Genomic DNA, 72,089 nt, shown 5'->3' on the forward strand with positions numbered 1-72,089 from the left:
CAGTTACCAGTACACAAATAAGTGCAGCACCAGCCAGGTTCATAGATGAGCTCCCGCTATGTCCCTGGGATCATCCCTGGGTGGGAAGGACTGCCACTGGGGCAGTATTCAATCAGGCTAGATCCAGGTTAGGGACTACTTCCAAGTCTGCAGTCAAGTCCATGGTTGGTGAGCTGCTCTTGGGATCATGGAGGACTGTGACCCCCATCACATCCCTGAGCAGGCAAATCACAGGGTACTTCTGGACCCACAGTTCAGTCTGTGATGATCAGGAGTGGTACCAGGGGCAGAGATGGAGTGCTTCTCCTGGACCCATTGGCAAATGGGGCTGGTGACAGGACCTTGGACAAGCAGGACTAAAGCTAAGTTCCCTAACAGGCTACTTCTAGGTCTATAGCCAGAATCACAGTTGGTGGACATGCTACCAGGGTATGGACCTCAATTCCCAAAGCAGCCCCCTCTTTGGTATTGGGCTCTACAGGGATTTTGCAACATATTACCCAAGTCTCCCACAATACCATTACTAACTGTATATAGGTAACAAATTACTGTTTCTGTCAGGGGATAACTGCTGGATTTATCCTATTCCACCATTTTGTTGATGTCCCTGCCTATCCTCATCTTAAATAACATAACTTAGCAAAGATCAAAGTATCCTATAGTCTAAAAAACTACACATATTTATTTCTCAGTAAGAAGATGCTTTGAGTGTACTACCAAGGTACACAAGGTAAACAAGGTAAATATATAAATATTAACAATTACACTACAATCTATCAGATACCTCTGCTGATATATACAAGGTACACAAGGTAAATATATAAATATTAACAATTACACTCCAATCTATCAGATACCTCTGCTGACTAATACAGCTGTAGGACAGGTGTTAAGAAGGCCCACAGAACATTCACCTATCTGGTCTTTACACTAGGATAGCATGAAGGTCCCCACCTCTTTACTCTTACTCTAAACCTTGGAATGATTATTTAATCGCCGATTTTAACTAGAATTTTATAAAATAATGAACACGAAAACAGCCGATAAATTGTTAGTAACAATGCAAATTTAATATTAGTATTATTTGAATGGTAAGCTAACATTAATTAGTTAAATATTTTGAGCAAATACTCATTCCCCTTTCTGTAAATCTCAGATCCTTTTTCAGATACTTATTCATATAGCAAATAAGTCAGTAAGAAATGTCATTTTTGCATATTATTTCACCCACCATGCTATCTTTAGTTTCCAAATAAATTAAGCATCATATGTTTATTATAAGAGGTGTTATAAATCAAACATTACATTTCAACCATGAATAATTTCTCCAGTAAACATATTAAGTCATGATATTTTTACCATCTACTAGAAGAGCATAAAACTCTTGTTTTTTTCTTCAAAATTGGAACAGTCTAGGTTGGAATTTTCAGTCATCTGGAATGAAGACATGATCACCAGATTTATCTATGTATCCACCCATATGAAAATCTTTATTATGCACCTTCCATATAATTGGCATGTTCTAGGTAATAGGCATACAGTCATGAAAAACAAAGTTTCTTCCCTCGAGCAGATTGTATTTTGCATCTGTGGCAGAGGTGGAAAGGTAGCAAACGTGGAACCAAAAATAATGAGATCATTTCAGAGACCAATAATTATGGGCACAGTCAGATGTGTAATGTTATAAAGACTGACTGAGGGTGAGAGCAGATTATTCTAGACCGAGTATTAGAAAGTATAGCATTGGCACAAAGTCAGATAATAGATCAAGAGAAAAGAATAGAGAATCTAGAAATAAGCCTGCCTGTATTTGGACAAGTAATTACCAAAGTACAGTGTTTTCAATAAATAGGGTATCCATATTTTAAAAAGTGATATGTGCTCCATGACTTAAGCCACAGACAAAACTTAACTAATTTAACTAACTTAATAAAATCTAACATAAAAAATGTAACCTGAAACTGCAAAATTTCTGGAAGAGAACATATAAGAAAAATCTTTGTGATCTTGGGTTTGGGTTTGACAAATATTTCTTACATATAACACCAAAATGAAGATGCATAAAAACATAACAAGTTAAATGTCATCAAAATGGAAAACTTCTGTTTTTCAAATGTTACTATTAAGAGACTTAAAGATAAACTACAGATACAGAGAAGTATTTGTATATTATACATCTGACAAATGACAATGCTATTGTCATAACTGGTAGGGAAACATAAATAGAAATCACAAGGATATTAATACACCTCCATTAAAAGAACTAAAATTATTAGAATGATCATACCAAGTGTTGGTGGTAACGAGGATCAAATGGAAGTCTCAAACACTGTTGGTGGGAAGGAAGAATGGGATAGCTGCTTTAGAATGCAGCTTGTCAGTTTCTTAAAAGTAAAACATGTATCTACCATAGAATCCAGCCATTCTACCCCTAGGTAATTTCCCAAAAGGAAAGCATATCTTAAAACACACAGATGCCCACAGAATCTTTATTTGTAGTAGCCAAATATCCATCAACAGGAAAATATGGTAACCAAACCCTTTAATAAAAAGGGATCAACTACAGATAACATGCAACATTGTGACCGAACCTTGAAAAAGATGTGCTAAATGAAAGAAGCCAAAAATGAAAGACTGCAGAGTATATAATCCGGTTTATATAAAACTCTAGAAAATGCAGATTAATTTACAACATAGTTGTCTAGGGGTGGGGTGATATGAAGGATGGGTATCTTGAGGGACAGGAGAGAAATTCTAAAGGAACAGAGAATCCTTTCAGGTTATGGACAAAAACTCTTTTAATTTGGTTGTCATTTCATGTATATATACATATATCAAACCTTACTAAATTGCATAGTTTAAAATTATGCTGTTTATTGTATGTAGATTTTGCCTAATAAAACTGTTTAAAAAATACCAGGCTATAAGAATTCAAGATTAGCATTGGTATTACAAGATGTGGTATACAATATTATAAACTTCCAGAAGAAATTTAATTATGGCGAAAAGAAAATCTGCCTTGGGGGGCCTGGGTGGCTCAGTCGATTAAGCGTCCGACTTCAGCTCAGGTCATGATCTCGCCGTCTGTGAGTTCGGGCCCCGTGGCGGGCTCTGTGCTGATAGCTCAGAGCCTGGAGCCTGCTTTGGGTTCTGTGTCTCCCTCTCTCTCTGCCCCTCCCCCGCTCACGCTCTGTCTGTCTCTGAAAAATGAATAAACCTTAAATAAAAAAAATTTAAAAAAAGGAAATCTCCCTTGATTCTAAATATCTTGGGAATTAAAATAAGATTTTAATAATTCCCTTTTGATGGAAGAAATATTTTTGAATTAATATGGTTTGTCTTTGGTAATTCCTCTTACCAGTATCCCTGTAACTTTCATATCAAGCACCATGCCTGAAGAGACACAGAGCATAGAGATTTTTTTCATAAAGAGGGTATTCTTTCTTGTAGTAAACCAGAGTTATGAAGCTTATTTGCCCTCTTGAAGAGAGAACATAAAAAGAAGAGTAATCAACTCCTAAAAGGAAAAGTTTTACTCTCCTCTATCACAGAATATGGAAAGGAGAAACAAAATGGAGACTAGGTTGAGTGGTCATGTGTACTTTCCCTTATTCAAGATCAAGAGCAAAGATCATTTCAAAAACATGAAAACAGTAATATGAGAAGAAGAGAATATTAATGGGTTTGATATCAATTGTCTTTGGCATAGGTTATGGTTGATGCAGCCCAGAGAGAAACTCTGGTCATAACTATGCCTTGTCCAACATGGAACGGGGACTATAGAATTGCACTGCCACAAGGGAATGGCTACACATGAGGAATATGTAGAGATCAGAAATTCTTGCGTGACTGGTTAAAGAAAGCAGACATGTGGTAAGTGGATATCTTCAGATGCAGTCATTCCTCAGAAGTGATAACAGTTTCAGACCAGAACCTTTATGAGTGCAAGAATACAGAGGTCACCATGAGGTCTTGATTCTTCTTTGTCTCAGAGGATCATGAGTACCTACACCCCTACAACCAGAAATTATCTTGGAGAGCATCAGGTAAAGGGGAAGAACTTACCCAAACCACACTGAATCATCCAAGGAGAAAACATGAACCAAAAGACTCTATAACACTGTAAATTATTAAGTTAAAAGAATATGACGATATTAAAATAATAGAGGGGTTTTCAGAATAATTGCATTAGTCAAAAAATGAGATACAATATTTTCTTTGTAAATCTGAGTACAATATTTACAATTTTTAATCCTGCTATATCCTTTAAATAACTAAACTTAAAGCAAGACACTAGCTCTGATGAGTAAAACAATAAAGAAGCAATTAAGCCAAGAACTGAAGGCATATGCCAATGAATCACAATGAAGATGAAGATTATATAATTTTAAGTATAGACTGAGTTCACTTCAAAGCAATAAAAACTAGCATAAAAATTTAGCAACTGAAAAACTGGTACGTTTTTTCAGAAGATGTTTATCTTTCTATAACATTTTTAAGGCTACTCATCAGCATGAAAATTTAATACATTGTTCAGGCAAGAGCCTTTCATAGATATTCTCTTGCAATATCCAAGATGGGTTGTTTCATATGGAAGAGAAAATATTAGAAAACTTTGTGTCTTGTTTTTGTTTTTGTTTTAACAATCTTATATTTCTAGCAGGTCTGAAAAAAGAACAGATTTGTACTTGAATAGTTTCCAACCAATCTGTTGAATTCTGCCTGTGCTTCAATTCAATTTCATGGTGATTTCATAAACAGGTTGTATTTTAATCCACTCTGCTATTTAACTGATAGCTATCACTCCTTGTTAGAGTGCCATATTATATATTTACCACACAAATTAAAATGAGAGCACATTTTTAAACAATCTATAGTTTGAATAGTTTCCTAATGAAAACCTCAATTTTTCCTTTCTGACAATATAATGATATGGGTTGCTGTTTTTTTTACTAAGAGGTATTGCTATCTTTTCATAGTTTTAATAATGTTTATGCTGAGTCCACTTACCTAGCCATACTATTATTAGAAAGGTTGAGTAACTACTTTAATTACGACTCATAGGAAATAGTTAATTATGTGTAATCATTAAATGAGAGAAATGGAGAGACAACTCAAGACATTCTGCTCTGTTAAGTATTTTCAACATATTTGAAAAATATCTGTTTTGTGTTCTCAATTAACCCTACTCTGTGTCATAAATAAGAAAAATGGATTTTGTTTTAGCATTTTTTCTTTCACTGTGACAATTATGTATAGCTAACATATTAGTAAAAATGGGATCTCTTAAAACAAAATATGTTGGGGTGCCTGGGAGTCTCAGTCAGTTAAGCAACTGACTCTTGATTTCGGCCAGGTCATGACCTTATAGCCATGAGATCAAGCCCCGGGTCAGCCCTGTCCTGAGCATGGAGTCTGCTTGGGATTCTCTCTCCCTTTCTCTCTGCCCCTCCCTTGCTCACGCTCTCTCTCAAAATAAATATGCTTTAAAAAAAAAAGATAAAATATGTTAATATTTTTATTACTTAGTACATAATATAACATTGTTAGAAAACAACTATAATACGACATATAATAAAAATGATCGAATTCACAATTGAGCTGAAAGAAATGGCAACAGCATATGTTATATTAAAAGTAGGAGCACCTGCATGGTTTAGTCAGCTGAGTGTCCAACTCTTGGTTTCAGCTCAGGTCATGATCTCACAGTTCATGAGTTCGAGTCCCACATTGGGCTTCGTGCTGAAAGTGCAGAGCCTGCTTGGGATTCTCTCTCTCCCTTTCTGCCCTTCTCCTGCTTGCTGTCTCTCTCTCTCAAAATAAATAAATAACCTTAAAAAAATTTTAAAGTTCATTTCTTCTCACCCTCTTCTTCTCCTGCTCTTCTTCCTCTTTCTTCTTCTTTTCTTTCTCTCTCTCTCTCTCCTCCTACTCCCAAGCTGATCAACTGATCTTGAAATAGTAGCATTTGAGGACTTTCACTTGAGCAACTCTGGACCAGAATGTTGGATGTCTGAGTGTTGTTGAACAATGGACATAGTAGCCTCAACAAGGAATTGGCCTCGTGTCCTGCCTAACAGGAGAATTTGGTAGATAGAGTCCCTCACTTTCTTCCAGGATTGGTGGAAAAACTCTTCTATGCATCCTTCACTAAACAGATGCCCTGCTTTTCTTATTGGATTCCCTAGAGCATAGCCTCCATATCATCAAGCCACTGGTTGACTATATACTGCATTGTATTCTTCTCAAATTATTCAATATATATAAGCTTTTTTTACCTCATTAAATAAAATATACAGAAAGAAAAAAAAGTAAATTCCAAGTTTCAGTGATAATCACTTTATCTGATATAGTTACACATGAAAATTAAGGACATTTATATTTTTAGGAAAAAGATACATATGTTTTTTCATATTGATGACATTTAGATCTTAAAGACCATGATTAGGACACCAAACACACCAAAAACACCAACTAAAAAAATACTAATATGACTTTCTTAAGAAAATAAAAATGTTAGTAAGATTTTAAAGATGCGAATTTTCACAAAATTAAATCATTTTTTTCAATTAAAAAACAATCTGTTTACAGAAGCAACTAATTTATACAAAGCATGATTGAAAGTAAAATTTAAAGATAATTAACTATAATTGGTATGGTAAAGATGAGAAACATTTTTTTTTTAATTTTTTTTTCAATGTTTTTATTTATTTTTTTGGGACAGAGAGAGACAGAGCATGAACGGGGGAGGGGCAGAGAGAGAGGGAGACACAGAATCGGAAACAGGCTCCAGGCTCTGAGCCATCAGCCCAGAGCCTGACGCGGGGCTCGAACTCCCAGACCGCGAGATCATGACCTGGCTGAAGTCGGACGCCTAACCGACTGCGCCACCCAGGCGCCCCGAGAAACATTTTTTTAAGAATATGAATTTTTTAGAACAATCAGGATTTAGTTCAGAGACAATCTCCATTATCATGGTTGTTTTGATTTTGGTTTGTTTCCTTCTACCAACTTAACACTGCCCCTTTTTCAAATAAGAAGAATTTTCTTTTTTATTTTTTTTTTTATTTTTTTTTTGGTGTTTATTTATTTTTGAGACAGAGAGAGACAGAGCATGAACGGGGAGGGTCAGAGAGAGAGGGAGACACAGAATCTGAAACAGGCTCCAGGCTCTGAGCAGTCAGCACAGAGCCCAACGCCGGGCTCGAACTCACATACCGCGAGATCGTGACCTGAGCCAGAGTCGGACGCTTAACCGACTGAGCCACCCAGGCGCCCCTAAATAAGAAGAATTTTCATATGTGACTTAAAAAACAAACCCAGGGGCACCTGGGTGGCTCAGCATCTGATTTCAGGATCCTGCAGTTCATGGATTCGAGTCCCACATCAGGCTCTGTGCTGTCAGCTCAGAGCCTGGAACCCTCTTCAGATTCTGTGTCTCCCTCTCTCTCTGCCCCTCCCACACTTGTGCTCTCTCACAAAAACAAACATTAAAAAAAAAAAGACAAACCCAAGTTTACTATTCATATATATGTCATAAACCCAGCAAAAGGGAGAGGTCTGATATGTTGACAGATCTTAAGATTTTTAAAATCAATCTTAGAGGTCTCATTTCTCTTGAGATAACCAAAGCAACAAAGAAAGATATAAACCATATGATATTATTACAAAGTTAACTACATAGAGAATTCCTTGAAATGTGTATGATACTAAAATATTAGTATAAAGTCTGTAATAATGCCTGTAATATAGGCTTAATTAATAAAATCTGTGGTGTGTAATAGCATACATTGAAAACATTATCTTATATTTTAATTTAAAATATTTTTTTCTCCTTATGTTAGAAGGACCAATAAGGACTTATCTGGTCAGTAAGATGACATTTCTATAGGGCCTGCTCCAATCTCCTGCTAATTACTGCAAAGAGGTTATTTAGCTTTGGTTTACTGAAACTGTAATTTCCAATGTTATCTTTTAGTTGATCTAGGACTTATTTAAAAATATGTTGCTTAATATCAAAATCTGTGAAAATTGTCTAATTATATTTTGCCATCATTACTTTATTTTATTCCGTGGTAGAGCTTGCTTCATGTCTCAATATGGGATATAATTTTAAGATATCCCATTCCACTTGAAACAAGAAGGCATACATAACCTCTCTGAGCAGATAGTCCAGACAGCACATCTCACCATGCTTATATTAATGATTTGTCCCTGGTTTTACTTATGTCCATGAGGGTGGGGCACCATACAACAACTAAAAAAGAGGAGAAAACTCAACCAATAAAACTGTACTGGAGTACACAGCCATTTAAATAAAGTGATAAAAAGAAAATTAATAAGGTAGATTAGAAAGTAAAAAGTAAAAATATCTTAAATAACAGGTAACATCTTTCATGTAGACAATCATAAGAAATACACGCATACTTCACAGGCACACACATACATACACACACGCTCACAAATTACTTGAACAAATTAAGAGGTTTAGTAAGGCCACAGGATGCAAGATCAATACGTAAATATCAATTGCATTTCTGTATTTCTTGAAGGTCAAGGTTTTTAAACATAATCAATGAAAAAGTCATGCACAAGGTGACAGTTGCAGACAAGGTTTATTTAGACAGGCGGAATAAGAATGAAATTCCCTCAGAGAAGGAGGACTTCCAGAGACGGTAGTGTGGGGCCATCACCCAGAAGGGTAAGAGGGCAAATGAACTCCCAGGGTAAAGGCAAATCAGAGAGAGGCTTATGTGTCTGGGCAATGTCAATCAGCTGCACAGCAGAGTCTCTTGGTCAAAGACCTCCCAAAGTCAGCAGTAACTTGGGGTCTTTTTATAACCTCAGGGTTTGTCTTACCAACTAGCATCTGTGGGGTGCAGGTTTGCAGGGTATGCAAAGAAGGCAGGCTCTAACTGGCTAAACATGCTTACTTGGGGTATATTAAAACAACTGGATGTATAAAATTTGAGTTTGGTGCCAGCAGCTTTTGAGATAATAGTCCCAGTCTGCTATAAACAACCCAGTAAACAAGACAAGAGCCAATATACAGGGAGTATCTCTAACCCATTTTTATAACATGCAAACTAGCAAAAAAAAAAAAAAAGGATCAATAAAATTAGGAAAATAATTCCTTTCACAACACCCCCCAAAAAAAAAAAAGAAATTTAGCAAAAGAAATGTAAACCTTTATACTGAAAAGTACAAAACATTTCTGAGAAAAATTAAAGAAGTTACAAATAAATGAAAACAATATGTTTGTGGGTGGGAAAACTCAGTATTGTTTACATAATAGTTATCAACTTTGACCTAACAATTCAATATAATCCCTCTCAAAATTCCAGCAGGATTTTTGATAGAATTTGAGAACCCTAAAATTCACGTAATAATTCAAAGAATACATGACAGCCAAAACAACTTTGATGAAGAACAAAGTTGGCAAGTTTACACTACCTGATTTCAACAATTATAAAACTACAGTAATTGAGATAGTGTGGTATTGATGCCAAGATCAACAAATTAAAGCAACAGCAAAAGATCTAAAAATAGATCCACACGTATATTCTCAACTGATTTTCAACAAACGTCAAAAGGGATAGTCTTTGTAACACATAGTGTCAGATTGGGATATTTACATACAAATAAATGAACTTAGATCCTTACTTCACACATATAAAAATTTAACACAAAATAGATCATAAACTTAAAAGGGCTAGGTCTATAAAATGTCTATAAGAAAACAAAGTAGGAAATCTTTATGACCTTGGGTAGGCCAAGATTTCTTGGATAGAATAGTAGGATCCATAAAAGAAAAAAAAAAAAAAGATTAATTCAACTTCTTCAAAATTTAAAGGAGGAGTTTGCTTTTTTTTTTTTTTCAACGTTTATTTATTTTTGGGACAGAGAGAGACAGAGCATGAACGGGGGAGGGGCAGAGAGAGAGGGAGACACAGAATCGGAAACAGGCTCAAGGCTCTGAGCCATCAGCCCAGCGCCCGACGCGGGGCTCAAACTCCCGGACCGCGAGATCGTGACCTGGCTGAAGTCGGACGCTTAACCGACTGCGCCACCCAGGTGCCCCAAGGAGGAGTTTGCTTTTAAAAAAATAGTATTGGGGGGGGGTGCCTGGGTGGCTAAGTCGGTTAGGCGTCCGACTTCAGCTCAGGTCACGATCTCACAGTTTGTGGGTTCAAGCCCCACATCGGGCTCTGTGCTGACAGCTCAGAGCCTGGAGCCTGCTTTGGATTATGTCTTCCTTCCTCTCTGTTCCTCCCCCACTCATGCTCTGTCTCTCTCTCTCAAAAATGAATAAACATAAAAAAAATAGTATTAGGAAAATTAACAGATAAGCCCCAAATTGGGCAAATATTTGAAAGCACACACCTGAGGAAAGGCTTGTATCCAGAATATACATATTTCCTACAACTTAACAAAAGATAATGCAATTAAAAACTGAACAAAAGATTCAATTACTTAGCAAAAAATATATACAGATGGCAAATAAGCATATAAGATGTTCAGCATAGGTAGTAATTAAAAAATTTAATGAGATATCATTACATATCTATTAGACTAAAATTTAAAAGAACGACCATATGAAGTGTTGCAGTGACATGAATGAAGTAAAATTCTCATACACTGTAGCCAGGACTAAATGTTGTAGTCACTTAGAAAAAGGTTAGCACTTTCTTTAAAAATTAATATATTACATCCATATAACCTAGCATTTCTACTCATAGGTGCATACCATGAGAATGTGGTTATCAGATCTCCAAGTACAGGGAGCTTGATTAATCGACCACCTACCCTGTTTAACTCTGAAATTGATCTGTTTTTGTTCAAGGTCACACTTTCATGGGCTGCTTCCAGCCACTAACTGACCATGAGTTACCAGCATAAGCCCATTGTTGAGGGATACAGAACCCCTTTGTTGGCAGACTATAGCTTGAGAATCTCCATCTTGCCATTTTCCCTTTTTTTTCTTGTATTATAGTTGGCATAAGATATTCTATTAGTTTTGGGTGTGAAACACAGTGACTCGCCATTATGTACAATGGTCACCATGATAAGGGTAGGTACCAAGTGTTAACATTATTACAATATTATTGACTGCATTTTCTATGCTATACTTTACATCCCCAGGTTTACTTATTTTATAACTGGATGTTTGTACCTCCTCTCCTATTTCACCGACCATTCAAGATATATAGTGCAACCTAAAATGCTCCCTCCTATTCTTTCTTTCTTCTCTCCATCTAGGGTCAGCCCTGCCGTGTAGTCTGACACCACTCTCAGCCTTTTCCAACACTCTTCATTTTCCCTAGTAAGTCTAAGGAAATGCTTCCATTTTTAAACCTGTCTCAGTTTTAGATTCTCAGAGGGCGTGGACAAACATGAGTTTATTTTATTTTCGTATAGTCAATACATGTTAAAGTTCAACCACATATTTATACTTTCTTTTGCGCTTAATTCTTTCTCAAATCTCCAGCTCCCATATCGTAACACTTTCTTTATTCCTGTAAAACAACTGCTAATATTACACTTTGTCTTCAAGAGACAAATTCTATCAGTTTACATTTATCTGAAAATATATTTATATACCTCAATCTTTTGTTGAAATAGATATATTTTATTGTTATGGCTTATCCTTCAGTTTCTTCTTGTTTCAGCAGTATATACCACTATATTCTATCTGATGGCATAGTGTGCCATCTCAGAAGCATAGATGTGTTTTTAAATACTCTTGTTTATAACTGTCATGACTGTGTGAATCAAGTAGTCAAATTTGGTACAAGTTTAATGCTACTTCCCTCATGAATTAATTCATCTTTCTTCACTTAAGTTATTAAAATAGCAACACCTGGTCTAATGCAAAACCTGTAGATTTTTTTTCCATCATTTAGTTTCAGACTGTAACAAGGAAATCCTTGTCCCAAATATTAGCATTTATGGAGAAATTAGTACACACATTCCAATCATGTTTGTTGGGTGACTACAGGTTGAGCAAACCCTGAACAAAATTTTGCTTCCAAAACAGTGAACACGACACTTTATTTTTTTTTCTTTTGAAAGACTCAGAGTTCAACTTTAATATGGTAAATTTCCTCCACATCTTTCTTGTAGGGTTTTTACAATATTTACCTTTCTCTTAGCATAATCTTGACTTTTTAAAAAAATATTGACAATTTTGTTTCCGAGAATGGTCTTCATTCTTAAAACATATGTGGTTCACCTTCATATTTTAGAGAAAATGTTGTAGTATATAGAAATCTGGGTAGATTATTTTCTTCTACAATTTGAAAGAGTTTTTCTTCTTGAAATCTGGATAGATAATTTTCTTCCAGGATTTAAAAAAGCTTATCCTCAATGTTTCTACTAAAGAGTTGCCATGATTCTTGATGCTCTTTTGAGGCAAGTGTCTTTTTTCCCTTAGTTCCTTTTTTCTCTTTTTTAGAGAGAAAAGGAGCATGAGCAGGGGAGAGGGGCAAAGGGAGAGAGAGGGAGGGAGTTTCTTTTTTACTTTTTTTAGGTTTATTTATTTTGACAGAGGATCAGGGGAGGTGCAGAGAGAGAGACAGAGAGAGAGAGAGAGAGAGAGAGAGAGGATCCCAAGCAGGCTCTGCACTGTCAGCCTGGAGCCCAATGTGGGACTCAAACGCAAGAATGGTGAGATTGTGACCTGAGCCAAAACCAAGAGTCAGAGGCTTACATTGATTGAGCCACAAAGGCGCCTCAGAGAGAGAGAATCTTAAGCAGGCTCCACCCTCAGCACAAAGGAGACCCCTGGGATCATGACCTGAGCAGAAATCAAGAGTTGGACACTCAACCAACTGAGCCACCCAGGGTTTCCTCCTTAGCTCCTTTTTAAAATTCTCTTCGCATATTTACTTTTCAGAAAACATATATGATGTATGTCTCAGTATGGATCCTCATGAAGCAAAACTTGAGAGAGTGATTCTTGTGCAACTCACTCACTTTGGAAATGTTCTCAAGAGAAGGGGAGTAAGTTGGTCAAGGCGGAGAATGCAGCAAAAAGTTAATTAAAAATGTTTTCAGTTGCAATCTAGTTTAAACCTGCTCCAGGAAACCCAGAAGCATGCATTGCACTACTGAGTTGGACCCACCTAAGGCAAGAATTTGAAACCCAGCCTTTTCTATAGCTTTGACCTATGTTAATCAGTAATTACATGACAACTACAACTCACACTAGTGTGATCTATGCATCGTCCTGGTTACCGGGATCAAGTTGGGATATAAAATGACAACTACCATGTGCTTACTTGTGATATTCTTTGTTTCTGTCCAGATCAGAGTTTGTATTGCCTTTTGAGTTTATATTTTGGAAGCTACCATGAGTTTGGGAATATTCTTAATCACTATTTATTTTTTACCTTGGATCTTTTCTATTATATCTCTCTATTCCTGGGACTCAATGACCTGTTTATCAGAAGTTTTCAATATATCTGCTATGTCCCTTACATTATTTGCTCTACTTAACATTCTGGCCTTCCATGTAAGTATGTTCTTCTGACCTAGTTCTATATTGAATAATTCTGTTTGCATGTATTTCAAATCTTCTACCATGCCCAGGCATCCAGTATTTAATTATGTTATTTCATTTTATGCACGAAAGGTTCAATTTCTTTCCATTTATAGGTTCCATTTTCTGTTGAGATTTTTTATCTTGTCTTTAATTTACTGAATTTATCAGTCACAAATATTTCAAAGATCATATGGGATAATTCCATTATCTGGAAATCCTGTATATATATTTCTAGTTTACTTCTTTTCTTGTTTTTGTTTTTACTCAAGTCTAGTTTTCTTATATTCATATGGCTATCTTTGATTTAGTAAAAGACACTGCATTCAGAGAAAAAAAATTATAGATAACCTGAGACTGGATAATGTTATCTTATCCCAGAGAAACTTTTCCCAGAGAATCTTGCTTCTAGTGGTCTATCTTGCTTCTAGTGGTCTATCTAGTGGGACTTAGATAAAGTTGACGAAGATTTGAAGCTGAGTTTCAGTTTCTGTGAGACCTGGTCTATTTCCCATTCATCATTACTTCTAAGGTGTGGCATTTGCAGGAACAGACAAAGTGCAGGAAGACTCTAACCTCCAATTTTTGTCCAACTAGCTCAATGAGTCTGCCTATAAATCTCTGCTCAAGTATACTTCCTCTGAGGTACTGCTTGCAGAATTGGCAAATTTCTCAAAAAAACCATATTCCCAAATTTTGACTCACCTTTCTGAATATCCCTTATCTACCAGACTGGAGCTTAGCCCCACAAATCCTCCTTCCTTTGGTAGTTCTCAAAGGCATTTAAAGAGGTGTATGAAGAGATATACTATATCTAGATTTTTCTGGATAAGTGGTAAGATTAGTCTGAAAGCAGTACTGCTGAAAAGCAGTATTCTACAGTACTGTCTTGACATAGCACATGTTCCTTAGCTTTGGTAGCCATACACAGCACAGCATCCTCCTTGAGGAATAAGACCATAGCACCAACAGTGATTCTGACTGCAGTACCCAAAAGTTACCACATGACAGCCTAGTGGTAATTGCACAGTGCTAACCAGCAGTAGCATATTGAAACTGGCCCTTGTTTGAAACCCTTTGCAACATTAAGGCAGTCAGAAGCAAAAATCTGCATTGCTATGTTAATATACTTCATTTGCATTTATGGCTGATAAACTAAAGGCAATTTTTATTATTCAAGGAGCATGTTTTACAAAGAAAACAAGTTGCATTCTTGGGCATCACAGAAAAGTATTGGTGGTATAATTTTAAGCCACAGTGAGCTTTCTTTCCTAAGTGTAAGAAGCAAAAACAATTACCATACTTCAACTTATACCTAGTAGGAGTTTTTTAGTTCCAAGGTTGATTAATTGGTCTGAGATGCAAACACTAAGGATTCTATAAGAACAAAGAAAACTAATTCCTTCAAACAAAAGGGATTGCTGGGAAGGTGATCATAGAGTCCCTGTGTATCAAAAATTAATTTAAACAAATAGCATTGCCATACGAGATCCTAAAATCAAAGTAAAATGTCTTACAAAAAGTCTCTAATTTCGGCAACACATACACTCAGATTTTTAGTTTCATTTAAAGTAACTTATTGAAGAAAGAGTTCTCTGACTCTTTTTCAATTGACATCTTCAATTCTTTCAATTCAATTCTCTTCTTCAATTCTTCAATTTTGGTTTCAAACAAAACCAACAATTTGCTTAATTAACATCCAAGGCGGAGATAAAAATATGTTAATGCTTTTTTTACCTACAAATGTTAAAGTTTACTTAAGTAACTATACTTTGGATTCTTTATAAGAAGAACACTTGAAAGTATATTTCCTTAATTTATTCATTATTATACTTTAATGATAGACCAATTCTGACTTGAATCAAAAATTAATTTTGAGAAATGCTGGTAATCCAAAAAAGGTCATGGTTCTTTCACATGATATTAAGATATAATATTCAGACACACAACACTGGACTATATTTAATACAGTTTGGCTACATTATTGTTAAATTTAAGACAATGATCATTATAAGCTAAATTAGAGAATGATCATTATAAGCCAAATTTTGAAAATAATAATTCATAAATTGTATATATTAAAAATATAGAGACAAATATCAATCACTTCAATAATAACAATTAAGCTTGGATTTTACTAATTTTTGCTCTTTTTCATTTCTCTATTGCTCAAAATTATGCTAGATTACAACCAGTTTTCAAAAATTAACAAAGTGTATTGTACTTTTATCTCAAAACTTTTTTTTAATTTTCTTGTTCCCTTACACAACTGCTTAAGATATATTCAAATGATGGGGCACCTGGGTAGCTCAGTCGGTTGGACATCTGACTTCAGCTCAGGTCGTGATCTCATGGTGTGTGAGTTCAAGCCCCACAACGGGCTCTGTGCTGAGAGCTCAGAGCCTGGAGCCTGATTCAGATTCTGTGTCTCCCTCTCTCTCTGCCCCTACCCCCCTCTCAAAAATAAATAAACATTAAAAAAATTTTTTTAAGATATATTCAAATGAAAAGTGATGTACTTATAGGAATTGCCTTATTCTGTGAAAATATATGAAATACTTATGAATATTTGCCACCTCTCAGAAAAGAGTATGGTAGTTTTTGTTGTTGTTTTGTGTTTAAAGTTTATTTATTTTGAGAGAGAGAGTGTGTGAGTGGGGAGGGGCAGAGAGAGAGAGAGAGAGAGAGAGAGAAACCCAAGCAGGCTCACGCTGTAAGCATGGAACCTAACATGGGACTCAAACCCACGAACCATGAGATCACGACCTAAGCCAAAATCAAGAGTCTGATGCTTAACCGTGTGAGCCACCCAGTGCTCCAAGAATATGGTAGTATTGGTAAATATTAACATAAAAAAAAACAGAAAAAAAATGCAAGATGGTAATATTGATTTATACGACACTACAGTTAATACTACTAACTTATAGATAAAAATAAGTAGGTTGTTGATTAGGTATATAATATTCCCTATGTTACACAGAAATTAAGAAAAGCGTGATGAAATAAAGGTCTTTCTGATTTAACATTCAACACATGAAAGAAGATTTTAAGGGAAAAATAAGATTGAAAGAAATGCATAAATGCCAGAGTTGGAATAATATTTTGAATATTCATTTTCATGGAAAAAAGTTAATCCTTATCTATATGTCCAAATACCAGAGATAGCTATAATCCATAAAGCTTGGATTATAACCACCAAGTGAAAAATATGAACTAAAAATAGAAAAAGAAAGCAAAACACTAAATAATTCATGTGCTATAGGCAAATGTCTGGATATTAAAAATAATGAGACACTGATTGGATTTATCAGTTATCAACCAGTACAATCATGGGAGTTGATGTTGATTCATTTGAACCTTGAATTATTGAAGTCAAAATTTACTTACTATTTTTCTATCAACGAATACTAACATGCTAAAGCTAGGTCAGCTGACTTGTATACTCAGCCTTTTTTTGTTGTTTTTACTTGTTCTTGTCCCACACAAAGTGAATCCAAAGATACACACACACACACATACAAATTCTCACAAATATACTTCGAAAAATATATTTGACACTTCCTAAACACTAGCGTGTATTTCATTCACTGCACATAGAAAGTTTCTAGAAGCTAGATATCATGCTGGGCTTATCACATTCAAAAAATATGTGTGTGCATATATAATGATACATAAAATAATACAGACATGTAGATATACTTTTTTTCATAGCACAGTAAGAGGGATATTTTTAAGTAAAAACATGACAATATTAGTTCCCTATGTGATCACTGCAATTTTGACTCTTTTACCTTAGGATAATGTGTAAAGTCATAAGCAGTCCCCAGTCTGTCTGTGGCTCTTGTGTTTCATCTTGAACCAAGTCTACCCAGTAGCTGTTTATTCCTAGCATTACATCTACATTACATCTAGCATTACCCTTTTTCTGACCTTTGAACATATTATACTAAGGGTTTTTAGAAATGATTTTAGTCTCTGTCCTGAATGTTTCCTTTACTCTCTGAATCTGACCTTAAATTTCTTTCCACTAAGAAAATATTCCTTAATCAGACTCCTAGGTCAAGTTGCTCTACTATTGCATGCTTGTACTTCCCTTTTGTCCTAAGTGTTACAATTACATAAAAATAAAAATCTTCAATTATTTGTTTAATGTGTGTCTGAGTCACAAGTTAGAACTGAGACCATGACTGGATCATCCATTTCTATACCCCCAGGCCCAAAAACATTGATAGGCTCATTCATATTAGAAATTCTGTAAGTGTTTAATGACTCAAAATGTGTTTCTTAGCACCTACTGAGCATCACAGATGCACTGAATAAATGATAAATATGTAAATAAGAATTGAGACTAAAAAGGCTGCTCAATCATTAAACCTATTATGATAACTGCCAAAAGTACAGGACAAAGTATATAAAAGCAAAAGGACTGCCAATCTCATTCTCATGAGAAGTGTCAGTTATATAAAATCATCTTCTGTAATACAGAAAGTCAAGCCAATAAACTATAAAGCAAGAGTCTCTAAGGATTCCTACTTGAAAGGTTAAGCTAAATACAAACCAACAGTAAAAAATAACTACACAGATGAAGAACAGACTCAACATGAATTAATTTGAAAGAAACAAAAAAACAGCAATAAAAGAGGCTCAATAACTTTGGATATTGGTATTTTCTGTCTCAAAACCAGAAATGAAGTAAACAAAAATAAAAATGAGTAAAAATATAAGGCATTACAAATATAAATAAGGGCCAAATGATTATCAAAAAGAACCAAAAATATTTGGAGAAGAAAACCAAATTTTTATAAAAGAAAATTATAAACTTTAAAATAAAACTCACTAAACACATAGAGTAAAATGAAATAGATAGATGAAGAAAGAATTAGCACACTAGATGATGGATCTGAAAAACTTATCAGATGTAACTTGGAGAGACAAAGTTAAAAAAAATATAACAAAGTTTAACAGAAAGGGAGGGCAGAATCAGAAGAACTAATATATTTAATTGGAAATAGACTTCCTAAGAGAAGAACATAGAAAGAACAGAATAAAAGCAGTATTTCAAAACACAGCAGCTTAGTATTTTCCAAAATTGTTGGAAGATTTCAACATGTATATTTGGAAACTAGAGTGAATCACCAGAAACACACATAAAAAAATATCATCTACACGTATCTTAATGAAATCACAGAGCATCAGATACATAGAAAATATCTCTTAAAAAAACAGAATTTAAAAGTATATTGCTTGCATAAGAAAAAATAATTTGAACTCAGTAGAATCTTAAAATTATAAAACTCAAAGAACAGTGGAAAATTCTGTGAGACAAAATAATCCTCAAATCATATTTTGCACTCAGGAAATATAATTCAGAAAATGATGAACAATAAGTTCAGGTTAATCACAAAGGACCCTTGGTAAAATATATATATTTTCAATATATTCAATATATTCACTATTCAATAAAATTAGGTCTCAAAATATAAAACTAGCATTAAAAATTATCCAAACATCCAGAAAGTCACAAACACACTTTTTAAAAGAATATTTTTAGGAAAAAATCAAATTTAAACTTACACAATATTTACAAACCAACTGTTGGTCTAGCCAAGAATACAGAATTCACTAACCATTTAGAAGATTTTAAAATAGTAGTCATAATTCCAATCACAAAAGGGGGACAGAATCAGTGATTTTACAATGTAAGTTCCAGCTTCAAAGAAATGATAATTTTCAATTTTTATACAATATATTTATACAATATATTCTAGAGACAAAATATGATTAAAAGATGCACTATTTATATTATGTGTCTAGTATAAACTCAGTTACCAAGAGGACAAAGACAGGTACATAAAAGTATTAAATATTAGCAAATCGAACAAAGTAGCCTATATAAATAAGAGTGTTTTCAGGCATTCAAATAAGGTTTAACATTTTAAAAACTATCATTTTTTTACTATATTATAAGACATATTACAAGATATGCAGTGAAGAAATTATAGGAGAAAATGGGTATCATCTTAGTGGTTAAAAAGACATTTGTTATCACTTGACTAATGTTTACGACTTACACAAACAAAATGACTACAAATAACCCTAACCTGAAACACACGAGAACATTTTTTACTTGAGAAGAACATGCGCATAAATGTAGTGTAAGGATTCTTTCTTTATAATTGTACATAATAACTACCCAGTACATAGAGAATTTCCACACGTTTTCAAGAAATAAACACACAAGAACATTATCAGAATCCTGGAATACCTCTCAGAACCCCAGAAAGCCATCCCCAGTAGCTACCCACTCTAAAAAAATATGAGCAATATATTAACTTCCAAAATCATAAATTAGTATTATTGTTAGTTTTGAAACATTATATAAATAGCAACACAAAATAAGTAAAATTTGTTTCTGGCTTCTTTTGATCAGATACTCGTTGTAGGAGACATCCTTTTTGTGAACTGTATAGTTCACTAATGTCCGTTACTGTTTAGTGTTCCATTTTACAGATATATTCTTCCTTACCATCTCAATGTTTGGTTATGATAAATAAATAACTAGTTATGATAAATAAATGTATGCGTTATCTCCTGGTTGTGTTTCTAAAAGTTAAAATCCTGGTTACAGGGTATGCATATGTTAAGCTTTAGTATGTATCACACCAAATAGTTTGCCCAACTAGTAACACAACCAAAAGTTGTGTAAGGAAAGTCATTCACATACTTATCAACACTTGGTATTTTCAATATTTCTTATGTTGTCACTTTTGCGAATGTGCAGTATATTGCATTACGGTTTAAATATTCTTTCACCCTCATTTACTAACATTTTAGCAGTTTCATTATTGGTTGTAACCCTTATTTGTAATTGATACAATTTAGTAAATACTATTACCTACACCACTTCTCTGACATTGTCAGAACTATATTCTACGGCAACACCATTTGCCTTGTGTTATTTTTATAATGCATCTCACTTTTTATATGTGTTTCAAACCCCACAATATACTACTATTATTGTTTTAGAGTCAATATTCAAACACTGTCCATTAATTTTATGTACATATTTGCCTTTTCCACACCTTCCCACAACCATATTTCATTGAGAATATTTCCTTCAGATTTTCTTTTAAAGTTTTCTAATGACAAATTCTCTATGCTTTACTTATTTGAAAACTTATTTTCTTCATTTCTGAGGGATATTTTTCTGAGGTATAGAATTCCAGGTAGACTAATATTTGGAATTTTAAATAACTTAGCCAGTTGTCTTCCAAATGTCATCTTTTTTTTTGAGAAGCTGGGTATTGTTACTATTGCTCCTTGAAATTATTTATTTTTCTCTGTTTAAGTTTCCTCTATAAATCTACTTTTCAGCAATCTTACCATATTCTGTTTGTATTTCACCAAGACTCTGAATCTGAGTTGATGCATTTTCTCAGTTTTGGAAAAAAGTAGTCACAGTCTTTTTAAACATTGCTTTTTTTAATGTTTATTTATTTTTGAGAGACAGCGATTGGGGGAAAGGCAAAGAGTAAGGGAGACAAAGGATCTGAAGTGGGTTCTGTGGTGACAGCAGAGAACCTGATGCGGGGCTCCAACTCATGAATCATGAGATCATGACCTGGGCCATGATCAGATGCTTAACCCAAGTCACATGCTTAACCAACTCAGCCACCCAGGCACCCCTAAATATTACTTAAATGTTTTATAATAACCAGTATCTTTTAAAATCCTCTTTACGGTATTCTCTCCTCTCCTCTGGGATTAAATTTTATAAATATTAAATATACTGCTGATAACTATATGCCTCTATTGCTCTTTCCTATATTTTTCATTCTTAATTTTCCTTTCAGTACATTGTTTTGGAATTTTTCTTTTTAAAAATGTTTTAATGTTTCATTTATTTTTGGAGGGAGAGAGAGACAGAGTGAGAGCAGGGGAGAGGCAGAGAGAGAGGGAGACACAGAATCCCAAGCAGGCTCCAGGCTCCAAGCTGTCAGCACAGAGCCTGACGCGGGGCTACCTCACAACCACGAGATCGTGACCTGAACCGAAGTCGGACACTTAACCAACTAAGCCACCCAGGCACCCCTGTTTTGGAAATTTTTTATTGACCATTTTTCCAGTTCTATAATCTTGCCATGAATGTGTCTTACCTACTTTTGATTCCATCTAAGTTCTTAATTTTAGATTTTATGCTTTTGTATTCTAGAATTAAAATTGGTTAATAACTTCTGATTCTGTAGTGAAATTTTCCAGTTTTTCATGTTTTCTATAACATATAAACCACAGTTACATTAATATCTTTATCAGCTCACTTGAATATTTGGATCACTGTGGATCTTTTTCTATCATCTTTGTTCCCCCTTCTTTTTTCATGATTCTCTTTTCTTGGCAAGCTTAAATGAATAACAATGCTATGTATTAAAAATTGTGAAGATTCCATATGATAATAAAATCACATTGCTGGGAAAATGTTCACAGTGAGATAAATACATAAATATAAAATATTACTATACATGTTTACATTTTAAACGTACATATTTATGAATATTTATGTATAAAATACACTTGGTGAGATGTTAAAGTGTATAATATCTGATTAAGAAGAAGACACCTAGATTGGAGTAGTAGCCAAAGACTTTAACCTTATCCTTGATATATTAATTTCAAACAGGGCACCTGGGTGGCTCAGTCAGTTAAGCAATCGACTCTTGATTTTGGCTCAAGTCAGATGGTGGGATCCAGCTCTGTGTTGGGCTCTACACTGTCAGCGCAGAGCCTGTCTCTCTCCCTTTCTCTCCCTCTCTACCCCTCTCTCACTGGCTTGTGGGTGCATGTGTGTGCTCGCTCGCTCGCTCTCTCAAAATAAATAAACTTTAAAAAAGCACAAAGAGATGTTTCTTCATTTTTATTATAAATACAGCCATTTTAAGTACATAAAAATACTTTGCTAAACATTATAACATTTTTCTCATAGTTGAATACAAGCAATAGGAACAATTTTCTTAATCTGAAAACTAGGTTACTACAGCAGAGTTCAATCTCTTGAGAGTTTGTTTCAAGCTAAGAGTTTAACTTCTGTTTTTCCAAAAGGAAAGTAAAAACTCTTTAAGGTCCATTTCAGTCCATATAAGAGTTTTATAGGATCTTATAGGAGTTTCTGCAGATATATTAAGATTTAAAACATGAAATAATTCCCCAAGTAAGTTTTAAAATGGCCATATCTTTATACTGATTGCAGAGATGTTAACTTCCTGATGTTGGTATTACTGCTTCATTCATTGTTGAGCAAACTGAAGAATAGAGAATTTAAAGACTTTCTCTCATGTTAATAACTGAGTAATTACTCCTTTATTCCTCCTTTGTCCACTCAATTTCACCCTATGCTAGAAGCCCCAGGAACATGAGGTTTGGTCATTTACTTAATGCATTTTTCATGCCTACTGAAGTGCCAAGCCTTTAGGAAATAATCAACAGATATGGGTGAAAAAAATATAGATAAGTGAATTTTTAGTCTCATATTTTGCTTAATGTCTCCTAAATTCTGTGGTAACAGGTTTCCAAATTCAGAGTCTCTACATATGTTGTACTTCTACATAAAAAGATTGTCTTTGTTCTGAAAGACTGACCTGTACTAAATTTCAAGTCTCAAGTTAAATGTTATTTCACAAGGGAAAATTAGGGAAAATTTATTTATTAAAAATATTATTATAAAAAAATTAAAAAAATAAAAATATTATTATATATTTATTAATATATTTATTATATGTTTATCATATATTATTTATATTTATTTAAAATTCATTTAAAATATCTTTATTAGGGAAAATATCTCCATAATCATTTATCAACACTTAGCAATTGTTTTGTTCTTCCCTTCACAACAGTAAAAAAATTTCTATATGTGTATATATAAATTTATATATATATACACACACATATATAGGTATCACATATTTTCTTGTTCATTATTTGTCTCTACATTACACCATAAGTGACATGAATAAATATCTTGACCAATTTCATCATTTTATTCTCAGCACCTGTATAGGAGTGGCACTCCAGACTGAAAAGTTGCATCTGGGGATTCCTGTTATCATGTGAATTAGATTTTCTGTAGGAAAACTTACATTTATTTATGTATGATAGAAAGCCTATCCCAAATGTCCTACTTTTTTAAGCTATCACTGTGTTTGCCAACAAGCTGTGTTTGCACTGACAAGAGAACACTGGAAAAAGGAATACCGCTTACAGATCTCAGCAATTCTTCCTAAGCAATTGCCAGTGCCATTCAGAGGGAGTCAGGAGTTCAAGACTTAATGCTCTGATAAAGCCGCACATCCCAAAGTGAGTCATTTACAGTGATACCGCATCATCAGTAAAGTGAATCCAGATATCCTATACATTATGGTGAACAGTTTCAAATCTCATATCCCTACAGCGTTCCCAGTGAAATGAAGCTGAATAAAACAAATCCTGATTTTTCACATTTACTGTTATTAAAGAAGGGAACAAAGTAGTGCCAAGGGGAATGAAAGAATAAGGCTATGGCTATTCAGTTGTGAAGAAAGTAAATTAATAAAACTAACCTCATTTCTTTTGTACATGCTTTCAGTAGATGCCCCTGGAGAACAATTCCCTTTATGGAATAGAATAAGGATAAGGGACAGACTCTGCAGCTTTGTAACTTGATATTTTTTAGTGATATTTGCACTTGATGTGTCACAAGGAACTAATATGTCACCCCATTTGCCACATGATGCTATATCTTTTCCTACGAGCTATTCCTTTTCATAATGTTTACTAGAAACACTGGTAAATATTATACTCTCTTTAAGTACAACATATAAAAACTATTATCAGGGGAGAAACAAAAACAATCCTGTGAACATATAATTCTTTCAACCTTTAAAACATATATGGCATTCTGAGCTTGTGTGAAATACTTAATCCGTTTTTTTTTTCCCTTCTCTTGCTTGGCAAAAATTAATGCAGTGTGCTAGAAAAGCCTTTATCCACTATGACAAACTGAACAACCTCCAGGCTGTTCATCTGCCATGAGGAAGATTTTTCATTTCAATGGCTAGCTGAGTGATGTATGTGAAGATATTTTCCAACCTGTCTGGCTCACTGTCTCTTTGCTTTAGTGGATTCCATTTAAGAATTAGTCCAGCATCATTTAATAGCATGCAATATAGGAACACATTTCTCTTGACAGGTAGGTTAGATGATAGATAAATATGCACACAGACATCTTTCTATTTTTTTTAAGAAAAATGAAGCCCAGCACTCCAGAATATATTTTGGTCAGAATTCTAATCTACTTCTAATTTTAGACCTACTTCCTGGTGATAGAGACTTTTATCAAGACCTGATGTTTCTATTGAGCATCTCTTCTAGATTACAAGAATCAAAAGAATATAAATAAAATCCATCTACCTCTGTGATTATTCAATTGTTTTCTATGAAATAAAGAAATTGTAAATTTAATGTACCTGTGTATGTAGTTCTACAATCTACTGTCTTGATAAATAAGTCAATAAAATAATTTTGTCAGTATATATCAAATACATTTCATGAAGTTTTTCAAGTTCATTTTTCTTAAATAAAAACTTTTCTAAATGATATCACATGGAAAAATTTCCATTTAAAAAGTAAATTTAGAGGGGTGCCTGGGTGGCTCAGTCAGGTAAGTGTCCAACTTTTGATTTTGGCTCAGGTCATGATTTCATGGTTTTCTGGGTTCAAGCCCCGCATCAGGCTCTGTGCTGATAGTGCGGAGCCTGCTTGGGATTCACCCTCTCTCTGCCCCTCTCCAGTTGCGCTGTCTGTGTCTCTCTCTACTAAATAAATACACTTTTTAAAAAAAGCAAATTTAGAAAATTCCACAGAATTACGAATTAATATAAAAAATGTGTATTATGGATTAGTAAAACAAAAGAATCTCACTATTTAGCTAGCAGACTGGCGTGGAGACTTTTCAGAAATTATAGAGCAATATTCTCTTTCTTTTTTTATCTTTGATCATCGTATAATTAAAGACAACCTTTTAACTTTCAAATGTTGAATTCTAAAGAAATCATTAGCAAAATTGGCAGGAAAATGTTGACTCCTGGAATTCACCCCAAAACTATTAAACGTCTGGGGGTGATTTGTAATCTGAATTTTAAACAGGATCACAAGTTGATTTTTAACTCAACAGCCTAGCAAAAATATCCAGACCACAGTTGGGGAACCATTCATCCAAAGCAGAATAAAAATAAGTGGGGCATTCTGAAAATTTATGCACAATTTTCACTCAGGTAGTCACTGAAAGGAAACACTTTCCTATCAAAAGTTAGCAGCATAGAAATGGTTAAGCATGGAAACAATAATATTAATTGCATAGTGCCTGACACATAGCTGACTCTCAATAAATGTCTGCCAAATGAATGGCCAGTTCATTTAAAAAATGAATAATATGTCTTTTAATGAGACATCACTGAATCAGAATAAAGAAAATGTGTTAGTACATAATTACAATACATAATATGTGAAATATACTATATGGAGTCAAGACTTTATGGGACACAGACCAAACAATGTTGGCCTTGATGGAAGCTTGTGGAAGCTAAGCATACTCCATATTGAAAACAGTCATCTCTTGGGGCGCCTGGGTGGCTCAGTCGGTTAAGCCCCCAACTTCAGCTCAAGTCATGATCTCACAGCTCAGCTTCTGAGTTTGAGCCCTGCGTCGGGTTCTGTGCTGACAGCTCAGAACCTGGAGCATGCTTCGGATTCTGTGATTCCCTCTCTCTCTCTGCCCCTCCCCTGCTTATGCTCTGTCTCTCTCTGTCTCTCAATAAATAAATAAACGTTAAAAAACAATGTTTCAGCAAACAGTCATCTCTCCCACAACTTTCTCAAAAATGCACATACAGATGCATGAGGTACACTTCCCTTCCTCCAAAGAAGTTCATCCTTCTAGAGAAATGGAAACTAAGACTCAGACAACCATACCTTCTTTTTCTTAACTCAACATATGGACTAGAGTATGTGCTGCTATTTTATCAACTTCAGTAATGAATTTCATTCAACACAAATTGGATTAATAATCTAGCCTGTGTGCTCGTCCCTATAAATGGACCCTGAAGTCTTTTAGTAACCACAGATAAAGATGAGAGACTATTTCCTGATTTTATGGTTGCATTATTGAGTTGAAATTATTGTAATATAGTCCACAATTATCAGGCACAACTGTAGCAAAGTGATTACATAGAAGTTTCAAATCACATCTTGACAACCTTTTCTTCCTCTTGCAATAATTCCTGAATATTATTTTCACATGACATCTTCTTAACAATACTTTAGTTTGTAAGAAATAATGATCTGGTAATTTCTTAGCAAATGTTTAGATTATGTAGTTTAATAATGAGTACTAATTCGTTTCATCACAATATGTTAATTTTAACAACCAAGTAAATACACTATAATTAGAGAGCCATGGTTCTAATTCCATAAATGCAATGCATACCTTAATAACTTCACATTAAAATTACAAACACAATATTAATTCACTTAGATTTGATATAAACTAAGAGCTGCACAATTTAACTGAAAAACACAAAATTTTTTAGCAAGAAATCAAGAATATTATCTGGATACACATATATATCCATATATATAATCTATATAATATCCATATATATAATAGCCATACACATATAATATACATATACATATAATATCCATATATATATAATATCCATTTTAGGGGCACCTGGCCTGGCTCAATCATTTAAAAATCTGATTCTTGGTTTCAGCTCAGGTCATGATCTCATGGTTCATGAGTTTGAGTCCCCCAGTGGGCTCTGTGCTGTCAGAAGGGATTGATTCTCTGTCTCTCCTTCTCCCTTTCCACCCCCTTCTCTTTCTCCCCGCCCCTCCCCACTGCCTCTCTCCCCCCCAAAAAATAAATAAACTTCAAATAAATCTACATTATAACATTGGATTAAAGCAAAATGTCTTACAGTGACAAGATCCAATTTTTATGTTGAAATTCCCAATAAGAAAAGAGCAGCTGTTTTGGTCACCATGGGAAGATGGTACAGACCTCTCTTAATTAACAGGTCAGATATCAACACATAATAACACAGACACACACCAGAAAAGTATGAAAAATATTACTCACATCATAGGACTTTCTGAGAAGAGTGCGGCAGTGCATAGGGGGACCCAGAATTGGTTGGAGAGACTTAAGAAAATGAAAATGTGAGTGGCTTTGGTTGGGAGTGGGGTAAGGATTTGTAAGTAAACGAGTTTGTGTGGCTTGAACATCCCACAGATTGTCCAAGGCAAGGAGTGGGTCAGGCTTTCCTATCAGTTTGCCCAGATTTTGACCGAGAGAGGAAGAGGGAAGGCTGACACTTGAGAGTTGTCATCAGGCAACAAGCCAACATAAAAAAAAAAATTGAGTCAGACTATCACCATCTTTCAAAGGGAATTATCCCTATTAGATATTATTATGTTTAATAATTACTATCCATCTCTACCCTATCATGGGAATTTTAAACTTACTTTTTCATTAAATATTCAATTTCTAACTTCCTTCTGTGTTTGAAGCATGCTTCAAAGTTGTGAAACAAGACTTATCTGCCTTGTGGAGTCTATGTAGTTTATACATGGAGTTTGTATGGTGTTGGGCAATAAAGAAACAGATACAAAAGTATCTGATTGTTACATCTCATAAATAAAATAAATTTGGGCATTACGGTAGAGAGTATCTGTGGCTGGCCTCAGAGTATATGGTCAGAGAAGGCTTCACAAGACAGACTTGCGAAGCAAGACCTGAATAACAAGAGCTAGTCAACCATGCAAGTGTCTGGGGGAAGAGCTGTTCACCCAGAGGCAGAAACTTGTGCCAAATCTTGAAGTGGAACAAACACTGCATGTTTAATACAAAAAAACCAACCAGTGTTGCTAGAGGGCAGAAAGATATAAAGAGAGTAATAGAAGGGGATGTTGGAGAGGGAGTCAGAAGGCACTTCACCTAGGATCTTGAAAACTGAGATTAGAGGGACTTTTATTCAAAGGCTAATGGGAAGGTACAGAAATTTTTAAGCAGGGGAGTCAATGGCCCAATTTATTTGTTATTTACTTAGTATTGGGTCACAATGTTTGCAGTCTAGAGTAGAGAGGACGAAACTCCAAGTGTAAGACCACTTTGGGAAGTTTTTAAGGTGACCTAGGAAAAATTATGGCACTTTCTCTCGGGTGGTGATAGTGGATGTAGAGAAAGATGAAATCTTTGGAGTATATTTTTGGATAAAACTGACAGTATTGGTTGAGAGAGATAAGAAAAAGAAAGGAATGAAGAGTGACTTTGGTTTTGTTTATTTGGTTGGTGTTTGGTTTTTGGCCGGATTTGTGGATAAGATGATCACGACATTTACTGAAATGGGGGGGGGGGGGGGGGGAGGGGACTGGTGGTGTGAGAATTAAAAATTATTCTTTGTGAATACTAATTATATGATAACTATTTGAAATTTAAAAAAATTAAAACATACAGCAGTTTGTTAGATTCTCCACACCTGAAATTCTTCATTTACCAAGTAATTACAGATGAGTTACCATGTGGTAGGTAAAGGACACGTGGTGAAGTTGCTTTCAGATCACTATTTTTTCTGTGACCATTGACTCTCAGTAATTACCATACATTCCTTAGACAACATAATAGCCAATAATTAAAAATATATTTACGATGTTAATCATTGTCATAGGTGTTGTGAAGAATATAAGGCATAATAATAAAGAGCCCTACTAGAGCAGAGTGTTGCCTTCAGTTCATATTAGGATACTTTCCCTTTCCAAAGTCATTTTAAAGTGCTTTGCTCTAGTCCAGTTTTATTTTAAGGCATGCACTATTAATGGTGTCTTGCAGTAACTGCTTTGGATCACAATGGATCCTGTAAGATTTATGTTGCACCTTTAGCTATAAAATCCTGACAACATCTATTTTTCTGGAAAGTTTTTATATTATCATTTTAGCCTCAATCCAGAGTTATTCCTTTTAATGTGGAAAAAGTTATAAACTGGCAACATCTACTCAGTTCTTACAGTGCATAACAATATTCTATATTGCTAGGAGACGTTTTTATCTTTATTTATTCACCTTTCCTTTCTTTCTCATGTAAAAGTCTCAAACCATTACTAAAAAAAGAAAGGGGGCAGGCATTTTAAGAATGTCTTATGTAATCATTGCATCTTGTTTTGCCATGAAAATTCCCTGTATATGGATTAAATTAAGTGGTACAGATACTCCCCAACTCATACACTTGTTATCTCTTACTTTCTGTTTACAACAACTTTCCATACAGGCAATTCACAATCAATGAGGCAACCATAAAAGATACCCTATACTTGTTACAAGGCAGGACAAGACTATATATTCAGAAAAATTGAGAATAGTGCCTATAGATTTTGAAAAATAATACAAGCTTGTTCTCATACATTTATTTCATGGTAACTATTTCAGGTAACAAAAGGATTTTGGAGGCTGAAATATTTTTTACAACTAATAGCTTAATAAAACGTAGGACGAATGAAAGAATATAATGTAAAATTCCACAAAAGCTTCAGTTTATAAAGCCTCATTCTCAAAAGCATTAAAAAACAACAACAACAACAAAGAATAAAAACAATCCCCAACTGTTACTTTAACTCTGACACAAGGATCATCCACCTTAATCAATTATCTGGGTAGGATGAATAACAATAATGATGCTTCAGTTTGCCATGTTACTAACAGCAGTGGGTGGTTATCACAAAATAAAAATAAGAAAATCAATTCTTCTAAAATCCTATTTGTTTTCTTTTTAAAGTTTATTTATTTTGAGAGAGGGAGAGTGTGCATGCATGAGCAGGGGAGGGGAAGAAAGAGAGGGTGAAAAATCCCAAGCAGGCTCTGCTGACAGTGTGAAGTCCGATGTAGGGCTCCATCATGAGAACCTTGAGATCATGACCTCAGCTGAAATCAAGAGTCAGATGCTCACCCAACTAAGCCATTGAGGTGCCCCTGTTCTTTTCAATAAAAATACTGTCGATGAGAATTTTAGTTGTGTCAAGTAGTTTATAATCCGTGATCACTTGTTCTTAAATAAAATATTTAGGCATTTATGTAGTATGCAAATGCATTTCTGTGTGTGAATATGTACATAGGGGTACAAATGGAGGATTTACAGTGTGTATCTTTCACTCTATGGATTTCATTATATTAAGGTAATGACACAAGGAGAGACATATTGACAATATCCAATATGTAAAACACTTTTTTTCAGAATCAGATTAAGACCCTGTGCCTGAATGGCTTAGAAATTAGAGTCAGTACATTTTGGAAAGCATAATAATCCTGTTATTTAGAATAAAGATTGCTTCCTATTGGTTGGTATTTAAGAAGGCTATGTTTAAAATGTAAAATGTGAGCTAGGACTTGGAGGATTAGTAGGATTTCAACAAGCCTGTATAATAATTTAAGTTAATAACAGAGACATAACAGAGTCATGAAGGAGGACATTAAAAGATGCCAAAAAAATCTAAGTAATTGGTATGTGATTATGAATTCTGAGGAAAAACACTGGAAAGGGGATCTGGAAGTAGACTGGTTTTTGTTCATTTTATGATGCTATGCTAAAAAGCCGAATATAACTTGGTTCATTTTGTATAATCACGGCTATGAAAAGAACAATAGACTTTGACAGCAACTATGGTTGTATATGAGTCTTAGAATCAGTGTCTTATTTCTTTCCTTTTCAGTTTTGTTTAGATCCAAAATTTCTATTAAGTTACCCATTTGCATTTAAAATCAACCAAGCTCTACAGAGATCCCAGAGAGTGGACTATGGTAAGAATACTATGGTAAGATTTCTTTGATGGCTTCTGCCGGTTTTCCCAGGATCCTATCTGCGGGCTCTCCAGTTGAGAGCGATCCTGAGGATCTCATTTATTTAGCTAAGTTTTGGGTTTCTCAGAGCCAAGTTAATACCTAAATAGGGGTGTGCTGCTAAGTTAGGAATTTGGTGGTTTCACAGTGTATCTTGTTGCACAGAAATTTTCTTAAGGTTGGCAGGTGACCTTGTGTCAATCTAATGTATTCCATGACCAACTTATCCAAGCACAGAGTTAGGTGGTGAGTAATCTAACAGCTCTTAAGTGCATGACCCCTGTCCGCCAATTTTGCAGCTTGGATTCCGAGTTGCCCACTGATCAATTTTCACAAGATTTCTTTATTGTGATGGACGCCCTAATGGCGTTTAACAGTCTGACCTGTGCCCACTTACATTTTGATGTGCCATTCCTCAAAACAGTCCAAATTTCTTGTTTTATTTCCTCAAGTTCCCCGGTGGTTTATGCTGTGGACTTACCTCAAGGCTCTTGTGAGTCCCTCCACGGTTGCCTTCTTGCTGGCTTTAGGCCAGGGGTACCATTATAATCCTAATTCAACCAGTCGGTAAAGTTTCCGGCTGCCTGTGCACAGTTGCTAAACCCTGTTAAGTTCTCGCGAAGGCGCCTACCATGTACACGAGGTCAGCCTCAAACCCAAATGCTGCCTGTGCCCCACTAGGTCTCACCGAAACTTTTGGATCCTCACACCCCAATTTTGCACCTGGGAGAATGAAAAGAAATGAACTCGAGGAGCTCAGAACGCCGGATAAGCGGAGCTCCCTCGGAGAAAAGCTTACCTATCTCAGCGAGCGGAAGAAGCAGCGACCAAAAAGGCTCCAGGAGAGGCTTCGCCTGCGTGTAGGGGCAATTCTGAGCTCTCAGCAGCTGGCTCGGGTCCCATCTCCTTGCCACGACTGTCACAGGGCAAAACTAAAACTATTTGGTAACGAGTTTGATGCCCTTTCCCCCAGGTGAAACAGCGCACGGATCAGAGGACTCCGGCACCTCACCAGCGGCGCAGGCTGCTTCCGGGGGATTTTGGGCGGGAGTCTTTGACCCTGGAAAACCCAGAGGCGGGAACCAGGCGGGATTGGCTGGGAGCTTGTGCACCTGACTTACTTAGAAAGATCGAGGAACTAGGAAATAAGTATAGAGCCCAGAGTTAGCTTAGGTTTTGGGCATTGGCTCACTGGATATACTAAATTCTTGGTCAAGCTGTATTTACAGGAATATAAAAAGTTCAGTTTGCTGACTTTCCAGGGACAGAAGAGGAGAGGCTCCATCTTGGGTCTGAAATTTATTTTAACAGGGACAAATTTAGTCTGTACGCATAGCCTAAAGCTCTAGCTGTTCTGTGCCAATGTCTGCATGTTTTCAAAGTCGTAATTGACTGTTCAAAGCAGAAAAAAATTGTAAATAAAATTTGGGAATCTTTGAAGATCATATAGTCATATGAATTATTTTTGTTTCAACGAATTGTCAAAGTTTGAGAAAGGACATTGATCAATATCTTGATTCATGTAATAAGAGAGATAATTTATAAAAACAATTCTAGTGAATATGATTCCCATACCAGAGAAGCCTTTAAGATGCTAATAATTACAAGTTAGCGTTACCATTTTATTATAAAATATATTTTATATAACAGTTAATTAATATATTAGCATTATTATATTATCAGGAAATAAAATAACCATTTTTTCCAATGGGATGTGCATTCTAATATATATAGCCTCTGACTTTTCAATAACTTTTTTTAATATGCATTTCAAAAATTTAGAATTATATACTACAAAATATATTCGCATGCATAGGTATGGAAATTTAGTTGACCAAAATATTTATTCCTCTCTCCATATTTTTCCATAAATCCATCATTTGTTTTGCACTTAAGTTACTACAATAATTTTTGGTCATTATTGTAACAAGTACTGTGTCCACTAACTTAAAAATAAACTTGTTATTTAGGTACAGTGCTTATTCTGTTGCAAAAGTGAAATTTTAATGATTAAATTCATGAAATTTAACTGATAATGTAACTAGAGGAGTTACACCCATCAAGAATTTTTAAAGTACATGGAAACTGATCATCAGAGGAAAGCTTATAACTGGGTCCAAGAATACCAAGAAATAGTAGTTACTCCAATTATTTATTCACCTACTATGAGCCAGATGACTTTTCAGATGTTGTAAATCTGTATTATGTCTAACCTTTACGAAATATAGGCACTTTGATTCTTCAGACTACAGAGGATCGACTTTTAACACTGTTGTCACATATCAGAGAGCTGATAAACGGCTGTGCTGATGATAGAAAACAAGTGTCTACCAAAGCTGAAGCTGTTTTACTTCTACACTGTGTTCCCTTTGAGGTTAGCTGTGAGCACAATATGCATTTTCTGGTTTTATTTCCTGTAATCTCTGAATTCAATGCAGAGTACTGAAATGCAGTACTTAGATTACTGAGGATTTCCTTGATTCTTCTGACCGATATAGGCTCCTACACTCTGATGCTAGGAGAAATATAAATTATATTCTCTGGTTTGGAGAATAGAGAACTGGCATGATAATTTTCTTTTTACAAACATTGAATAATTTTTGCACTAATTTGTCTAAAATTAAAGTTTACATTTTAATGCTGTTTTCCACAGAGCAGTGTTCCTCAGAAACTATTTTCTTGCTGATGTCATCTTGAGATATTAGAGAAACACAAGTGTTGAATAATAATGAAGTCGCCAGATTTGGAACATTAGCACTCTTGTCCCTGTACCCACTATACACACACACATATATAGGCAGAGCACTCCATGGTCTTGCTTTTGTGTTTTTTAAAATATGTTCTGGATAAAATGAAAAATAAAGACATCCTTAAAACCTGTTTGATTTACCAGAGGAAAAAAGTATTGAACTCAACAACAAAAACAAAACTCAAGGAAGGGAGAAGTGGGTTGCAAGAAAAAAAAGGGAGAGGGAAAATTAATTCACAAAATATTAATGTCATAAAAGAGTCATAATCTTTTATTAAGTGAAATAATTTTTATTAAGTGAAATAATATTAGTTAGCTACAAAACATATATGTATATATGCTATGATCCTACTTTTTAAAAACTCTAAATATATATACACTGAAATATTGAAGGGTGCCTGGGTGGCTCAGTCAGGTAAGCATCCAAATTTGGCTCAGATCATAATCTCACAGTTCCTGAATTCCAGCCCCACATCTGGCTCTCTGCTGTCAGCATAGAGCCTGCTTAGATTTCTCTCTCCCTCTCTGTGCCCCTCCTCCACCCGTGTGTGTGCTCTCTGTCTCTATCAAAAATAAACAAACATTAATTTTTTTAAAAAAGAAATATTGAAATACAAAAAGATATTTATAAATATATTTTCTAGTGCTGTCTAAAATAAAGGAAAAGACCATGAAAAGGGGGGAAGTCAGAGGCTTAAATTATCAAAATGTGAAATAGTTGGACATCAAAAATAACATTCACAGTATTGAAAATGTATTACAATCTCAGAATTTAGATTTATAACCTCTATGACAGAAAAGAGTAGATGTTCTCAATCCATAGACATTTTTCAATTTTGTTTTGGTTTTAGTGATCAGGTATACTTGACAAAAAAAAAATGGCAAAGGAAAGGCATAGGCAATCCCCAAATGATGAAATACAAATAACATCAACAACAAGAGGTAATAACATAATAACCACACAAAAAGTCACAGGCAAATAACAACAATAAGAGATATAATTTTCCACTTACTAACTTGGAAAAGGTAGACATTAGTAGCTAATTTAGTGTTAATAATGTTTAAAGGATGGTTTCACTCAGTGTTGCTGAGAGTATAAGTCGATTAAAATTTCTAGAAAGCAAATAGGCAATGGGCATTGCAAGCCTTTGAATATTTCAAAAATCTTTATGCAAATACTTCACCTATAACTTAAATTCCCATATAATATTCAGAAGTATGCACTAATACAGACACCTACGCCAGTTCCTGAAAATAACGTGTACATTATCCAGAAAAAAACAATCTAAATTTTAAATAGCCGGAAACTGATTAGATAAATTAACATATTGACAAAGACAGAATTAGTACAGCGTTAGTAAAGTCTGTCTCAAACATATTCTAATATCATAAATTAGTCACAATATTTTATTAAATGAAATGAGTTAGGTAGAAAACTGTATATATGTGATATTGCTCCAATTTTTAAAATCCAAAATATATATGCACTGACATATTAGAAAATTCATTACTCCCTGAATTTCTAAATGCCGGAAATAGAGGTAACGAATTTTCTACATATTCTCAACAGAAACACATTGTTTTGTAACCAGACGAAAACCATAAATACTGTTTGAAAAATAAAGTAAAATGAGTTGAAGTGGAATTAGGTAAACAAACCACTGGCATCATAAGGCATTTCCTTCTCCAGCTGCTCTTCTGGCTCGTCAGCCCATTTGAAGCAGTGAGAAGCCATTAGAGCAGGTGGCTGCTCATTTTATTTTGATATGGAAGATTAACCCCAGAATTATTTCTGCATTTACTAGAAAACAGTGAGTCATGACAATTGTAAAAACCATCTCCACCGATATACACTCAAATTCTTTTATATCAGGGCTTACTGTCACATGGGATGAGTGTTAGAAAAGGATCTAAATTATGCAGAATATCAAAGTATTATTATTTAAATTTTCAGTGTTAGCCACTGTGTACAAAAATAAAATGGAAGGGCAATCACTAACAATACCACATTATTAGTTGTATTATTTAAACCATGAAAGTGACATTGTAACTAATAATCTGGTGTTGAGGCAAATCAACAATCTGTCTATAACCCAAGAAAGTGGATATTTATCAGTTATTTTTTATTGAAATTAACCTAAAATAAGTCTGTCTATAAGCACATATTCTATTCTGTGTTCAGTAGTGGCTATGCTATATTCCCTCCAGATTCCTTTTGTTAATTAAATATCAACACATTTTAGATCAATACTAGTACTGGGGCTATTTTGACCTTGTATTTGAAAAAGGCTCTATTTCAGGGATAAGACATGCAAGATAAATTTAGAAGAAAAAAATAATTGACATTTAGTTTGCATTGTTTGGTTTGCAAAGAACCAAAGAATTAGCGTTTGTGAATTTGGCCAGAATATTAGTATTATCACAGTGCAACCAGCATTTGTCAGCTCACATCAAGAGCATCATCCACTTCTATAGAACTCTCTTTGGTGTTTTGAGGCCATGTAACAAGAAACCAATTGATAATAATGAAAGATAGATTGTAGTTAAAATAATTGTACAACATTTAAGAAATTGCTAACAATAGACATTTATCTTTAGAACAAAATAAATACCTGTTAAACTATCTCAAACAAAATTCCCTATAGACATAATACATGCAGTTTGTAAATTAGGTTATACTGGAGACTACCTTAATTCTTTAATCTTTTAAACCACACATTGTATTTAATATTTGAAAAGATATTAATATTTAATTTTCATTAATAGGGACATTCTGTCAGTCTTATTATATATGATGTCTGATGTCTTGGCAAACTATTAAAACCTAAAATGATAGTACATCAATAGGTTAATTTGGGGATGAAATATTTAACTTGTTAAAAATGTAACTTGTGAGAGTTAATTTTTATATGTCAATTTAACTCAATTCTGGTGCCCAGTTGTTCTGTCAAACAGTAGTCTAGATGTTGCTGCGAAGGCTCTCTGTTTACAGTTGAGTTTAATTAAAGATTACTCTTTATAGGGGCGCCTGGGTGGCGCAGTCGGTTAAGCGTCCGACTTCAGCCAGGTCACGATCTCGCGGCCCGTGAGTTTGAGCCCCGCGTCAGGCTCTGGGCTGATGGCTCAGAGCCTGGAGCCTGTTTCCGATTCTGTGTCTCCCTCTCTCTCTGCCCCTCCCCCGTTCATGCTCTGTCTCTCTCTGTCCCAAAAATAAATAAATGTTGAAAAAAAAATTTAAAAAAAAAAAAGATTACTCTTTATAATGTAAGTGGGCCTAATCCAATCAGTAGAGGGTCTTTTTTTTAAGTTTATTCATTTATTATTTCTGAGAGAGAGTGCGAGAGAGAGCACACGAGTGCACAAGAGGGGGAGGGGCAGAGACAGAGGGAGACACAGGATCCAAAGCCGACTCCAGGCTCTGAACAGTCAGCATAAACCCCTACACGGGGCTTGAACCCACAAACTGCAAAACCTTGAACTGCAAGATCATGAACTGCGAGATCGTGACCTGAAGTGAAGTTGGTCGCTTAACCGACTGAGCCACCCAGGCACCCCCAATCAGTTGAGGGTCTTAAAAGACTCAGACTTCTTGAATAAGCTATTCTGTCTCAAAATTGCAACATGATAACTCTCTAAGTTTCCAGCGTGCTGGCCTGTCGGGCAGATTTTGGAGACATGAGTGAAACGTCAACTCTTTTATATGTGTGTGCGTGTGTGTGTGTGTGTGTGTGTGTGTGTGTGTTTCTGTGTGTATATACATTATATATATATATATATATAATATATGTATGTATATTTTAATGTTTACTTATTTTTGAAGGAGAGAGAGACAGAACGTGAGCAGGTGAGGGGCAGAGACAGAGGGAGACACAGAGTCCCAAGCAGGCACCAGGCTCTGGGCTCTCAACACAGAGCCTAATGCAGGGCTCCAACCCACAAGCTGTGAGATCATGATCTGAGCCGAAGTCAGTCGCCCAACCAACTGAGCCACCCAGGTGCCCCTGCAACGTCAATTCTTCTTGAATTTCCAGCCTGCTGGCTTGCACTGTGGATTCGGGGTTTGCCCGCCCTTGCAATCACATAGGACAATCCTTAAGAAGAAAATAACAAAGTCTCTTCCTTCCTCTCTCTCCATCTAATGGTTCTGTTGCCCTGGAGAATCCTAACTAATACAATGAACTTGCGGGATTTGAGAGTTTACCAGGGGGAGTTCACTGTGTTGTAAACTGATATTGTAAACTGTTTTCCAAAATGGTAACATATGCTTACACCCTGAACAACAGTATATGAGAGTCCCTTCTGCTCCCCAATCTCACCTATCCCTGCTATCCTATTACTGTTATTTTAAAAAATATTGTCAGGTTGATGGATGTGAAATGGTATTGCCTACTGCCTTACAGTGCATTTGTTTCATACCGAGAAAAATCAGATAGGTAAGGATTATTGTGCCATGAAAAACAAACAAACAAACAAACAAATAATAAGGGAGAATGACATTAAATTATTCATATATCATTGTATTCAGGGTAAATATTTCTTTGGCATTTAATGTGTGGAATAGTATTAACCACTTAGGAATCTTACAAACTCATGAGGCTTGCCTATGGTATTGTTGAGATTTAGAGCCAGCCCACATCACTCATATTGGAACACTCTGTCAGTGGCTCTGGCTGTTTCTTCTAGATAGCAGAGGTTGAAAGAGCTAGGACGCAGCATTAGTAGTGATATTTGGTAATATTGGTGTGACAATGGAAACAGAAGAGTCGATATTTTAGTTGTTGCAGCCCATAAAAGTAAAATTTTTGACATAGAATGTGCAGGTTTGGGAGGAAAATGACATATTCAGAGATTGAAAAAATATGTGTATTAATGTGTTATAGGAAGCAGTGGGAATGAGAACTGGATCACAGAAAGGTCGAGAATAGAGACAAAGTTTGGGGGGCATTTCTTATTGGGATTAATAGTTGAGGTTAAGAAATTGACATAAAGGAGGGTGTAGAAAGAAAAGATGATGAAGAGAAGAATATAGTGTCAGAGAAACCTAGAGACAAAAATGTTTCCCAGAGAAACAGTTTTCTTCATTTTCTGCTCCAGTACTGCACATTTGTCTCCACTTTCCACATCTGTTCAAGTGTGCACCTGTCTCACTCTTTCAGAAACTTATTGTTGGGCAAGAGTATCTAATATTATTACCAGGTGAAGGAAGAATAATATGGTAAAATCTCTAACTTTATCCATTTTATACACAAGGAAAATCTGAATACTAAATTAAACAAATCAAGAGGACGAATTTCTAACATATTTTTTTAAAGTTATCAGACCAACTAGGAGATATATTCTGAGAGTGAGCATTTCCTGTTTCTCCTAAACTCATCACTAAGATGCTTGCCTTGTATTAATTTGAACAATAATTTTGCCTATATGTACTGCAAGGGATATAAGAAACAGAACTACACATGTTTTTTGATCCATTTTAGATGATATAAAGGGTTTATTGTAGAGCTAAGAAATCCCAATGGGAGTATCAGGGACTAGTTCTGGAGCAGCCTTTTAATTTTAAACATTTTATCTCAAATTATTTCTGTAATGAGGTAAGGCTTAAACAAAAGTGTAAGCTTTGCAAAGTATAGACCAATTTCTCTGACTAGTCAACAAAAGAACAACTTGTTTCGCCTGCAAGTTTTTCCTCAAAATTGTATCTAACCCAGGGGCGCCTGGGTGGCGCAGTCGGTTAAGAGTCCGACTTCAGCCAGGTCACGATCTCGTGGTCTGTGGGTTCGAGCCCCGCGTCGGGCTCTGGGCTGATGGCTCAGAGCCTGGAGCCTGTTTCCCATTCTGTGTCTCCCTCTCTCTCTGCCCCTCCCCCGTTCATGCTCTGTCTCTCTCTGTCCCAAAAATAAATAAACGTTGAAAAAAAAATTTAAAAAAAAGTTGTATCTAACCCAGAGTGATTGCCTTTCTGTTCATGTAGACTTGCTGTTAGTCTTTCTCCATTCAAAACAAACAAACAAACACACAATACTTCACTGTTTTGCAACAGCCTTGAAAATAATGAATTCTGCTTTGGTTACTGCTTGAAGAAGAAACTCTTACCTCCAAGTCATCCATACTGACTCTATACTCACCAACTCCTATGAATATCTGTGCCTTTTTTGCTCTGGGTGCTCAGGTTTAGGTGAGGTCCTTCCCTTCAAGAAAGCAAGTTTTGCACATACCTTCTGATCTCACATGTATGTGAAATCTAAAACAAAAAAATAAACAAACAAATGAACACAAGTGCATAGACACAGAAGACAAATTTGTGGTCACCAGAGGTGGGCAGTTAGGAGTGTGGGTGAAATCGATGAAGGTGGTCAAAAGGTACAAATTTACATTTATAAAATGAGTACGTCATGGGGATGCAATGTACAGCATGCACATGTAGTTAATAATACTGTATTGTATATTTGCAAAGTGCTAATAAAGTAGATACTAAATGTCTCATCACACAAAAAATGTGTAACTCTGTGCAGTGATGGAGGTTAACTCAACTTATTATGGTAATCATTTCACAATACATACAAATATCAAATCATTATGTTGCACATTGCATTTTACAACTGAAAGTAATATGATGTTATATGTCAATTATATCTCAATTTATAAAAAGGAAAGCAGGTCATTTCAAATCCATTTTTTTTAAGCTCAGGTTAACTTCTCTCTTTAAGTATGTGGTGTATTTATTTGGAACACTTTAGCATAGCCAGACATCACAATTCTTTTGTGAGTTATCTAAGTTTTTTTTTCCAATGTGAGTAAATCTTTTAATTTTTTTTTGATAAAAGCAGTTATACACAAATATTTCATCCAGTGAACATCACACTTGAATGAGCTTAAGTAATCATCTCTACTTGCTTTTTCAGATTCCCATTTCCAGTTAATATTCTTTGGCCAAAGGAGATTTAGAAATTCTGTGTATGAGAGACTTCATCTTACCAGTATTTATGAGAAGTTGGAATCTTAGGAACATGTCTTAAAGTAGATTTTTAATAGCAGGCAGTGCTTACATTGACTGTTACAGATTAATTAAAATAGCAGTTTTTCCAAAGCTGTTTTTATGCACAGTGTATATGATATTAAGAAAACACCAACTTTCTATATTAAACCATCATATTAATTCTTTGCTTTTCACAGTGGCTTCGTCGACTGATGGAGATTAGAGGTGGCTAAAACATAAGGCCAGCCTAATGCCACTTTGGCATTCAGACATTCTCAGAAAATGATTACTGCATTAATTATAATCCTTTATTTGCAGTGAAAACACTCCTAAGTAAGTTACTAAATCAAAAGAGAAAACTTCTGGAAGTCTCAGATACCCATGGAGACCACTATAATGAATCTGAGCCTTGGACACCAAAGAGGAAAATAACATGAAGACTTTGTTTCTTTGTTTCTCTTTCATTCTGCATATCTGTTGCAGCCTCCCTTACTGCATTTCATTCTTCTACACGTAGAAGATTTGGTTGTCAGCATTTCTCATTTCCACACCTTTGTCTTTTCTTTTCTAGTTCCAAATTTGGGGAAAAATATGGAGGAAATCTGATTATTTGCATTTGGGTAACATGCCTATTGTTGGAGCAATCAACTATATCTAAGAAAAGACTGCATCAATTAACCTACTTAGAATTTTATGCCAACCACTAGACTAATCTCATTGACTAGACAACGAGAGAGAATAAGAATATGAATTCCCTAATTATCACTACTCAATTGGAATCAGGAACTGGACATTTCTCAGGATAAAGAGTCCTAGGATCATTTGTCAGAAGAAAGGGGATCATCATCCACAATTCAAATGAAATGTATCTACTATAACTAACTATACCATTTTTGTATAGCCAGAATTTGCTTAACTGACACATTGAATCTCAGACAACATACCTACCAAGGGAAAGAAATGTTTCCACACAATGTACTCCTGACTGTGTGACATTTGGCAAGTGATAAAATTTGCTGTGCTTCTTTTTGCGTAGCTGCAAGAAGAAAAGACAACACCTATTTAATGAAGCTGCTGAATGACATAATACATGAAAAGGAAATAAAGAATTGAAAACAATATTGTATAATTAAAATTCTGTTGCAAGTTTACTAGCACTATCAAAGTTTTGTTTACAAAAGAAATTTAATGTTTGCCATTTTTTAATGAAGTCTAGAATACTGATTATTAAATTAAGAGAGCAACTTCTAAATGCAGATTACCTGGATGCTGAGTATTGTTATGTAACTTAGATGTTGTAAGTCAGAGGATGTTCATTGCTTAAGTTACTTTATTTCTTTATGTCTCAGTTTTCCCTTTCGAATAAGTGGGAGAAGAATGCAACTTTATAGAGTGGTGAAGATCATATTACTTAGAATATTCTAAGTAATAAGTTATTACTTAGAATAATATTTGATGTACAATAATTTCTTAATAAAAGCACAACAGACACCCCATATTTTGTTTGCTTCTTTTTACAGTGGTTGCATTTTTTCCTATTTACAGTAGATCTGTTTATAGTAGAACTTTTAGGTCATTTCTCAAATATATTTTCTCAGAAAAAGAAAAACATAAAATTTGCAAACTCACTAATTTTTGCATCATCACCACATCTAATTTTTGACATCTAAATTCAATTAACAGGAAGTAATATTTAATATTTTTATAGTGTACAGAGTCTCAAAAGTTTTAGGATAAGAGTATCCATTCCAGAAATATTGACACTAATTTCTTGAGCAGAGCACAGAGTTTATGGAGACCATTGTTTGCTAGATTTTTGTCATATATCATTGTGGACATTCCCTAATGATCTTTTATAGTCTTTACTCCTCTCATTGTAAATTGTCATATAAGTCAAGTTTATGTCAGCCTATAGATATTCACATAGAGTCAGAAATTTATGGATAATTCTCATGGGGGCAGAATAAGTCATAACTATGTAGTAGATAACCTGTCATTTAAGATTAATGATAATACAAAATTGAACAGAATAATATTCGTTTTATCACTCTGAAATATAGTATATAATATTCATATGATAATCAAGTGAAGACTTTTCACTATTAAAATGTTTAAATAGAAAATAGAGAAAAAAGGGGCACCTGGGTGGTTCAGTTGGTTAAGCGTCAACTTCGCCTCAGGTCGTTGGGCTCTGTGCTAAAAGCTCAGAGCCTAGAGCTTGCTTCAGATTCTGTGTCTCCCTCTCTCTCTGCTCCTCCCCCACTCATGCTCTGTCTCTATCTCTCTCTAACAAATAAATAAACATTAAAAAATTAAAAATAAATAAATAAATAAGAAATAAATAAACATTAAAATTTGTTTTAAAAAAAACAAAAGAGGGGCGCCTGGGTGGCTCAGTCGGTTAAGCGTCCGACTTCAGCTCAGGTCACGATCTCGCGGTCCGTGAGTTCGAGCCCCGCGTCGGGCTCTGGGTTGATGGCTCTGAGCCTGGAGCCTGCTTCTGATTCTGTGTCTCCCTCTCTCTCTGCCCCTCCCCCGTTCATGCTCTGTCTCTGTCTCAAAAATAAACGTTAAAAAATAAATAAATAAATAAAATATATTAAAAACAAAAAAAGAAAATAGAGGAAAAGGTTATAATGAGTACTTGGGTTTTTCAAATTTTTTCTTTTTTTTTTAATTAATGAGTTTTTATACCTTTTGTTTACCCATTTAGGACACAATTAATTTTCAGTGGGCTTTTATGGCAAATTCAAGTTTTAAAAAATGCTACAATTAAAATTTTAACATTGTTATTTAATACTGTGGATTTTATCAAAATTAAAACATTGAATGATCTTTTATCATAAAACCCGACAACAAAGCATTAAAATATTTTTCTGTATTCAACTTTTCATGAGAAGATTTTCATTTATATAGAGTGAACAAAATATTAAATCAGACTAGATTGCAAGAAATGTCAAATAAAAAAGAGCAAATTGTATAGAGATGATATCAGGAAGGCTAAAAGGCATATAGCTTTAAAAAGAGGTAGAGGAGGAGCAAACCAAAAGTTATGACTTTAATAATAAACAGTATTCATAAAATTTGGAAAGACAAATTCCCAAGACTTGAAGATTTTGAATAATTCTTTAAATAAAAAGAACCTCATAATGTGTACCTTAAAATATTGAAGATATTTATAGGTGAGATATTTTGTAACCTATATATTTAAGAACAAAACAAGGCATTAACAGAAGGAAACTAGAAAATGAAATGTAAACTTGCAGCTTTTGAAAAATAAAACAGTATTATTTCATTTTATTCATTTGTAATCAAATTCAATGGTAAGGATTTCTATGTTATAATCAACATTCCTTTTGTGAAGAAGGAATTAGCCTAAAATTTTAATTTGAAGATAAAATTATAGGTAGCAATCATTCAAATTTGTATTGACTTCGAGGAGGGCTTTGATTACATCACCAGAAAATTCTGGAGAATTAGGAAGATAAGACTATTAGGCAAATTCATATATTAGTAACCCCCAACTGATTGGAGGATAATGTTAACCAGATGGCAATGACATATCTGGAATTAGCCTGAATCAGTGATATTCCCAAGAGGTCAGACCTGGTTTCATTTTTTAAAAATATCTTTTTGATGACCTGGTTGAAATAGTTTGAAGCTTGGATTCTTACATTAAAAAAATATTCTTGTGATCATCTGTGTATGTGTTTATTTGTGTGTGTGTTTGTGTGTATGTGTGTTAAACAAATATACTTTTAAAGCCTAAGCTTATATAATCCAAATATTCTTATAAATATCTTTTGAAAATTATGCTCATTATTCTAATAGTTAATAATTACATATAGGAAAGTAAAATCCTCTCAAATGTTGAAATAATACAATAAAAATACAGTCAACAAGGAACTTATAAACCCATACCTTTATAATGTGGTTTAACTAAGTAATTTTAGTTTGCACTCAATCATGACTTTAAGTTACTTGACCAAAAATTAGGAAAAGCCTTAGGCAATGTAGCGAATATTACATTTTTATCACTCAACATCCTGATACTCTGGAGATTTCCTAGTTGTAATGAGTTCATAAAGTCAACTACAAGATGTTCTTTCCTTCAAATGATTAAATTCTGTACACTAACTCTAAATATACTTTTTCTGTACCTTATAATTATTTGTATGACAAGTTTTGATGACTTTTTCTAAACTAAGCCAAGTGATTCAAAACCCACTTTAAATGCCACACAATATTCACAGATTAAAGAAAAACAAAAAAACTAAAATGACTATAAAGAGAGAAGCTTTGTAAAATGATTATTTACTGTTCTATTGTCCTAATCATTGGGGCAAGAAATTTTGTGTTATATGTAAGTTTAATTTTTACACTTTGTCCCTGATTGAATATAAAGGAAACGGCTTTGATAAAACTGATCAGACATACCTGCAATGGAAAGTGTTGAAACAAATCAATGAAATAGAATCCTGGCACAATCAAGGTTTTTAAGCAAAGGTGACACACAGGGCAAAACAACAGATAATAGCTTATTCCTTTGTTGGCAGATGCATTCTAGAACATTCTTGAATGAGACTAGTTTCCCCAGTGGTGTAATGATGATGTGTGAATAAGTAAGCATTGCTGCTTTATCATAATCTTCTTTTTACGTGTACATACATATAAACTAAACAAAGAAAATTTCATTTAATAGAGTCAGAAAGCAAAATGTCTTCAAACCTTGAGATTGTCCTTGTGAAATGATTGCCTCTGGAAAGAAAAGCAAAGAAAGCAAACACACAGTGCCCATTAAAACATTTTGGACTGAATTGAATTGTCTATTGCACACTCAATAAATCTTTTATAAGTTTATGTCTTTTGGTTTCAAAACACTTTAATTTACTGTAAAAAGTAATAGGATGCCTGTCATCAATATATGATTTGTAATGCCTTAATAAAGGGCACAATGTCTTATATCCAACTTTTGTGGACGGAGTCTAAAGTTTAATGTGCCCTTACAATCACACTATTGTGGTGAAAGCTGTATACTTTCATACATGAAATAATAAATATTACATGTATAATATTTATTGTTCTGGATCCCTTTACTACTTTTTTCTGAAACAAGTAAATGTGTCTTATTGAGGGCCATCTTTGAAAAATGTCACTATTCTTACTATGTAATGTATGTTCGGCACCACTTTAATACAGTTTGGGTACAACAGAGACCCATCTCTTTCCTTAACATTCATAATTAATTTCCTATGGTGAAAAAAATGCCAGTGGCAATAAACAAGACGAAACCTGAAAATTTCGCATATACGCAATTTGTATTGTTTTATTTTGTGTTAATTAATGCAGGCACGCAGGAATGTAACCTTTATTGTTAAATAAATGAGCTTCCTGGAAAAGTGCTTTGGTCAATGGTAATAAACCTAATACAGGACATTTTCCTGAGTCATTTATTTTTCATTTTGGATGCTTTATAATCTATTATTACTACCACTGATGAGTTTGCAATATGATGTATATTTAAAAGACTTAATGCAAGGTTGTTGTATATAATAACTATTGCTAAAGTCAGTAGCACTCATATGCTGGTATAGAATAATTGATTATAAATCTTTAAACTAGGAAGCAACAGTTCTACATGGATATAAATACCATTAAACATTCCACCTTATAGTCACAAAAATACATCTCAGAATTGGGGAATTTATTTTTAAGTTCAGAGAAAATCTTCTAACTTATTCTGAGAGTTTAAACACTACAACATCATTATATTCACCAGTATACTCCAAGCCCTAAATGGGTCCCACAAGTTTGATAGGTTTTTTATAAATATCTGAAGTACCTTTTTTTTTAGTAAAATATCTTATCTTAGAAATGTGCAGATTACAATGAAACTTGAACATTTGCTGATTATCAAAAGTAAAGTTTTCTGCATTTCTCATTACTTTAGGTATCAAATATAAATGTCATAGATTACAATACTATTTTCTTTATTTTTTAAAATTACTAAAATCTTCCTTTTCCATATACTCATATGAAATGCTGTGCTAATGTTAACCTGCATGTCTTATTAAGTACATTAAGTAAATGAGAAGAAGTCTCTATCTAGATTGTTTACTATAGCTTTATAATAAGACAGATAATGTAAATTCTATAATTGTGTTCTTTAAAAGTTATTTTGTAAGTTGGTTAGACTATTCTAAGTCCTGTGCATTTTCACATGAAGTAGAGTGTCGAGTTTTATAAAACATTCCGCTAAGATAATGATTGGGATTGTACTGAATCTATAGATAAATTGGCATGACAACTGGCCTCTTAAAAATATTGATTTTCCTGATTCATGAACAAGAATTATCCCTTCATTTATCTGTCTTCTTTATTTTTTCATTTTTTTAGTTTTTGGTATGCATTTATTTGTCAGATTTAGCTCTAAGAATTTCATAATGGCTGTACTATCATGAATGATATTGTTTTGGTTTTCCAGTTATTCAATGTTAATATGGAGAAATCTAATTGATTATACATATTGGCTTTCTATCCTAAAAATAGCTAAACTCACTTATTTGTGCCCTTTTTGTAGATCTTTTGAGATTCCTAAGAATTTCCATGTAGATTACAATGTAATCTGCAAGTAGACAGACAGCTGCTTTCCCATCTGGGTTCTTCTTGGGCTTGCTTACTGCGCTAACTAGAACCCCCATTATAATATGAAACAGAAATGGTGAGAGTTGTTAACCTGTCTGATTTTTCAGCTTAAAGTGAAAGCAGTTATTCTTTCCCCACTAAGTATGATTTTAGCCATAGGCTTTTCAGAGATGCTATTTATCAGTCGCAGAGGCTCGTAGTTTGCTGTGTTTTTAAAATCAAAAATAGATTGGGGTGCCTGGGTGGCTCAGTCGGTTCAGCGTCAGACTTCGGCTCAGGTCATGATCTCACAGTTTGTGGGTTGGAGCCCGCATAGGGCCCTGTGCTGACAGCTCGGAGCCTGGAGCCTACTTCGGATTCTGTGTCTCCGTCTCTCTCTGCCCCTCCCCACTTGCGCTGTCTATCAAAAATAAATAAAATGTAAAAATAAATAAATAAATAAAATTAAAAAATCAAGAATAGATATTAAATTTTTCAAAAGCTTTTTTTTTGCAAATATTGAAGTGACCATATTTTTTTTCTGTAGCCTGTTATTATGGTGAATTAAACTGGTTTATTAATGTTAAACATACGACGCTTTCTTATGGTTAATTCCATGTGTTCATATTTAAATTTTCTTTTTTAAGTTTATTTTGAGAGAGAGAGAGAGAGGGAGAGAGAGAGAGAGAGAGAGAGAATGAAGTGGGGGAGGGGCAGAGGGACGAGAGAGAATTCCAAGCAGGCTCTGCACTGACAGTGCATCCCTGAATTATCTTTTTCTTTTTTTTTTTTTTTAATTTTTTTTTTTAACATTTATTTATTTTTGAGACAGAGAGAGACAGAGCATGAACGGGGGAGGGTCAGAGAGAGGGAGACACAGAATCCGAAACAGGCTCCAGGCTCTGAGCTGTCAGCACAGAGCCCGACGCGGGGCTCGAACCCACGGACCTACCGTGAGATCATGACCTGAGCCGAAGTCGGCGCTTAACCGACTGAGCCACCCAGGAGCCCCCTGAATTATCTTTTTAATATATTGTTGTATCTGCATTTTGTACAGATATGTTCATTGGGGTTTTTGGTGTGCAGCTTTATTTTCTGGAATATCTTTGGCTTTGGTATCACACAAATGTTGAACTCAGAATGGATTGGAGATAGTCTATCCTCTTCAATTTTTTGAAATAATTTCTATCAAATTAGTATTCTTTTACTTGGTAGACTTGGAGTCAGCCAAGCCCGAGTTTTCCTTGTGAGAAAGTTTTAACTTACAAATCCAACTTTTAATTAGATGTAGGGCTATTGAGATGCTTCTTTTTGAGTTAGCTTTGATAATCGGTTCTATTAAATAATTTGTCATTTCATTATATTTGTTGAAATTAGGCTAACATCATTCATAACATCCCCATATCCATTTGAAAATTGACAAAAATCATAAATAAAATGGCACTGAAGAGAATATACAGGCAGCAAATAAACACATGACAACATATTAAACATCATTAGCCAATAGGAAAGTGCAAATTAAAACCACAATGAGAGGGGTGCCTGGGTGACTCAGGTCCAACTTCAGCTCTGGTCTTGATCTCACGGTCCATTGGTTTAAGGCCTGTGTAAGGCTCCATGCTGGCAATGCAGAGCCTGCTGGGGATTCTCTCTCTCCCTCTCTCTCTGCCCCTTCCCAATTCATGATCTCTCTGTAAATCAATAAATAAACTTAAAAAAAAACAACACAATGAGATCACTATACAGCTATCAAAATGGCTAAATTAAATATATATCAACAATTTCAAATGTTGGTAAGGATGCAAAGATACTGGAACATTCATACATTTCTGAGCAACAGTTTGGTAGTTACTTTAAAAGAAGGCAAAAAAAGAAAAAGCAAAATATAAAACTGTCACATGATCTGACCCAGTAATTGTACTCCTGGGCATTGGAATAATGAAAATTTCTGTTTTGTTCGTACAAAACAAGATGACACAATTACGTATAGCAGCTTCGTTTGTAACAGCCCCAAAGTGCAGACAATCCAAATACTGTTCAACTGGTAAATTGTTAACAAGCTTTGGAATACTATTCAGCATTATAACAAACTAAATAGTAAACTACTGTAACATGCAGGCAGCAACCTGAATGAATATCCAAAGACTTACGCTTTATGAAAAAATTCAGTCACAAATGATCATAGGTTCTTGAAATCACTCTTGACATGACAGAACCATAGAAATGAGAAACAGATTAGTAGTCACTAGTGATTAAAGAGATAGGGTAGGAGGGATATGGGTCTGAGTATGAAAGGGCAGCTCGTGAGGCCCTTCTGGTGATGGAAATAATTTATATCTTGACTTTACCAATGTCCTGGATATTACATTGAAATATCATTTTGTAAGATCTTATCACTGGGAAGAACAGTGTAAACGGTACATGGGATCATTCTGCATTATTTCTTACAACTGCATGTAAATCTATAATTATCTCAATAAAAAGGTAAATTTTAAAGATAGCCACATCTAGGGGTGCCTGGGGGGCTCAGTTGGTTGGGCGTCTGACTTTGGCTCAGGTTATGATCTTGTGGATCGTGAGTTTGAGCCCCGCGTTGGGCTCTGTGCTGGCAGCTCAGAGCCTGGAGCCTGCTTTGGATTCTGTGTCTCCCTCTTTCTCTGCCCCTCCCCTGCTCATGCTCTCTCTCTCTCTTTCTCTTAAAGATACATAAACATTAAAAAAAATTTAAAGATAGCCATATTTGGATAGTGGTTACCATATTGGGCAGCATGATTCTGAATCTTAACTATCATGTTCTATGCATAAATCTTTCCTACTATTTTGTAAAGACTTTAAACATGGGCTTTAGAAAATGAATATATTTAACTGAAGCATCTAGTATTTTGCTTATAGCATAATAGATAGCAAAAAGATGTTAATTTGGTGAATATTTTTTTACATTTTATTTTATATTTTGTTTCTTTCACCTAAATTAGATTGTTAAGACCCAGGTGCTAAAATAAGAATTGTCTCCTTTTACATCTGTAGTCCCAGCATAGCAGTGATTGTTAATAGGTTTAGCCTTAGAAATCTTCACAGCACAGTAAGTTTCTGTGCATTGAACTTACTGGCATAATGAGTAAGATTCCACCCTATAAATTGGCCCATTAGCACAAGTCCTGAGAGGGCTGACCTCCTGTGCGCACCAACAGAGTACCTGCAGAGTACATGTGTGTGATTGTTTATTAAAGCAGAGAGAGCCCACATGCAAGGGATTTCTGAAAAAGTGGATAGAACAGAAAGAGAGACTCTAGGGATAGTCTTTGCATAAGATACGTTCATCTGTCAGAGGGCAGGACAGAACAGCCACGGGGAAGCGACTTTGGATTTAAAAATCAAATTCTGTTTGGAGGATAGTCTATAGATAAGAAAAAACACTACTCTTAAGAGATTTTAGAAATATATAAGATACCAAGGTGAAACTCCTGGCCAGGGCCAAATTTGGAAGTCAAATCTGATAACTGTAGCATAAAAAATAGAGTTCAGGTTAAATTCATAGGGTAAAGTTAATTATCCAACCTCCAACTCTTTTTTCTTCCATTAATGTGAATTAAAAGGGCCTTAAGTATATCCTGTCTCGGGTTATAATTACTCTTACTCAGGTTAAGATTACCTTTAAGAGAATATTTTTAATGTCCTTAGAAATCACCTAAGTTGAAAATTAAAACTGCAGATTCCTGTGCTTATCATAAACTATTATCATTAAGTACATCCCGTGTGTACCCCAGGTATCTGCATGATAGTGAACAGCTCATATAGTATAATAACAATGCAGATAATTGGACCAGACTTAGAAAGGAATATTGCTCTACACCTGAGGAAGAACTAATCTCCAGGAGAGTTAAAACATCTCTCTACCTGTTGAGAAGACAAGGTAATAACAGGGGTAACAATATTCACAAAAATGCCCTTTGATAACTACTTATGCATCTACCAGGAGATATATTTCTTGTGAGTCCAAGACTTGGGGCTTTATACTAATTTGCATGGCTACTTAAATTAATAGAATTAATTATCCATAGAGCATACCTCAATTTGCCTTTCTCTAACACCTCATTTTTCCTGTGTCTCAATGTAAGGTATTGGGAAACAGGGAGCACATGATTTTGGATAATAAGTTGTTGAACCCTGTGGAGAGCAGTTTATTATAATGAGTCACCTTTTGATTCTTGGAACTAGGAGAAACTAGGTTGCTTCTCCAAGATGTACTGATCATAGCCTTTGTAGAATTCATACCAACAAGGCTAAATGAATGGAGTATGTAAATTAAGGCAGTTATATATGTTGTCAGTTTGCCTTGCTAACCTTCACTAAATCTGAAGTCACTGCTCTCATTAATTCTTCATCTTCTCAAGTTAATTAACTAGTATGTGGTTCAGTGTCCTCATTTTTAAAAATGAAATAATAGTACTTTATTAATAGAAGGTGTTATGGTGGTTGATTACTTTTTCATGAAACTCTGCAAGATTAGTGAAAGAAAGGGTGCCAAATTTAAATCATGTTTAACATTGCATTTTAACATTTTAATTACATTTGTAAAATTTACAGTTAAATGGTAACTATAGCACAGGATAAATTTATATCAGGCTATTACAGTAATAGTGTATACTAGGTCTCCATTACCTGGTTTATATTCAGGCAAATTCTACTTGCCATTCAAAGCACAGCTCTTACAAATATAAATTAAAATTCTCTTTTCATTATACACCCAAACTCTTTTGGGCATTGTAGTATTTTGAGATAATTTGAAATGCTTTTGAAGGGTGATACAAATTGAAAAATACGTATCTATGGCCATAAGGAAGTTTTGAGCAGGGTCATTTATATTTATATATGAATAATTTGCCTTAAGTGGGAAAATATGAAGTTTATTTTTTTTAATTTAGTAAGTAAAAAAAACCCTAAATCTCATAAACAATTGTTTTCCTAGTTACATGCAGATAGGAAAATATTTTTATAATTAGCATATTAATTAAAATGGATTTAGCCTTTCCGCTTCTGTAGATTTATTGGTGCTATGATAATTTCTATACATATCTGACTGTGTAAACTTTTTGTATTTGCATCTAATATGCAAAGACAGATAGAGCTAACAGTGACTTTTATTTTCTTATTGGTTTATTGTCTACTTTCTCTTTCAAGATATAGATCTACTTTCTCTTTCTCAAAAAATAATTTTGTACTTGGCCTTTCTAACATTCTCCTTGATTTTCCTGGCTGCTTTTTCTTAGTTTCCCTCATTGGATGTATCTCCTTTGTTTTATTTCTAAGTGGTGTTGGGTTAGAGACTAGTCCAAAGTCCCATTTTTACCTTATACATAGTATCAACAGATACTCATTTTGTTCTGCTTCTTTAAATGCTATCTATATGCTGATGACTAAAAAAATTATACCTCTGACTTTCTACTGAACTCCATAGCCACATTCATAATTGCTGATGGAGTCTCTGTGAAATATATAATTCATCTCCTTTAACCATTTCTTTCCCAAATTTATCCATCCTACTTAATGGTGTCACCCATCAGTTGTTCAATGCCAAATTGTTGAAATAATATTTAACTCCTATTTTTAAAACTTTCATTTACAATATGTTAGCAACAACTTGAGCTCTGCATATAGAGAGTCTTCCTTGAACATCAAGGTCCCAGGACAGTGACCTTTTCAGTACCCTTGTAATTTACTATAATTTTCCAGTTAACAGGTAAGCTCTATGATAGCAAGATCAGCATCTATCTCTTTTATGATTATGCCTACAGAGCCACCTATCAAACATTACAAGCATAAAAACATATGTTTTTTTAAATAAATGTCATGGGAATGCATAATCAATTATCAATTGTTGCATCCCTTTTACTCTACTTGCACTAGAGCTTATTTAATTTTACATGCAGAATTTCTAAGCTAAGAAATTAAAGAACTAAAACAGAAATCTTAAAATTTGTATAAAATCACACACACACACACACACACACACACACACACCAAATAGCCAAAGCAATCTTGAGAAAGAAAAACAAAAACCCCAGATTTCAAGATACACTACACAACTATAATAATCAAAACAGTGTAGTACTGGTACAAAAACAGACACATAGACCAATGGAACAGATTGAGAGCCCAGAAATAAATCCATGCATAAACGGCCAACTAATCTATGACAAATTAGGCAAGAAAATGTAATGGGAAGAAGGTAGTCTCTTTAATAAATGGTGTCAGGAAGACTGAACAGCCGCAGGCAAAAGAATGAAATTAGATCACTTTCTTACACCATACACAAAAATGAACCCCAAATGGATTAAAGAACTAAATGTAAGACATGAAAACATAAAACCCCTAAAAGTAAATATAGACATTAATCTCTTGGCCACCCAGCTTAGCAATATTTTTCTGGATTTGTCTCCTCAGGCAAGGAAAACAAATAATTGAGTCTACCTTAAACTACACATTAAACTGAAAAGCACAGCAAAAGACACCACCAACATGACAAAAAGGCAACCTACTGAATGAGAAAATATTTACAAATGATATATCTAATAAAGGATTAATATTCAAAGTACATAAATAACTCATACAACTCGACACCAAAGACACAATCCAAGTAAAATATTCAGGTTATTTTAATAATCCAATACAAATAAAATAAAATAAAATGAAATGAAATGAAATAATCCAATTAAAAAGTGGGCAGGAGATCTAAATAGACATTTTCCCAAAGAAGACAATATACATGGCCAACAGACACATGAAAAAATGCTCAACATCATTAATCAGGGAAATGCAAGTCAAACCCACAATGAGATATCATCTCACACAAATCTAAATGATTACAATAAAAAACACAAGAAATTGGGTGCCTGGGTGGCTGTCAGTTAAGTATCTGACTCTTGATTTTGGCTCAGGTCATGATCTCATGCATCCTGAGATCAAGCGCCACTATGGGCTTTGGGCTAATAGCTTGGCTTTCTCTGTCTCCCTCACTCTCTGCACCACCACCTTTTCTCCCCCCCCCCCCGCTCTAAATAATAAATAAATGATAGATAGATAGATAGATAGATAGATAGATAGATAATTGATAGATAGATAGATAGATAGATAGATGATAGATAGATAAAACTTAAAAAAAAAAGATAAAAAATGTTGCCAAAGATGTGGAGAAAAGGGAATCCTTGTGTACTGATGGTGGAAATGTAGATTAGTGCAACCATTGTTGAAAAGAGTGGAGGCTCCTCAAAACACTAAAAATGGAAGTACCATATAATCCAGTATTTCTACTCTGGGTATTCACCTGAAGAAAACAAAAGTACTAATTTGGAAACATATATGTACCCCAATGTTTAGTGCAGCATTATTTGCAATAGCTAAGATATGGAAGCAACCTAAGTGCCCACTGATAAATGAATGGATAAAGAAAATGTGATATATATACACAATGGAATATGACTCAGCCATAACAACAAATGAAATCTTGTCATTTGCAACAACCTGAATGGACCTAGAGAGTACTATGTTAGGTGAAATAAGCCAGACAAAGGAAGACAAATACCATATGATATCAGTTATATATGGAATCTAAAAAACAAAACAAACAAGAAAAATGAGAGAAGCAGATTCATAAATGTAGAGAACAAACTGATGGTTGTCAAAGGGGAAGGTTTGGGGGGATGCGTGCAATGGATGAGGGCATTAAGAACTACAATCTTCCATTTATAAGATAAATAAGTCACCGGGAAAAAATTATAGCATAGGTGATGTAAGCAGTATTATTGTAATATACTTATTGTGGCAAGCATTTCATAATGTATGTAATTGTTGAGTCACTATGTTGTTAACCTGAAACTAATTTAATATTATGTCAAATATACTTACATTAAAAATAAAGAAAATTTACAAAAGGAGTTTGAAGCAATATTCCCAGCCTTCCTTAATGCAATCCTTCCAAAACTTTGACTTAACAATATGTGAAACAACTTACACGTGTGAAACAACTATAAATCTTATTAAAATATAATTTCTGATTCAGAAGATCTGGAGTAGGGCTTGAAATTTTGCATTCTTAACAAGCTCCAAAATGAAATAGACATTATTTGCCTGACCACTCTTTCAGTGGCAAAATTTTAAAGACTTCTATCAGTCAATATTCTAACCTTTATGATGGAAATACTTTGAGCAATAAGTCAAGTGAAACTTGGAGGATCAAAATACTACTGAATAATTTTTCTCCAACCCTACATTTTCATTGTAATATTTGCATGGCCACATGCATGCTTTCATAATTCATATTAGAGTATTTTAAAAGCTAGATTTGGTATGAATTATATTACTTATAATGTGAATAAGAGTCTTTCTCTTTACCTTTTTTTAAATTTTTTTAATTAAAAAAATTTTTTTTAATGTTTATTTATTTTTGACAGAGACAGAGCATGAGCAGGGGAGGGGCAGAGAGAGAGGGAGACACAGAATCCAAAGCAGGCTCCAGGCTGTGAGCTCAGCACAGAGCCCGATGCAGGGCTCGAACTCACAGATGGTGAGATCATGACCGTAGCTGAAGTCGGACGCTCAACCAACTGAGACACCCAGGCGCCCCTAAATACCTTTAATAACAATTTCATACGTGAAGTTCATTTCTAGTCACCTGCATGTTGGTTAATATTCCTCTGTAGAGCTAAGTGACAAAACATTCTGAAGTAATTAATATCAAGATTAGATATTTTTGTAAATTGAGGGTAAGATACATAGCTTAAGAATTTATCACTCAGTGCAAATATGAAGATACACTTAACACAATGATTTCTTCTTGGAAGCGATCTTTTGCAGTGATAGAATGTTGTATAAGTTTAGCATTTTAGTATTACAGTCTCCTAGAAATTAAGATATTTTTCTGAGGAAATGTTTCTGTCTAGGTCATTATAAAAGTGGATTAGTAGAATAATTCTGGGAAATCTACATTTTGCTAAATGTTATGCTTATCTGAGGATTAATAGATAATGCTATTTATTATTAAAGTCATCATTTTAATTGACAAAACAACATTAAAACTAAAATATAATGAAAATATCAAAAATATATACTAACCAATGAAGTCATTCGAAGTTATTACAATTATTAGTTACACTGCACATTATTTTTTAGGCTGTAACATCAGACACTATAAAAAATTTTTGATGATATGCAATTTACATTAATTTGGTCAGTAAAAAATTAAAACAAATTTTATATGGGGAAAGAAAATCATTTAAACTGTGCAAATTCATGTGCAAATAAATATTTTCTTCTGTTTTTAACAACTGTACAATAGCATTTATGATTTAAGAGTTCTGCAGATAGCAATAGCTCTATTAAGAACAATAAGATAATCAGGAGCACCTAGGTGGCTCAGTTGGTTAAGTGTTTGATTTTCAGCTCAGGTCATTATCTCACAGTTTGTGAGTTCAAGCCCCACATTGGGAATCTGCTGTGAGCACAGAGCCCACTTTGAATCCTCTGTCCCCTCGCTCTGTGCCTCTCTCATTCAAAAATAAATCAATAAATACATAAATAAAAGAATAATTAGATAATCAGAAATTAATTCCTGCATTTTTAAATTTTGAAATTATATTTTGAAATTAGGCTAAATATTTGGGCATTTTACTCATGAAGTTATTGTAAAAGAGAAAAAAAAGTAGTGTTTAAATACACAATCAAAACTTTTCTAACTGGAATAATGTTAAGATTATTTTTAACTTTTAAGTATGATGAGTATTTTTTTAATGATTTATTTATTTATTCTGAGAAAGAGAGAGAGAGCACGAATGGGAGTAGGGGCAGAGACAGAGAGAGAGACAGAGAGAGAGAGAGAGACAGAGAGAGAGAGAATCCCAAGCAGGCTCCACTCTGTCAGCTCAGAGACACATGTGGGGCTCAAACCCAGGAAGTATGAGTTCATGACCTAAGCTGAAATCAAGACTTGGATGCTAAACTGACTGAGCCACCTAGGTGCCCCTATAAGGAATATTTTAGAGTAATTAGGTACTTAGAATAACATTTTGGTAAGCCTTTGACTGTTATGAGAGTAATATAGCATAGTTATGAACATCAAGTTAATAGTCATTTATAATTATATTTGGCTTATAAAAATAGCAGAAAAAATAGATTTTTCACATTCCTGATATTTGTAATTTATCTTTTCTCTCCATAGGACATTTTAAATACCTGTGAAATGAAAAAAATTTCAATGAATTCTCACAAGTCTCACACATAGTTATGAGATGTATTTCGTAAAAGGTGTTCAAACATATACAGTTTTGATATTTTCGGAGATTTAAATAACTACTTTTATAATGATAGGTGAAGTATTATTTAGAACTTGAAAATATCTACAAATTAAAGGATCCTGAAGTGCTTGAGGATTTTTCCAAACTAATAAATTCCAGGGCACCTGGGTGGTTCAATCAGTTGAGCATCTGACTCTTGATTTCATCTCAGACAATGATCTCAGGGTCTTAAGCCCCACATCAGGCTCAGTGATGAGCATGAATCCTGATTAAGATTCTTTCTCCTTCTTTCTGCCCTTCTTTCCTGTTAGTACTCTCTCTCTCTCTCAAAAATAAATAAATAAATAAATAAATAAATAAGTAAGTAAGTAAGTAAGTAAGTTCAATTTGTTGAGTATCTATTCCTTAGGAGGAAACTTTATGTTCCTTTACTCAGGTCCCCATGGAAGAAAGAATTATTTAGGAGAAATAACTCAGGTCTCTCTATCTCCTTTCTTTATATCACATATTTCCATATGAGAAAGTGTCATTTACCTGTCAATATGGAAAGAAGAAATAGCCTTTTTCTCTGGGAGAAGCATATCTTATTTTCTCCTCAGCTACGAGTAAGTGTTCTATCAACAATGGAGACGACTACCATTGTCCAGTTCTACCTGGACAGATAATAACTTGATAAGTAGTGGAATGTGTATGTGTGTTGGGAACAGGAAGGGAAAGTTAATGGAAATTTTGAGTATTTTCAAGTACATTTGGTAACAGATCACAACCTTGTTCTGCAAGCAATTTGGCATGATTAATAGTGATAGGATTGGAAACTTGCTAAATTAATATATGCAAAGAGTACCAAACAAAATATTTTTGATGTGTAAATGTTAGACCCTGTCACCATTATTATTATTATATTGAGCAACATATTTTGATCTCCATATATCTCAGTCTTTTGCCTCAACTGGTTCCATTAAGGAGGGTAAGGGAGATGTGTTGTTATTGATCCATTGAACATCAGGAGAATCGTTACATGCTCTATAGTAGAGTAACCCTAGGGGCACCTGGGTGGCTCAGTCGGTTAAGCGTCCAACTTTAGCTCAGGTCATGATCTCGTGGTCCATGGGTTCAAGCCCTGCATCGGGCTCTGTGCTGACAGCTCAGAGCCTGGAGCCTGTTTCAGATTCTGTGTCTCCCTCTCTCTCTGATCCTCCCCCATTCATGCTCTGTCTCTGTCTCAAAAATAAATAAGCAGTAAAAAGAAAAAGTTAAAATAAAAAAAGAAGAGTTGGGGCGCCTGGGTGGCGCAGTCGGTTAAGCATCCGACTTCAGCCAGGTCACGATCTCGCAGTCCGTGAGTTCGAGCCCCGCGTCAGACTCTGGGCTGATGGCTCAGAGCCTGGAGCCTGTTTCCGATTCTGTGTCTCCTTCTCTCTCTGCCCCTCCCCCGTTCATGCTCTGTCTCTCTCTGTCCCAAAAATAAATAAACATTGAAAAAAATTAAAAAAAAAAAAGAAGAGTAACCCTAAAAAAGCAGAGAAAGTAGATGACCTAACCTTGGAATCTAATATATACCAGCTAGATACAAGAGCTTGTACCCTTCCCTATTCCTCAGTGCCTCTTAGAAGTTAAATTATAATGAATCAAAATACAACTCAAAGGCTCCCCCCCCCATTATATAGTAAGAGCAAAAACACCAACAAAAATAAACTCTTTTTTCAGATATTTATGTTGGGATGGATTCTATCTGAAATGCCAGAAGTTGTATTTTTCCATTTAAGACTTCAAAAATTTAATAACACTCAAGAAAAAAGTTAATGACACTTAGTTTAGTGGACATGAAAACAACATTGGCACTTGTGTCACCACTTTCACAAAGCTATTTTTTAAAAATTAAAAAAAAAAATTTAAGTTTATTTATTTATTTTTGAGGGAGAGAGAGAGAGCGCACAAGCAGGGGAGGGGCAGAGAGAGGGAGGGAGACACAGAACCTGAAGCAGGCTCCAAGCTCTGAGCTGTCAGTGTAGAGCTTGACACAGGGCTTGAACCCACAAACCATGAGATCATGACCTGAGCCAAAGTCAGACACTTAACCAACTGAGCCACCAGGTGCCCCTATAAAACCATTTTAAAAGTGAAGTGACGATATTGTTTTCTTCTGGTGTCCAATATTAAGACAAAAGTTCAGAATTCAGATTGATGTTAATGTTTTTCAATGTGTACTTGTTGATGTAATGGGTATAGACATGATCAGTCATCATTTACAGTATATTTTAATAATGCCTTGCCTTTAAACATTAATTATCATGTTACTATGATCATTTATTTTTTCAGCTTTTGCTCAATGTTCTTATAAAAATTGTTAAATATTTGGGGCGCCTGGGTGGCGCAGTCGGTTAAGCGTTCGACTTCAGCCAGGTATTGATCTCCCGGTCCGGGAGTTCAGCCCCGTGTCAGGCTCTGGGCTGATGGCTCAGACCCTGGAGCCTGTTTCCGATTCTGTGTCTCCCTCTCTCTCTGCCCCTCCCCCGTTCATGCTCTGTCTCTCTCTGTCCCAAAAATAAATAAACGTTGAAAAAAAAATTTAAAAAAAAATTGTTAAATATTCTATTCCAATGCTCATTTTACTTGTTTTATTACTTGGCTTTGAAGTTATTAAGTTGTACATCTCTGCAGTAGTCTTATAAGTGCTCCCCACATTGTTCTTTTTTCAGGTCCGTTCAACAGCTGTCATGGTAAGTACTATCTCCCTATTGGTGCACATGAAAAGTTCTTGTTGTTTGTTTTCTCCAATTAGGAAAACTCTCCTTCAAAGATAAAGTAAACACTTAAAGAGGTGCTTTGTACATACCAAGCAATGAATGATTTTTATTGTATTAAATTAAAATGAATTAAAATAATGCATTTTGCTGTCTTCTTTAATTTTTTATTTACTGGGAAACACATTTACCTGTGAACCTTGTGGGATCGGCAATTCTTCCAGTAAAAGGGAGTAATTTATGTTTCTTCATTTCCCGGATTTCACATCACTCAGAAGCACATGGACAGGCTTTCAATGAGGCATCCATGAGAAGACTCAGTGGGATGGATGTCTGGCAGTTTAAAGCAAAGAGAGAGGAGATCAGGAATTTGTAGGGATGACCTACAAAACCACCAACATAAAACAAACTTTCTAGTTTTATGTTTCCCTTTGTCAAAAAAAAAATGAAGTATCTAAAGTATAATACAAACATGTGATCTCTGTTTTGGCAATTTCTTATATATCTTTTTAGCTCTGTCACGCTGGACTGATATTTCTGTTTCTTTATGGTGCTATCACATCACATGACACAAAGAGAATGTGTTAAACCAATCTATATATGCAGTTGAATAAATGAAACTAAATCTCCTATGAAATCATCTTCAGGGAAATGTGCCATACATAAAAGTATTCAGACTCTCTGATAAAAGACGATTTTATTTTCTTAAAATGAATGACACTGTTTAACCGTGGGATCAGTTACACACAGATATGCTTATGGTTTATCATCACAGGATAAGTGATCTTTTTGGTTTGTTATACATACAAACACACACAAAAGTACATATTCAAATCCTTGGTTTATCATCCCAAGTGTTATATAGTGGAAATAAATGTAAAAAGAAAATTGTTTTAAAACTAAGTATTACATGTTTTAAAGCAAATTTAAGGAGCATATTGCAGGAATTTGTGTAAAAACTGATACAATGAAAAGGAAAATTAAAGGCTACTTTTGATATTAAAGCTATTTAATATCAAATTAAATAGCCACATTAAAGGCTATTTTTGATATTAAAAAGGAAGCAGTGGCAGCTTTAATTAATCATTAGGGTGAAAGAAAATTCTGTGTATATTTTTTACCTATTTTTGGTACCAAAGATACTGAATTTTATATGAAGGAAATATTGATTAGCACCACACTGAATATAAATTCATTAAAATACTATTTGCAGCTCTCGTGCAGAACCATGAAGAGTAAGCCTGGGACTGTGAATAAATTTCAGGACAAGAAGAAGAAAAGGAATATGAAGAAAAAGCAACCCAACTTAATGAAAAATGCTTAATGTTCTCATTCTGATTGTATAGGCAGATTGGATGGTCTTATTTTAACGCTAGTGTGCTTATTAAATGCATTAACCTCAGGTACCAAAGCAATATTATATTTATTTCTTCTTTTTCTGCTCATCAAATATTACTCCAGTTATATATGACAGGGAAGATATGGTCAGGCAAACTCTGAAAATATGGTACTTCTGTCAAATGTCTTTTAACTCAGGTTCCTGTCATTTTTATATTTATATTTCATATGCCATGTAAAGTTTTCTTGTGGGACTGTCATAAACTACCCGTGCTTATTTCTCACATGAGCTGTGATCAAAACATCAACATTTTGCCAGAGGCTTTTATTTCAGTTTGTTTTATACCAACTAACTTCTTCTTTGGAATCATTACAAAGCATTAACGGAACATTCTAGAGATGGGTTATGCACGGCATGCTCACTGATGATATACTAAAATGCCACATATTATCATTTTGTAACTGGGTTTTAAAGGTTACCGGCAAGGTTGTTAAAGGAAAACAATATAAAACTTAAGAGAAATTGTATTATGTTAGTTTTTGAGGTTTTTTTTTTAACATATAGCGTAGGCTAGAACCTTTTTTCCTAAGGCTTGCCATTTTCTCTTGAACTCTTAAATATATTTGAGAAATTTATGATATGAAGAATCATGAGATGTTTAGCAGCTACAGATAAATATGTGAAGGGTGAATATCTAAGAGTAAATTGCAAAGGGCAAGAAGCCAAGCATTAGCACAGAAAATGTAAGAAGTTAGATTTGAAAATGCTGTAACTATAATATCGTAAAGGGAGAAGGAATAGCTTGCAGCTAATGTTAAGCTTCTGCCATAGCTGGTCTTCTTTTAAATTTTTCTCATTCGAAGTTTTATACTTCAATTTACACAGAAAGTAAAACATTTTCAATATCCATAATAATCATAAATTTCAAAAGACACAGCTTTTTAAAGAAAAATGCTTCTTTTTAACAAATAAAATGTGTTTTCAATTGAAATCTCTAGTTAGAAAAGATTTCGCTCCTTCTCTTTTGACATAAAATTTCTACTTAAACTGATTGTCAAAGGATGCACTGAATGAGATGGTAGAAAGGACACCACTAATATTTTTATAATATTAAACAAGTCACTTAATTATATATAAGTCTCACTCCTTTTTTTCTTTCATAAAAACAAGATAAAAATTAACACAGTGGTTTTCAGTCTACTCACAGGAACATCTGTAAGTATTCAGAAAACATTTTATTTAAGCAACCACTGAAGCTCAGTACTTGGAGAGGTTCATGATCATTGATTGCTGCTAGTCTTTGGGCAGGAGAGAAAGGCCAAGGCAGATACCAGTGGAGGGTGAGTTGCTTAAAGATGACAAGAATTTCAAGTCCCATGGCCTCAGCGATGGTCCCTTGAGGCTTCCCGGTTCCCCCAAAGCTAGAGTTTCTTGAAATATTTTGTTTGGAGATGGAAATCAATTTTCTGAAATAAAGCTAGATATTCTCTATTTTAATACTCTTTAGTGATCATTACAATTCTGACATTCTAGAAATTAACTTACTGATCAATTATTCTCTCTTGACCATAAGAAAGCTATGTTATTCACAAAACTTTAAAACCACTAAAAGTAATTTTAAACAATTTAAAGAATTCAGATTGATAGAACACTGAAATACAACCCACCTAAATTATTAAGAATACTGTGGTCTACGTACCTAAAAAGGAATTGAAAGTTATCTTTGTACAACATAAATTATTGGCAGTAGGAGAAAAGGTATGTTTGGGAGTAAACATTACCCAACAAATTAGTGGGACAGGCTTAAACAAAGAACAATAGATATTGAACAAGGAGTTAGTTTATTAAGTTAGTTAGGTAAGTTAGTTAGGTAAGAATATGATCAAACCCTAATGCCTGGGCCAGAGCGTACGTTCATATTGAGAAAGATAATATAATGCTTCCGGGCAACATGTATCTCCTTCTTTAGGAAGAGAAGTAGCCCTAAGAGTTAGCAAGATTAAAAATATAGAAGAGGATTAACTCTGAGAATTTAGCTCTGGGTTTCTTCAAGTATGATCCATATGCTCTCAGGAGTAACGTTTGTTAGTAATATAGGTTTCTAAGCTCACCACTTGCGTCAGAATGTAACTTCTTTTTTATAATTGATTAAGCTTAGGTAATGACTAAAACAGAGTAGTGAGGAAGCCTCAGTTATGACGTGACAAGTTTTATAAAGAGTTTACAAATTGTTAAGGAAACTTGCTAAGGAAGAAAAAAACACTTTAGAGAGGAAATAGCAAAAGAAAATCCACAGCGTGGAGGAGAAGCAAGTTTAATGTATGACAAGAGAAGAAAAATACAGATAATCCAAGGCAATTAATTTGAATCACAGGGATGATAAATAGAATGCACCGGATCATGAAAGAAAGGACATATGCCTATGGTTCAAAGAGTTAATACCCTTACTCCCCAAAACAATAATCAGAGGACTAAATATAATACTTTGTCTTACAAGTAGAAAGTGGAAATGAAATCAGATAACCCCTCAAATCCTGTAATTTTATTCTGTCCAGTGATGGGAGCCACAAAGGTTGCTTATTCTCATACTGCTTTCTAGGCTTTCACATGGCAAATGTAAGAATTGGAAGAATTTTAGAGAGGACAGAGAAGAAAGGATGTGTGTAGAAAATGAGGCAAAGACCTGGAGAGAGTTGGAGCTCCTGGGTGTCTCTGTCAGTTAAGTGTCTGAGTTCAGCTCAGGTCATGATGTCACAGTTTGTGAGTTCAATCCTCACATTGGACTCTGTGCTGACAGCTCAGAGCCTGCTTTGGCTCTGGAGCCTGCTTTGGATTCTGTGTCTCCCTCTCTGTCCCTTCCCTGCTTGTGCGCTCTCTCTTTCTCTATATAAATAAATAAATGAATGAGTAAATAAATAAATAAATAAATAAATAAATAAATAAATAACTTTAAAAAAGAAATGCATTAAAAAAAGTAATCAGGGGCGCCTGGGTGGCGCAGTCGGTTGGGCGTCCGACTTCAGCCAGGTCACGATCTCGCGGTCCGTGAGTTCGAGCCCCGCGTCGGGCTCTGGGCTGATGGCTCAGAGCCTGGAGCCTGTTTCCGATTCTGTGTCTCCCTCTCTCTCTCTGCCCCTCCCCCGTTCATGCTCTGTCTCTCTCTGTCCCAAAAATAAATAAACGTTGAAAAAAAAATTAAAAAAAAAAAAAAAAAAAAAAAAAAAAAGTAATCAGAGAAAAATGAGAGTCGACATGGGAGATGATGCCATTGTTTACCATTCATCCACTCTTCATTTATTCACAAGTACTAAATGCCCTTACTCTGCCAGGTAAAGACAGAAACTACAGAGGGGAATAAAGCAGAGCTCTTGACATCAAAGTGCTTAGTTTTGTGAGCAGTTGGTGAATTATAATGGGGACAATGGCAATTAATGTTTTGGGGGTAGATCAGCATCTGAAGGGGAACAGGTACATCAAAGAAATAGCTGTTCCACTTTAAGGATAAAACTCAAATTTTAAACTTGATAGGTAGACAATAGTCCTGAGAACCCAGCTTTGTTGAGGAAGAATGCAGGTTGAGTGAGAGAACTGTGGGAGTTCCACTGAAGTGCAGCGATAGGGCAAGTGCAGGGAGAATTCAGCATAGGAAACATGTTAGAAGACAAATCATAAATATGAAAAAAAAGCCTGTAGAGTCAATTGTTTCATGAAAAAAATGTGCTTAAGAGCATCAAACATTGCATCTAAGAACTAAAAATTGCTTATTTTATTTCACACTAAGGTCTCTAGCAATCTTAAAAATAACCCATTCAGTCTAGTGGCCAGGGAGCATTGTAGAGAATATTAAGTAAGAACTGAGCAGCTAACGTAAACAACTCTTCTATAAAATTTAAGGTGGTATCAGAGAAATGACTGTGAAATACAGAGGATAGTTGATGCTTTAGCTATAGGGATTATTAGTATAGGGAGAGAGAATAATGGGAGAATCAAGGACCTCAAGCAAACAAGGTACAGGACCCAGAGCATAAGGAAAGTAATCATCTAGACAGTAAGAGAGAAATGTTCTTTGATATTTTCATCATGACAGTAGGGGAAAAGATCACAAGATTTCTAGAACTGTGCTGGTATAAGTATGAAAGAGTCTCAATTTGATGGTTTCTATTTCTGTTTCAGAAGTAGTAGAGAAGGAGGCTCTCTTCCCAAGTGAAGGGAATGGGAAGTTGAGGATAATTGAAACATTTTGAATTAGCCACTGTGAAGAATTATAAAAGGGAGTTACAGAAGTAGTTTTAAGGAGCATTGAGAATTCCATTGAAGCAGATTACATAAAAGTACTGTAACTTGTGAGGAAAGTATCTGTCACAAATGATGGATAGAGTTAGGATGAAAAAAGAATTTGGGGCATTAATTTTGAAAGGGATAAAATGAAACAAATATTCAGTTAAGAAACACTGAACGGATGAAAGTTGCCTTCAAAAAATGTGCCCAACGCAAACTTAGCTAACTAAAATTGTACTGAAGGGTAGTCCTAAAATCAACTTGCTCCATGGAACTCATTGATTGAACTTGATGGTTCAAGCAAAAAGTCTTTGAATTGGGCAGATTTATTGAAAAAAAAGCCAAGGATTAAAGCCTGCTGTCTTAGACTGTGATCCCTGGAGTTGTGTGCAAATGGTGTATAAAAATTGCTCCAGAGAGATAGGCTTGAAAAGAAGTTAGGGAGTGTATCCATCCAGGTTTAACCAGCAAAACAGACCAAGTAGGAGGTATATGTTAGGAGACTAATAGGCAAAAAATCAACTTAAGCAATTGTGGGAGCTGGCTGACTAGTCAAATTCAAAATCCATACAGCAGGCCATCAGGAAGGGTAAGCTGGACCTCTCAATATAGGCTGAAGCTGTTGTCCAGTGAGCCTCACTCTGTTGTGAACACTTTTTAGCTAATTGAATCAGGTGCAACCAGATTATGGAAGATTTCCCCTTACTAATATTCTATTGATTATGGACTTTAACCCAATCTTTAAAAAATACCCTTGCAGCAACATCTAAATTATCATTTAATTGAATAACTAGGGACTACAAAACACCATCATTGGAAGGTATGATTGGACTGGACACACCCAGTCCAATGGAGGTTGTAATGGAGGCCTCAGTCCTTCCTCTGGGAGCTGAGCTCACCCTTCAAAGTTGTCCCAGTTGAGGCATGAGTGTAAGGCTTTTGTATTTCCAAAGACTCAAATAAATTCTCAGTATTGACCATTCTGAAATTGTCGAGAGAGATGGTGGGTTCTTTTTCTTCAGCTAAATAATTTGCTCTTGGTTCTAGAAACATAGGATCATTTGGTATAATCTATATTCAAATAAAAAAAAATTTCTCTTCCCATTCTTTGTGACTTGATTATTGTGATTCACTCAGCAACTGCTACTCCTCATTTCCTTTGATGTCTTTGATGCTTTTGCAGATGAATCTTAGTGGATAGGAACTTCATGTTGATGAGGAAAATCAACAAAACAATTCATTATGTAAGTGACTTTTTCATCTGAGCTGAATCTATCAAAAGACAAATATTTCATTACTTTGATCATCCTTTTTCTTTTTCTAATAATCATATCTGGAAATAGCCAATCATAACAGAAATGTCTACAAGCACACTGGTGAAATAACCATTTAACTATCTTAGTAACCTATGAATTCACTGTTTTTTGCTAAATATGCTATTATTTTTATTCGAAGTGTCATTTAACATTAACTTTATATCTTTTGTCTAAAAAAATCCATGTTTAGGAAGTTTTCTTAAAAACACAAGAAATGTCTATATAAATATCCGCACAAGGATGTACATACATAGTTCTAATAACAAAGCCATGATGCTCAGTTCCAACTCTCTCGTCTTTCAACTGTGTCACATTAGAAACGTAGCAAAACATTATTTAAAAACTTACAATTTCCTTTACTATTCCCAAACAGCCCAAATCTCTCTAGATTTTCTTACCTTAAACCCCAACATGACTGTGGTACTCCGTCACAGTCATAGCCCTTTGGTTTCTCGTGGTCCCTTCGTTCGTTCTCTCTCTTCTATTCTCAGCCATGCGTGGTGTGATCCTTATCAGTCATGGTCATATTCTTAGCCTTTCACAGTCTGCCAAGTAGGATCGCACTGTCCTTAATGGCTCTTTCTCCCTCGAAAGCACTATTCCCAGACACTAGGAAAGTCAGGCAATGGTAGAGGGGTTATGTTCATCTTTATCTTATAAGACACAAACACTGTATCTATATCTATTTATGTATCCATGAATCTACCTACCTATCTACACATAAATTGTCAATAATTAATGAAAATGAAGAGAATGTTTATATGTGAGTGAACTTTATTCAGACATTTGAGTCATTAAAGGAGAGTGTTTGCTGATTCCCAAAATATTGGTGAAGGAAAACAGTTCAACACAATTAATGTTTTAAGGATTTGTATAATACTGAAAAATAGCAAAAGGATGTATATAAAAACCTTAAGAGACATTATTGAAGACAGTAGGATGATGATTAGTTTTGTTTTCCTACATATTTATCTGATTCCCAAGATCTTTTAAATTGAGCATGGGTAGATTTCAATAGGGCAAAATATACAAACTGATCTCATATTAAAATGAAATGTACCTTATTCCAGAAAACAAAAGGAAATAAATATCCAAAATAAATTAATGCTGAGATATGTTTTTAACTTATTAGATTTGCCTCAACTGAAGATGAGGTTACACCCCCAATAAATTCATCATAAATTGAAAATATCATAAGTAGAAAATACATTTAATACACCTAACCTACCAATCATCACAGCTTAGCCTCACTACTTGAAACACGTAGTAGCCTACTGTTAGGCAAAATCATCTGACACAAACACTATGTTATAATAAAGCGTTGACTATCTCATGTAATTTTATTGAATACTGTACTGAAAGTGAAAAACAGAATGGTTGTGTCTTCATTGTTTACCTTGGTGATCATAGGGCTGACTTGAAGCTGAGGCTTGCTGCGGCCATCCAGCATCATAGGGTATGGTGCCACCTATCTTCTCTCTAGCCCTGGTGATCAAATTCAATATTTGAGGTAGAATTTATATTAAATGCATATCACTTTTGCACCATTGTAAAATTAAAAAAAAAAGAAACCCAAACCCTCTTAATCAGGAACAGTTTGTACTCAAAATTTCTTACATTGTAAAATAATATGTATTTCCAAATAGTTTATATTTTAATGTTTAATATTTTCTGAAAACATCATTATGAAACATTTGTTATAATTTCCATCTTTTAAAATATTAGGTCACTGTAACTATCTTTCTTACTCCGCTAGACTCTAAACTCAGTCAAGCCATGCACAATGGTGTACAACAGCCAGCAGAGAACAAACACACACACACACACACACACACACACATATATACATATATACTTTTTTTCTAGGCAAACATCCCATTTAGTATTGGTTAATTTACAGTTGCAATATTCCTGATTCCATACCACATTTTTAGTTACACTTTCATTTTGACAATCATGTTTATCCTTCACCACTTTTTCTTCTTCGCACCATACCTGTGGAATCGATTATGCTCTCCTTAGTAACAGCTATTGTTTCCTGAATATTCAGTCTTTACATGTGGCATATTTTCAGCATTTGAAAGATGATAGATTGTGCTGAATTGTGTTAACTTATGGCACTAAAAAGGTTTATCAAGTTTCTCCTGCCCCTTCCTCTGAATCGGAGGAGAATAGAACTCTCCCCGACTCTACTTCTATGTCGAGGTGTAAATATTTAAAAAACGGTCTTTCCAGATTATTCCCATATTGCATATAAAGCCAGCCACAGCGTGGCTTTGGAGGTATAAATTGCTTTAGCTCCTTTATGTTTATCTTCTTAGCATTTCCCCTTGATTATATGCACAGAAACTAAAATAGAATGTGCTTGTTTTACAAGTACATCTCAAGCTATCCACCCAACTCTACATTTCCAGGTAGATTGACACCATAAACCATTACTACATAACATTTTCAGGCTGCCACTTATAAGAAACATTTTACTTTTTTTATACCTCAAAGTAGCTTAAGTCGAAACACACTTTATCATTAAAATTTAGTTCTTTTTCTACTCTTATGATTTTGGTGTCTCCATTTTGATTTGAGTCAAACCCTGGTCCCTTCATTATCTTGGAAAGGGAATGAAAAGTTAAGGATAGGGAATATGATTTATTTTTTAAAATAGACAGAAGAAAAGATTTATCTTCCCTTGCTTATGCATTCTTTGTTATAGAGACTCTTCTTCTAAGTCAACATTGTTTGCAGATAGGGAAACAGCAAGTAACTGCCTGAAGTCATGCTCTAATGAAATCATGACGTGAAAAGTGACTCTTTGGAATAACTGAAGGAAGTAAAAAGTGCTTGAGGAGACCAAAAATATTTTTTTGATAAAAATTAAAAAAAAACACACAACCAAAATCTCATACACACACTGTTGGAAAAATACAATTTAAAACAAAATATCCTGCCAAGCCATAAAACCTCTCCACAGAGGCAGAAAAGAAAGAAAACAGTTGCATTATTGAATAAGCATTTAACCAGAAAGTGACGCACATCATAGACAATGCACTAAGAGGCAAAGACAATAGTCAAACATTGACATACACACTCTCAAGATAAACAATAACGGGGCAGCACCACTCGTCACCCATAGTTCATCCTAGATTCACCTTGTCATTGAGGTGACTGTTTGTGTTAGCTAATTGGCTTTATCCAAGGAAAAATAATTTCCTCATATCTTTATGGCAGTAGGTATTTTTGCAAATTGCAAAAGTTAGATTCCTACCCTCCCACAGAATATGGGAGGTTAGGAATGCTGTCTTCCGTGATGATTACATTTCAAAGGTCCTTGAGAAAGATATCCCTTGGTTGTAAAGCTGGCAAGAGGCTTATTTAGCTCTTAAAAAGATTTATATGTACTTCAAAGAGGCAGAGACAGAACAATTAATATATTTCTAATGTAAATGTTCTAAGAAAGAGAGGTAGGAGAATTTCTTTCCTTATTCTCAACAGGGAGAATTAAGACTCTTATTTTTTAATTTATATTTGCCCTCACAACACCACACACACACACACACACACACACACACACACACACATACACACACACACACACCACCACCACCACCACCACCACCACATACAGCATACAGAAGTTGACGGGTTACAGGGAATCGCAGAATAGCATACAAGTATGTTAACTGTTTCTCTCTGGTTTCGCCATGCTCTTAAGCTTTTATACCTTTCCTTGCTAAAATGCTATCAACACCCTTTAACTACTCTTTTAGATAATTTGCACTGGTCACTTCTACAGATACCACTGCAAAGATTAAAGAGGTCTTTAGACAGCAACCTCTGCTTATTGATTATGCTGTGAAGTAACGCATCCAAAGCATCTCACACTCAGCATGACATTTCAGCTGTTTTATAAGATACATTTTATGTCTATGGAAGAGATCTCAGGAAACCAGCAGGAAAGTGACTGATATGCAGTCAGTTCAACAATTTTTTCTTGGGCAGCTTGTCTATATCATGAAGTCAGAGAAACTTCCCTCTAGACCATTTCCTTTCTGGAATCTTTCCATATATTCCACTGCTATTTTGGTCCCAACTATTTCCCTCGTAGACATCCGACAATTTTGAGCTAGCTACTCTTTGGTCTGTGTATGGAAAGTTTTAAGTTTGTTTCTTTTCTCGACTCCCTGCTTGCATCCTGCTGCTAACACATTTGGTTATTAAGCAATTACTGTTGATTGATTCTGTTTATTCCAATATTTTCCTTTCTAACTTCTGTTGGAAATCTCATTCCATACGTTGTGACTTGACTCCATGTTTTAT

The sequence above is a fragment of the Prionailurus viverrinus genome, chromosome A1, assembly GCF_022837055.1.
Source record: "Prionailurus viverrinus isolate Anna chromosome A1, UM_Priviv_1.0, whole genome shotgun sequence".
NCBI classification, from domain to species: Eukaryota; Metazoa; Chordata; class Mammalia; order Carnivora; family Felidae; genus Prionailurus; species Prionailurus viverrinus.